Source organism: Podarcis muralis, chromosome 4 (assembly GCF_964188315.1).
Source record: "Podarcis muralis chromosome 4, rPodMur119.hap1.1, whole genome shotgun sequence".
Classification (NCBI taxonomy): Eukaryota; Metazoa; Chordata; class Lepidosauria; order Squamata; family Lacertidae; genus Podarcis; species Podarcis muralis.
The window spans coordinates 76,687,828-76,759,916 of NC_135658.1; the positions used below are offsets into that span (position 1 = coordinate 76,687,828).

The following is a 72,089-nucleotide window of genomic DNA, read 5'->3' on the forward strand; positions in this document are numbered from 1 at the left end:
GAGGACACAGGGTGCAGTCATCTTACTGAAGCTGAGCAGGTTTAGGTCTATACAGGAAACGCCTAAATAGGAGACTGCCGAAAAACGCCACATATGTTGCCGTGACTTCTGTGAGGGAAGAAAGCTGGCATATCAAATATCAGATACTTTTCATTTAGTTCATTAACACAAACTGAATGTAAAAAAAAAAAAAAAAGGAAAACTAACCATAATGCAATAATGCAAATAGTATTTGTTGGATCAAGTTATTTGAGAAATCTATAATCTAGAAATCTGATTTCAGTTGTTGAGGAAATGTTCTGATGGAGTGAAATTAAGCCAGCCTTAATCATTTTAACGCACCAGTCTCTCATGATTTGTTCCTATGATACTGCTAAGTAGTTTGATAGGTTGCTGAAGAATGTTCTGTTAAATAAGTAATATTTACAAGAATTTCTCTCCATCCCTGCAGGGATAATAGAACATTATAGCAGTTCCCACACAGGAGAAAGCTCTCTACTTTTAACTCCTGCTTCTGTCAAATCTAAATATCATTTTACCTCTCTAGAAATATCAGCCTATTTATTCAATACAAAGTGGTTATGCAACCTAAAAGCCTGTGGAGAAGAACTGAGAGGGGATGTATATTTGTTTGAAAAACCCCTCATGGAACATTCCAGAGAGACTTCTTTCTGCTGTGGGAAATATGGTTGCTCTTTTAATCTCTGGACCTAACGCTATCTTTTGAACCATATCTTAGAAACTACTAATCACAAGAGGTCTAAATACCTAAGTCATCTACTTGAAAGGCATGCTTTCATTTAAAAAACAAACAAACACCAACAACGCATATTAAAAAATGTGAAAACTCTTAGCTGTTTGTTTATTCTGTTGTAACAGTAGGAATAATGGTGACACTTGTTATATTTATAGCATACTTTGTAGAGAGCAATTCTTGCACAATTTCCGCTCTGCCTGTTAGTCTCTGGGACTGAATTTTATTTATGTTTTAAGTGATCTTCTTTGTGTGTATCTATAGATAAAATCAATTAAAAATGTGAAAAATAAGAGTTACATTTTCAGCCCTTAAGAGAGCAAGCCTACAGCCAGATCTGCCAGGGTGAGTGGTGTTAGGGATCCAGTGGATCTCTGGCTACACCGGCTTCCCTCTCTCATCCTCCGCTCCAATAGAGATATGCTGGTGTGTCTGTCTTGTCCCCACCCAGCCAGCTGATCTGAGTTGATCTGAGTTGAAATTTGTCTGTTTCCCTATAAAGACAAAGCTGCCTTTCTGCACCGATACAAGAATGGAAACACAGCCATTCTTGGAAATCCTATGCTCCACATTTTGCAATGTGCGCAATGCATATAATTGGGGTAAAATGTGCATAGGAATTCATATATAATAAGAGTAGCATATTAGAGGAAATTGCTTTGCAAAAAATGTATATATTAGTTAAAATTGCAAATGAAACAATGTATATTAGGAGAAATCAGCACTACATTTTCATGAGGACTTCTTTTACAAAAAATAAATAAATGCAAACTATATAGAATGTGGAGAACTGAACTTAGGAGTGGAAGAATGAGAAGCTGAGATAAACCAAAATGAACGGACTCTCCCATCCCTGCTGGAGAGAAACCCCATTTGATGCAATAGCTCTTACATCTGAGTAGACAATCTGAGAAGTAGGGATGCCCTGAAAGCCTTTGAGACTGTGTATACTCCAAGGGAAAAAACCCAAAACCCTTGCTCCCACCATCAATCCTCCTTCCCTGGAAAAATACCTTAGGGTAAGTAAAGGCTTATGGCTGAAGTTCCTGCCATGGCTATAGGCAGGGCTGGCCCTAATATGAGGCAGCTACAGGGAAGCAGATGTTGGGAAGCGGTAGTGAGGCATCAGAGGACAGAAGTGGATCTGCCATGTGGCCTGATATGCACTCCTTAAACGAGCGTCCTGGCCTCTGGTATAGTGGAGGGTGTGGTCTCATTTGTCAGTGTTGAACCAAGATTTGACTGCCAGTCCAGTGAGCTTCAGTATGTGGAACATAGGAAGGGGACACTAACAGTTGCCTCAGAGAGCAAAATGCCTTCAGCCAGCCTTGGCTTCTAGTGTCCAACCTGGCAACTCCATGAAAGAGATATCTGAGGGTCTTTGCACACCTTTCAGAACTTCTTATGAGTAGGAGAGCACAGCTCAGTAATGAAGCATAAGCTTTGCATACCATTTTTTTCAGGTCCAATCCCTAGTATTTCTAGTTTAAATGACCTGGGCAAGATAGGTCAATAAATTCAGCTCAGTATGACACATTTTAAACCCCCCCCCCCCGGAAGCATTCATTGCACTGGTCCCTGAGGGACCGTCAAGTTCTCACACGCCTCCATTTTGAAAATTGCCCACATATTTCTGCTCTTTGCTTTCTGTTCTTTAGCCAGTTACTGATCTGTAAAAGGCCCTCTCCCCTCATCCCATGAATGCTAAGGTTTTTTCAGGAGGCTTTACTGCAGAACTTTGTCAAAAGCTGTTTGGAAATCCAAGTGTCTACAAAGCAACCCTGTCCATCTGCTTGCAGAGTTCTCAAAGACCTCTAAAAGATAAGTGAAATGGGACAGGGGTCAACATATGTTCCAGGGAAGAGGATCACACTTATATAGATCCCAACACGTGATCTCTGAATGTCCTGGTACAGTTTGTACACTGGAACTGGATGTTACGTGGTTATTCTTTTTTTCTTTTTTGAAAAATGCTATTCCCAACACCTATTTTGTGGCATTTCCTTTTCTTCTCTTGGTGCCCTTAAATCGTCAGCTTCCTTCCAAGTTTTGTTTGTCACTACAGCAAGTGGGTGACATCTCCCCTTCTGCCAGCGCCTTGCTTTCTTTTTACTCTTCTGGAATATGTTTCATTCCTTCCCTCTTTCTTGTTTAGGCTAAATTAGCCAATGAACAACCTGACCCAGCTGCTCAGCTGTTCCCTGATCTGCATTTCACTTCTTAATGAGCTCAGAGTGACAAGCTATTTAGGCTGCTTGTTCCAGCATCAGTTCTGACTCCATCTGTAACTTTAGCGCCACTTCTTTGTCAGCAACGCCAATTTCAAATATGTGCCTTTCTCATTTGCAGCATTTGAGCAGTAACACCCACACTGCACACTGTATGTTCTTCTCTGCCTTGTGCTGCTTGTATGCCTTAAGACTCTCGCTTGCCAGCATCTGCTGAAGCTTTGCCACTGACCATCTTCTTCTGCAAAAGTGATGCCCTCTTTGGGTAAAAGGTAAAGGGACCCCTGACCATTAGGTCCAGTCGTGACTGACTCTGGGGTTGCGGCGCTCATCTCGCTTTATTGGCCAAGGGAGCCGGCATACAGTTTCCAGGTCATGTGGCTAAGCCGCTTCCAGGTCATGACTAAGCTGCCTCTGGTGAACCAGAGCAGTGCACGGAAACACCGTTTACTTTCCCACTGGAATGGTACCTATTTATCTACTTTCACTTTGACGTGCTTTCGAACTGCTAGGTTGACAGGAGCAGGGACCGAGCAACGGGAGCTCACCCCGTCATGGGGATTCGAACCACCGACCTTCTGATCAGCAAGTCCTAGGCTCTGTGGTTTAACCCACAGCACCACCCACATCACTAAACTCTTTGGGTAGCCCACTACAAAACAACAGGGACTTATATTTGTCTGTTCTCACTTATCCCCTACATATTAACCGTATAACAGACACTCTACTGGTGCTTCTATATTTCTATAAAAACTTTAAAACTTCTCTATTGGGCATAATATTGAGTTGGAAGCGTGAATAAAATTATGGAAGGAGGGTTTGAGATTTACTGGATATATGGCTTTGAAGGAGAATATTAAAAATGATGTATAGATGGCATTTAACGCCAACAAAACAGGCTAAAATGTATAGAAAGAGAGATAGAAGATGTTGGAAATGTAAAGAAGTTGATGGTGATTATTTTCATATGTGGTGGACCTGTGACAAGGTTAAAAAAAATTGGGAATCAATCTACAATGAACTTTAAAAGATATTTAGGTATACCTTTCTCAAAAGACCGGAAGCTTTTTTGCTAGGTCTAATGGGAAAGGAGATTAAAACAAAAGATCAGAATTTGTTTATGTATGCCACAGCCGCCGCGAGAACCCTACTGGCCCCAAAATGGAAAACACAAGATATACCAACCATTCAGGAGTGGCAGGTGAAGATGACAGATTTTGCGGAACTTGCCAAATTGACAGGGAGGATCCGGGACCAAGAAGACCAGAGATACAAGAACAATACTTAAAGGAGAACTGTAAAAACTTAAAGACACTAGCAGGACTGGATTAATACCTTCTGTGTAAAATAATAGAGATACAAGAATAATATACACAATAAGAATGTGATAAATATACCAACTGTAGGGAGGGAGGGAAGTCAAGACTCGGCAGAGTCAAAGGGAATATATTGTGATAATAAGGACTGTTGGAAAAAGAATATTTAAAGAAAATAATAAAAAATTTACTTGAAAAATAATAATTCTCTATTGTACTTTTAAAAAAACTGTCTGAAGGGCTTTGAAAGCCATATCTCTTTAGCATCACAGCAACCCTATGAAAGGGGCCACAATCGTTCACATAGTTGAGAGGGTTGTCTCCCATTTATACAGATGAAGCAACAATAACATGCAATCCACTGGATACTGAGGTGCTAGGATTTGCAACCTGGGTACTAGCGGGGGCTGTCCAGTCTTTTTTGTTTTTTGTTTTGTTTTTTAAGCAACTTGAATGCATATTGCTGCTGATGGGAGGAAGGTGGTAGTTGACTGGAACCAAAATACTTCCTGTAATGAAACCCAGAGTCAAGTCACTCAGGCTAGCCTAGAAGTTTTATTTCCATGCTTGCATCTCCTGTGATAGTGCCACAAACCCATGTGTTCAAAGTTTGGCCATGGAAATATTCCACTTCCATGTCATGTCATGTCCACTGCATGCCATTGTATAGGAGCTCCTTATAATGCAAAACCTGGAGCATTAAGCCAGGGAGCGGACTTTTTCATTTCAGTGCTCTGATCTGAGGTGATTGTTGCTTTCATCTCCATCAGTTTTCTCAGTTTTTAGCCAGGCGTTTTCTTTGTCCCACTTCCTTTGCCAACCATACTTCAGCCTGGCTTCTGAGGCCACCTTCTTCATAGCACGCAAGCCCTTAATGTTGACATGTATCTCTGGTTTGATATTAGATTTTTCTCAGAACCCCTCTTGTCTCAATTTCCAGCCTTTGTTCATGATCTTCCAGTGATATCCCTCCATCCCACAGCAGACAGTTTGGGATGTTCAGGAATTGGAATATTGCACCAGGTTAGCCAATTAGTGTTCCCCAGTCAGTGTCAAAGACTTCCCTGAAACAAGCTTAATCTAAAATAGATACTAAATAACCCCCCCCTCGTTTTTGTTCCCAAACCCATTATGTTGTTGGTATTTTTACTTTTACAGAATGGTGAATTGGAAGCTTCATAGTATAGCTGGCATCTTCTCAGGAAAACTATGAGGAAAATTACGTTGTTTTCACAACTGGTATAAGCTGAATATTTAATGTGAAGCTTATGCCAGGCCAATGAGAAGCCCAAATCCTGCAACGTTGGACATGTAAATCTTATAGGTAAACACTTCGATATTCATTGTTCATAGTGATAAAGTACCATTCTCTTCTGTGCATGTTGTTTTGTATCTGTGTTTCTGGGGCACACACACTTTTCTCTTTTGCGGCCATATTTATTTCTATCTTGCTGAGGTAATTAAATACAAGTAAGTGTAAATTGACATGGGCTGAAGTATATCCTAACTCCGTTAGCATTCAGGCATGATGACTGTGGAGTTTATTTTTATTTATTTTATTAAATTTCTATACAGCCATCCATCCAAGGATCACAGGGTGTTTTACAATATTAAAACACAAAAATAAATAGCATATTAACAAACAATAGCAATAACCCCCTCCCCAGTTGCTATCAGTTCACAGTCATTTTGAGACATCATGACTTCAGTGGCCCACCCCCTCATGTCCTCCTTAACTCTGGGAAGACAGAAGTACAGAGGAATCTCCCTGCCTGTGCATGAAAGACTTAAAAGCAGAGATGGGGGAGAAATTTGTTTCAGTTAGCATTTAAATTTGAATCTACCTAATTCACACTTTAAACAAAACAAAACAAAAATCACAAACTGATGTGGAGAACTGAATAATGGAAAAATGAAAAACTGGGAAAAACCAAGGGTGGTGCTCCACTAACTTTTACTCAAAGTAGACCCATTAAAATTATTGGATCTGACTCGGTCATATTCATTAATTTCATTGTGTCTGCTCAGAGTATCAGTTAGTGGAGTCCCATCCGAAAACTGAAAGAGGTTCATGAAGCTTGCAGTCTATGAAGGATAGGGAAGTGTGAAATGGCACAACCAAACCTTTGCTGTCATGTAAAATGGATCCTGAAAGAGAAGGGCATTTCTTCACAATAACCACCAACTAGGAATGGGGGAGAATATCTAATTCACACTTCCCCCAAACAATACACAGACTGAAACATATCTATCCTTCAAAATTTGCACATCTCTGATTTTTGTGACGCAGTTCTCCAACCAAGTTGTGTGTATGAAAATGCATATGTTAGTTTGTTTAATTAAAAAATGCAAACTAATGATGAACTGAAAACTGGGGGGGAAATATATGAGAAGCTGAAATTAAGAGACTTGACCATCTCTACCACCAACCCATAATCTTCCCCCTCAAATCCACAAAAAAAACCAGAGACTATTTTCAAAATAACTATGCACCAAACACGTGGTAACAGATCTTCTTCACAAGCCATTCTTCATAAATTCCACAAATTTTTTTCCTCAGCTGAGAAGGTCTGAGTTTCAGGTATGCAGCGCTGGGTCATCTGCAGGAAAGGAACCCTCAGTGAACTTTCCTGGAATAACCTCAAGCTGAGATGTAGAAGGGAAGCACAGAGTCGGCTCAAGCTATTAAATATATTCTAAAACCTTTAGAAGATGATTGAGAAGGAGATATGAATATTTCAGCGTTAACACCTTAAGTAACACTAATCGTTAGAATTAAAAAGGTCACGCCAGAAGAAAATTAATGCTCAAAAATAGGCCAGTGTGCCAATGACAATATGTTGCTTATTACTGAGTTTTTGTTGCTCTTGCTGCTGCCTTTTCCCCTGTGGTGAACAGCCAAGTCTCACGGTAATGTATCAGAATAGCACGGGAATGGAAATAGCAATCTAGAAAGGATCTCTGATCTGCAGGCGTCCACATGAGTGTAATTTTGAGGGATCATTGAACACAGTTCTGCCTCCCCCAGCCACATATAAGAGGGTACCTGAGCTCAAACTGGAAAAAGCAACAAATGCCGAGGAACTTGTAGGAAGCTACATTGGACTTAAGGCATTTGCGCAGCAGGACTGTGGCTGAGAGCACATCCTTTGAATTAGGCTCCAGCTTCAGTCCCTGGCATCATCCATTGAAAGTTTTAGCTCCCCAAAGGAACCCTCACCACAAAGGATTAAGCAGGCAAAGAAACAAATAGTGGAAAAAAAGTACTATATCTACAACGTAATGGATTAAGGAAAGAGAAACTGGGAAAGGAGAAAAAAAACATGTAGAAACAGGGGGTGATATGCAATGATATTATGCTTGGAGCAGACCCAGGGGGAACCAATGGCTGCTTTTTTGTATTGCTGTGTTTTGAGATTTTTATTGCTGTTTCTAACCGATTTCAGTGTTAATCAATTTGGGTTGTTTTTTAAGAAAAGCAACTAAACAACAACAACAACAACAACAGTGATGATGGCTACATTCTACTTCTCCAGTCTAAAGCAGTGTGCCTTTGCATACCAGTTGTTGTAAATCACAGTCCCTTGGTCTGATCCAGCAGGGCTCATTTTTGTCCTTGTGGACTTAAGGAAATTAAATCCATTTATTTCATGGGGTCTACTCTGAGTACGACTGAGCAGGATATAACTCGGGGAAGTGTGCAGTAGCTAAAAGTTAGAGAACATTTGTGTGATATTGTGCTGAAGCTGCCCTTGCTGGCAAATTGATCCAGAAGAAGTGACTTCTGAGCCCAGGTCAGGAATTCTACATTAGAATAATAATAATAAAAAATCTGTTGCAGCTGATGTTTTAGGTTTCAGGTGTTCTTGAAAAATTCAAGGATTTGAGGAAGGAAGACAGCACCTTCTCAGTAAAAGGCAGAGAATCTCAGAATCAGTGCCAGGGTCATGCCAGACCTATGAAGCCTCTTTCTTGTTGCATATCACAACTTCAATTCCACTATGTTTTGTTTCATTTATTTTTAGATTGGGGAATCTGCTGCACTCTTGCCTTGGAGTTTTCAAAGCATGTTCTACAAGCAACTGGCAAAACTGTGTGACCGCTCAACTCATATAGGGAACATAGCAAATAGGGATGCTTGATAAGTAAGGGGGAAGCAAACTTGGACTGTGAAGAGCTACCAGAATTCAAAAATATGAAAACATGCATGCAGAAGAATGTGTTAATCGTATTGCATATTTCACAAAACTATGTATTTTAACGAACTTATATGCAGACAGTTCGTAACAATCTGCTCTGTAGCAACAGAATTTGACTTGAAAACACAGACAGAAGAGAAAGATGGAAATCTGTCCACCCTTAATGGCAAACACATTTTACTGAAATTAAGTCCTAAGAGTTCAGATGAAGGCATGCTTGCAGCAAGCCCTCAAAACTTAAAGTGCAGTTGCCTCTTTTCCAAAATTGACAGTCCGACTGACTTATGAATTTGAGGCTTGTGTTTTGCAGGGCTTTTCCAATTTGGCTCTGTTTTTGTAGCTGTTTGGGAAATTTAAATAATTGTTCTGAGTAGCTAAGCAAGCTTTTTTTGGAGTACGGAACATTTTCAGCCGCCCCTAGAATTGCACCTTCCTCTTTCACCAAAGGGGTTGCCTTGCTGATCTGACACTGTGGACAGGTCTGGTATTAATTTCATATTGCTTGGAACAGATGGACATATAGTCCAAAAATGATTGGAAACAATCGTTGGTGGTGAAAGTGGATAGGTTCAAATCTGAATGCTTAAGACACTCCTTGCATGCATGAATTTTCTGTCCAAGCGAAGTTTTCAGAGCTCAGATTTCATTTGGAATTGTCTGGAAGCAAATGTCCACGATATGGGACACTGAAACACCTAGATTGTAATGCTAGATGCTGAAAGCTACCGTACTTTGATGCTGATAGATGCTGATAGCTACTTGATGTTAGGAATGATGCTTAGTCACTTAACTATCAAACAAGTGCTTGCGCCAGAGATATCTTTATTCCCATCTAGCACTGTCCCATGTCACATGAACATAGTTGCTATCTACTAAAATGCAACACGGCCTGGTATTTATGCAACCTGGAAACAACGCTGAATTGTCATTAACAGTGCATTTTTCCTCTGTGGAGCCACATTATTTAAAAGAGTTTAAGTGAGTTTGTGATTCTCTCCCCTGCCTTTCCAACCACTAAAAGAAAAAATAGATAATAGTTTGACTTTGTTTTATTCTATCAGTTTGGAGACAACAGCACTGTTACTTGTGAAAATTTAGCCACATTAGTCCAGTGACCAGGCCTTGACTTTTTATTTATTTATTTTAAGCATTGCAGCATAAATGCATATGCAAAATAAATGCATTCACAGTAAGGCCTCCTGGCATTTTCCTCTACGTTTTCTCAGGAGCTGTATGCTGTTACAGCCAGTGAGCTTTGGAGGGGGGAAATGGTCTTCTGTGTTGTTTTATAGTCCTCTTGCATTAGTCAGTTCTTCTAATAAATCAGATACAAGTTGTGACACGTTGCTAATTCGATCACTAATAACCTGCTCAAATTGCAAATCTATGTCAGCAGGTTGGTGTTGATTAAGTTGTAGTCCTCACTAACATATTGTTTTAAATGACTGATAATTTTTATTTGCTGCTGCGATAGGCTGCCTGGTCTATTCTCTCTCTCTCTCTCTCTCTCTCTCTCTCTCTCTCTCTCTCTTGTAAGCTTAGAAATTACACAAATGCCCCAGAGGTGGTCTGCTGTAGGCCTTTCATTTTCTGTGTTGTTGCAAATAGAGCCGGTAGCCACTAGAGGGGAGGAGACTGCTGGCTTTCCCCAAGCGTTTCCACCGTAGAGCATGAAGGTGAAGAAGCTGTCACAGAACCGGTTGCCCAAGAAAAAGCTTTTAAAAGATGGTGGGATGAAGGTTAGTACAGAAAAAAGGTGTTTTTTTCCTTAACGTGTGCAGTTATTCCTTTCTCTTAACATAGGATCTTTTAAAATATCTCCTAACCTAGTGAAGCAACATCTCCAGTCATGAAAAATGCTCTCTGCGAGAAAATGCTTTAAATATAGAAAGAGATATTTCAATGCGTCCATGTTTGTTTGTTTCTTCGCACATATAAAAGATTAAACTGAAGAGTTGCTTAACAGGCTGTAATGTTTGGAATTTGATAGGAAATGAGAACTCTTTCCCAACTGTTCAGTTATAGCCTCACTTCCCTTCGCCCAGAGGGGGGGGGGGAGAGTTTTGAAGCTGTGTAGAAGTAATAACTACTTCAGCCTGGTGAAAACTTCACTGCCTTTCTCAGGATCCTTATTAATCTTCTATCCTGTGATACACAAGACCTCTCTAATGCAGTACTCTTAATTTTGTCTTTGCCTCATGCTTATAGATAATTGATCGGCGGTTTGACCTTTTATGTGTTTATTTGTGAAAAAGAAGAATGCTATTCGTCGCATTGTTAAAGAGCTATAATGTAGAACTGTGGCTTGTTACATTTACTCTCCTGAGTGTAATTGCACTAAGATCATTCAGTTTCCATTTGGAAAGCCAGTGGCAATTACTGGAATACAATGTATCATGCATTTGCTCACTGGATATAAAACGTATATACTAATTCGCAATAAAATGTAACAGCTGTCAGTGCATTTTCTGCTCTGTTACTTCAATAAATTGGAACTCTGACTAGAAAATGGGAATATTGCATTTTTACACACTCCGTAATGTGTTTGCTTTTTGCAAATACAATTTATTTTTTTCTTGGAATGAAGGGGGGGGGAAACCAAACACCCCACGTAGCTTTGTTATTACTGCTAGTGGATAAATATTCTTATATCAGAATGAATTACATATAGAATCTGTAAAGAAGTGATAATATTTCCTGTATTTTATTGCACCCTGTCTCCAGTAAACAATATGCACTTAACCCACTTCTGTCATATGTTAGGTTTATCTTGTTTATATTGTAGTGGCAGAGTGTGTCTGTATGGGGGGGGGGAGTTTATTTTACCATACTTTCACAGGTGTTGTGAATAGCTAGTTACCATTTATTACATGATGCCATTATGTGTGAGTGCACACTTAATAAGTACAATTCTTTAATGAAATAACATCATTGAGGACTTCTCTCTCAGTGTGTGTATATGTGTGTGTGTACATGCATTGCCACACATATATGTATATGCAAATCCTTCTGCAAGCTAGTTAACGAGAATTCTTGATACTCTAAAAAAAAAAAAAAGACTCTTGAGTTTTGTTTAAAATAAAATTCCTGCACATTTGTCTGATTTTGTTACTGGAGGTCAGACTTTTCACAGATAATTAGCCTTTTACACACTGTGAAATCAACCTGCATTGGTTTATTTGGCTAGACTCTTTGCTTCTGTTCTTTATTTCCCAGAAGGTTAACATGCTGAAAATCTAGCTGCAAGCTCAGAGTACTGTCTCTTTGTGTTGTTAATTATCCCGTTGCATAATTATTAATATCAGGAGCAGGAAGAGGAAACAAGTATACCAAATAGTCGTGAATGCTAGTGTTCTGGCAGGAAGCAAGCCTTGCATTAATAAAATGTGCCTCTGCCAATATCAGAGAAGATAGGGAGTGTTCCTTGTTAAGGATCATTTATTAACTGAGATCATCTTTTAGTTCGCCTTGGGGTAATGACTAATGTCAATGGCAAATTTCACAGTTGTCTAGAGAAATGAATTAAATTTGTAATAAAAAGCCCTTCGGCTTGTAGTACATGTTCATTTATTGGAGTAGTTGAACTAGGAGAACTGTAAGGCAACCGAGAACATCGGCTTAATTTTCCTTACATATAATAGTGACCTTTCGCTCTGTGTTGGGAAAAGTTGCCTATTATAGGCGGGTGAGTTAAATGAGAAGTTCTCTCAAATGCAAGATCAACTAAGTAACTGTGGTTACGTTAAACAACCCTTGAGCTTGAGAGATTTTTTTTTTTTTGGCAGAGACAAGATCCTCCTCTGTGTACATTTCTTCTCCTTTTTAAGCCTTTGCTGAGGTGGTTTTGAGATTTGGCCAGGCCTAGGAAGATCCCAGAGGCACGTAGGAAAAAGTTGCCAGTATTAATTAGCTATCCTTTGCCCTGTGGTATCTCCTTCTCTCTGTCTCTGTCTCTTTCTCTCATAGATTCTATGTTACAGCATAGCTGAGGGTTGAAACCTTTACTGCCTCACAATAATTTATACCAAAAGGCTATTTGATTGACTGGAAGCTTACTTCTGAGTAGACATGTATAGGAATGCATTGTAAATGAAGACATTACATTCATCCTGCGTAACAAGATTTAAGGTTGTGAGATTGTGAGTGATGCCTGACACACTTTCCTGGAATCACATGACTGCAAAAGGGAACTTAGACTTATCCTTTTAAGTACATATAGAAAATCTATTGATTCCCCCCCCCCCCCAAAAAAAAATGATAGGAAGGAATTTATTTGTAGGAATGTCAACCCTCAGAGAGACTATGGTCACAATGATTTGCTATGATCAAGATCCAAGCCATCTTTATATGTATTTTGGTAACTTTATAAAAAGCTTGAAAATACAATCCTAAGTATCACCTGAAGAATGTGAAGCACCAGTTGAGTCTATTAATTTATTTAACTCAAGTGACACGAAATAAAAGTGAATGGAAATTGGTAAGTGGTTTTTTTAAAAAAGAAAAATGCATTTCTATAATGCTACAGTGATGCAGAAAGATCATATTTATTATCTATGCAAGTATATTCATTGATTTCCCCCACCCCATCTTTCTATAATATCCAGATCATTTATGAAAGATGTTGGACCCCACTTGATTTTGCACTTTTCTGAAGACATGAAATAACATTAGTTTTTCCACTTTTAATGAGACCCAAAAGAGTCTCAAGTTTTGCGCCCAGATTTCTTAAGCCAAAGATTAAATAAAGCAAAATAGGCTGCACAAAGAAGGAAGGGTTTGCACAGATAATGTCTACAAATAAATTGAATGTTTTGCTTACATTAAGTTGCAGTGACTTTTCTGCAAGGAATTGGTTTGCTGTGATCAAATCAGAAAGGGGTCAACTGATATAGATAGATAGATAGATAGATAGATAGATAGATAGATCGATAGATAGATAGATAGATAGATGATAGAGTCCATCTTGTGATTCATGTACTTACTAGATTTTCAAAAACAACTTTTAAAATGAATGTTAATGGTTTTCTTGCAGACCTAACGGTTTACAGAAGACTAATCTTTCACAGGATAAAGTTCATTGTTAACATAACTTACCTTTAAAAGAAAACACAAGGAGAATTTTACTTTTCTGAATCATTGGGGGGACTTTTAGAATTGAGCACCTGAAGAGAAATAGGCTCGTGTGTTTAAAAAGAACAGAAAATATTTGGTGTTATGAAAGGGTCATATATCTATACCTTTATGAGACTTGGCAACAGTCTCACAGGAAAAAAGAAAACATATTCGGATGCCAACCTGGGTATGCTTACAGAGCAATAATTTCCAGTGGCCTCAACAGGATGTACCTGCATGTCATTCCTTAAGCTTAGAGGGTCACTGCATTATAAGCCTCTAAAACGAAACCCAAACTGGATTAATGGTCCACATGATCATTAATATTTAATTCAAAAATTTCTTCTCATGTATTCCATGTTTGACTAACCAGAAATGCATTCTGAGTACTTCCCCTCCCCCATTCTTTCCAGAATGGAAATCCCATACGCTCTCCTTTCAGAATGAATTCTCATAAAATTTCCATCCTCAGCAGTGGTGAATTTACTACACTTGAGACTCACATCCTTGTGTTGCCTAAAACAGAGGATGCTCTTAAAAATATATATGAGATTATGTAGTTTTTACAATATTGCCCAATTTTGCAAAACAAAAAAAACCAAAATCCATCACAGCATCATTCACTGAAAATAAATCTTTTGTTCTTTCTGGATTTTAAAATAAGCCTCCATATGTGTCTTCAAGAATATACGTCAGTATGTCTGACAGGGATGTGAGCTTTTTCGTTTACTTTTTTAACACATACAGCCAATGCTTCCTTTCCCCAACTCTCTCTGGTAGTTGTGTATCTGTTCCACTGACCCTAAACACGTTTGTGTCTGGATCCTGTTTGTCTAAATAAACTTATTTCCTGGCGTATAGTTTTTAGCCTTAGAGCCCTCTTCTTTTTTCTTCTTTTTTGCAAGCCCTGAAATGCTTTATTTGAGAGGGTGGAGGGGGAAAATAAAGCTGGCAAATGCATTTGATCGACATGCATGTGGCACACAATTAATATTAATTTTATGGCATGCAGAAGGCATAATCAAGAGGCTATAAGCATGCTGAGACTTCTTGCAGTACAAGACCAGTAATCTGGTGAAGTTCTTAGTTCTGTTACATCATCTTAAATTCAGTGCAAGTTGTGAGTAGTGGTACCTAACACCTGTCATTCATCTGTTTATCTGAGTCATATATCGATTTTGCTGATAGCAGTTTTGAGCGATGCCATAGTGCAGTCCTCAGAAAATGTTGAGTTCATATTTTATTTCAGCCGGTGTAACTCTATTCCTTTTTGGCATCAATGGAAAAAAATTATATTGATTTCAAACAAGCAAGAATCTGAGTTGCAGCTCTTTTGTATTATGGAATGGTAGATATCATTTAAGGGATCTCAAGAACCTGGAAGACCATTAGGCAGACACTGAGTCTAAGTGGGCCCGTTAGATCATCGTTTTCTCCTCTCGATCTGGGTGAAATTGTAACTGACAGCGTAGACTTGAATACTTTGTCCTTTCCAATTTTTACTGTCATTTGTTGATGTCTGAAAAATCTGGCCATGAAAGCAAAATTGGTCATTTGTATTGTGGCAACACCATGGTCAAAATGAGCTTCCACCTCTCCTCCATCTCCCAATTTTCACACACTTTTATAGATAAAAATGCCATGCACCTTGTGTGAAAATTGCTCATTTTTCGGAACATTTCCCATAAAGAATCCATATGTACAGTATCAAGCCATGAATGAAAGCAAAGTGGGTGGAGCTGTCCCAAATGATCCTCTCCCTCCATCCCTCCACACACACACACACACACACACACACACACACACACCCATGCTGGTATACAATTCCCATTTATTCAGAGAGAGGCAGTTTTAGAAATGTTTTGAAAAATGCAGATGTGCAATGCATTCTTAATAGGAACAGGAATAGAGTTTGCACTCCCCTTTTAACCACTCTCTCACCTCGGCCCTTTTCAGCATGTAACCTTATTCTCTGTGGTATTACTTGGATGGAAACCAATTAGGGAACTGCTCAGACAATATAAATGCATACAGATTAGTACAGATTGAACAGTACCATTGCCAACTAATCATACAGTATATAAAGCCTTAAACAATATAGATATTAGGGAGTGATGGGGAACCGGATTTATATTGTCAGAAAACTGAGCACAAAAATGCAAGCTGTACAAACTATTTATTTAAGTAATAAATAAAGTATGGGTCTGTTTTCCTTGTTTGCTCTGTGGCAATCTTCCCATAAGTAACCAACTTTGCATTCTGCATTGCTTAATATTTCTACAGCTATTTTTCTCTGCCTTTTTTGTGTGTGGTGGGGAATCACTTTTGTTCTTTTTTTAAAAGTGCCTGTCTATTTTTTGATTCAGACATTATGTTTCTGGCATGGTATGTTGGTGTTGGAGTGTGTGTGTGTGTGGTTGCATTCCCTGTCTATCATTGCCAAAATGTTACCAGATGTGGTCTTCTTCCGTGTCCAAATCCTACTACTGATGTGGGCTTTCATTCTCATATCGTACTGACATGTTGTAACTGTCATATGTTTGGTGTTGTGGCAAGAAAAGAAACATTTTATGGCTTATGTGGTCTTCCAAGGTGTTACTGAGTCTGGTAAGAGTGGCATGCCCTGTGTATTTTTCTAAATCGCTTTTTGTGTGTGCAATTGACTAAAAGTCGGTTATGATGCATTTTTTCAGCAGGAGTCTGAAGTTGTTTTGGTGGGGAAGCAAACACATGCATGCATGAGCATTGCAGGTAGCTCTTTCTATATGCATGCAACAACACTGGATCAAAATAATACATACTTGTAAGCTCCTAGCACCATGGGGCAGTTTGCAAACAAACCATATGATGGCACCTCTTTGGTCTTTTCCATCCCCACGTTTCATCCACTTCACATCAGTGACTGTATGTATGTCTCCCCATGTTTTAGCATTATTTTCCTTGTTGAATGATACCCAGCACATTCCAGATCTGTTGTCCGTCTGAATCCAGTCTGAGGAAATGGAGTCCTTGGAGCAGATTCCTTTGGACTCTGGCACCATTGGGGGCATTGCAGTGCTCCTGCTTCCGGAATCTCCTAGTTAACATGAAAGACCCTGGACCATGGGAGAAGATTCTCATTTGTCTTTCTGGGGCACCTTTCCTTTGCCCCATACCACCACCAGCTCTCTAGAAACTGGGGTAATGGCTGGTGCTGGAAAGAGAAGCATGAGCTCTTCTCACACTGCCCATGGCTTCCCACATCCTAGAATCATAGAGTTGGAATAGACCATCAACAGAGTGCATCAGCAAAAAGAGGATAAAAGAAGGCAGAAATTTAATTTATATAGATGTGCCCAGAGGTGGGAAGAAGAAAGAGTCCCTGCCAGAGAGGAATGGCAAACTAAGCTGATGGGCTATGCCGAAATGGCAAAGCTGACTGGAAAGCTCAGGAACCAGGGGGACAAAAACTTTAAAAAAGAATGGGGGGAAATTATAATTTACTTAGGAGACCACTGTAAGCAGATGAAAACATTAGCACGATTTTCATATAACTTGTAATGTAACAGGTATTGTGGATAATGTGGATGAATACAAAATATAGATTAGGAAATAATCTGTAGCTGAAAATGTTCACATGGAAGGGATGGGGAGAAGTCACGAGATTCAGAGAAATCTCTTTATACAGATATGCATTTGGCACTGTTATAAATTCATTTTTGTAAAATCAAATAAAAATAAATTTAGAAAATTATATAGATGAGTGGACATATAGGGAGATGCAAATTTCTACATAATTGACTACAAGCTAAGTAGGAATGCAGTGCATCTCATTCAAATGGGTGAAGACCTGGCTTTGAGGTGACCTGGGGGTCTGCTCTGTCTGCTGCCCAAGTGCTGTTGATGGTCACTTTCTCCCTTCTTGTAGTTCCTTTTGATTAAACCAGACTTGGACTGGACAGCCCTTGAAACAGAGGGCACCTTCAAACAGAGAACTGTCCTTTGTAAAATGATATGACCTTTCTGAAACAAGACCTCCCTAGTCTAGCAGTATGGGAAGTTGTGATGCTGTACCAGGTTCTGATGCCATTGGGGTATAATGCAGGAATGGGTGGAAGACTCTTCACATATTGAGAGAGCATCTGCTTTGCATGCAGATAGATGTTCTCCGGTTCAATCTCCAGCATCTCCACACAGAACTGGGAATGTCTCGTACCTGCCAGCTGGTGTCAACAGTCCTGCGCCAGAGGGACTAATTTTTTTTATTATTCAGTATAAGGCAGCTTTCAATTTTCCGGAAGGACATTGCAGCCCACATTGCTTAGCTGTGGCGCGGAGACCTGTACCACAAGGAGTGGTGCCATCACATCCATCTTTCCCAGTAACCAAGGGTTGGGCACAGTTTGGGGAGCTGAAAGCCCAAGGCACAAGCTCCTGATTCCAAGTAGCAACTCAACATGATCAGGGCACCTAAACGACCATGCACCGTTACTGTGCAGAGCCCCTATGCATCAGCAGGAGCTCATGTATTGAACCATCTGCTCAAAGAACAGCACACAATGCATAGTTGTTGCTGTTTCTAAGTGACTTCTGGGGTAGGGCTAAAAGGACAGTCCCACTCCCATATCCTCCAACATTTATCTGATGAAAATAGTGAAGCCCCATTCCATAATGATAATTTTACTGTTTATACCCCGCACATCTTACTGGGTTGCCCTAGCCTCTCAGGGCAGCTTCCAACATATATAAAAAACATAATAAAACATTAAACATTATATTTAAAAAAACACTTCCCTATACAGGATTCCCCTCAGATGGCTTGGGGGTTAGATAATGCAGTACCATCCAACATTTCTCCAGTGAAATTAGGGACATCCTAAGGAAAATTGGGCACTCCTGAATGAAATCAGAAACCGGTACGGCTTCTCTAAATCAGGGATGTCCCTGGAAAATAGGGACACTTGGAGGGTCTGTGACTCTTTCATTTACATGCTTATGCCTTACATGTGAGTAGCATGTGAATTTGGTATGCACTATTTATACTTTCAGATAATCTGAATAATAATTTAAATGATGTAAGCTTCCTGGTAGCAGACGACCAGGGAAGTGGGCATTTTCACTTCTTAAATAAGTGTCATATTTAGAAGGGGTGGGGGACAAGCTGTGTCCCATTTACTCTGCAGTGTGATTCCACTGCTGGTGAGCTGTATTCCCTATCTCTCCTGTATTTGGCCTGTTGTTTCTTATGAAATATGACATTTTGGTGCATTTTCCCCATACCAGCTTCGATCCAATTTGAGAAGGAGAATGATTTAGCTACATTTTAAGAAGTAATATATATATACAACCACTGTTTCCTTCTCTCTTTTAACAAAACATATTTGTTTTGGTTTATAAAGAAATTAGGTGCTCCTTTTTCGAATATTGGTGACCGCTTTAACCAACAGGGTGTTCTTGTTGTTTTGTGCACATTCAACACAGGATGCATCAAATTCTTCTAAGTGTGTGGCAGAAAGATAACCAGAGTAGATAGAGGTGAACTTTCTTTTCACAAGTGGCAAATTAGCAGAGTCTGCACGTATTCCTATGGTAAACTGCTTCTCCGTAATTTCTGGCCAAGTTTGTAAGGAGGATTTTCTATGCATCAAGTTCAGATGTGTGGTGAAAAGAAGTGTGGGGGGGGGGGAGTCCCATGTATCTGTGAGACAGAGGCCTACAAAGTGGACTGTTCTCATACTTTTCGCTGCTTCAGGAATAGCCGGAACATGTAAAGCAAGGATTCAGGGATGATCATGGACCGATTGAAAGAGCAGAGGGATATTAAGCCTTCACCTACTAATGCAACTGAAAAGGGGCACCTGAAGGCTACCTGTTGCTCTCCTTCTGTTTCTGGCTTGCATTCACATCTTTATTTTTTAATTTTGAAAGCAATACATTTCTCCTGCAGTGGCTACAGCCTTATTTCCACGCAGGCTTGGAGATATTTCTGTAGGAAAAACTGCAAGCCACCTTCAAATGGAGGCTATCATGTAGCAGCAAGCGCTGAGCATTATAATTAGTGCACAGGCCTGCATGAGAAAATAACTGCAGTAGAGAGTTTCCTGTTGCATTACATTTGATAGGAGTGAACGCCTCAGATGGGATATTAACAATATGACATCTCTTTAGATTTGATAGGACCATGGTTTCTTTCTTTTTTTTAGCTATTTATTTTACTTGGCTGTGCATTCTGCTTCATATTATTTCATATCTGCATATTAAAAGAGTCACAATTTGGAGGGATGGGGGGAGATAAGCTTTGGTCATGTCTCCCTTGCCTTCATTAAATTTGCTTTCAAATAATATTTTGGGCTGATTTGGGGAGGCTTTGGTTAAGCTGCCAGAGGGCTGTGGTTTAATATTTATGATGTTCTTAACTGTTTAATTGGATCTTAACTTCCATTTTAATGGGCTGTAGTAATTGTTTTTAATCTACTGTTACCCACCGTGAGCCTTCCACATGGGGTGTGGGCTATAAATTTTAAAGGAATGCTATTGTTCTTTTCCCTTTTCAAAAATAAAAACACCATAAGAAAACATGGCAAAAGCTTGAAAGCCCATAAGGAACTTGCAGCTTTATTCATAGCCAGTCACCATTAATATTTCAGAATTATTCAAGTAATATCTCAGTTTCCTCATTCCAGTGCCAAATTCTTCATTGTTTCATAAACGAGGCGCAAGGTTTGAAATAGGAAGTACTTACTTTTAAAGGCTTATATTATACTTCTGAAAAATAATTTTCTATTAGCTACTCATACCTCCAGTTAAAAGGATTTTAAAAATGAACTCATATATTTAAAAGTTTCAAATTTTGATGGCTGTGTGTCAGTGCAGTTCTTTAACTTCAAAGCCCAACAGCTATATTCTTTTAAGTTAGAAAGTATTAGTTTGTTTTTTTCTGGGTTGTTTTTTTTTTGTTTTTTTTTTGAAAATTGTATTTCAATTCAACCAAAGTAGAAGATGTGAACAAAACAAGATGAGTTATAGCATGGAGAAAATCTCTGTCATCTATGAAAACAACAACAGCAAACTACTCTTGTAGCAGTGTTTTTGAGAGAGAGAGAAATGAAAATTGTTTACTACAGCATTCAGGAAGAGGCTGATTACAGACTATGTGCTACTTTGGAGTCTTTTAAACTCCTGCTTCAAAAAAGAAAGGAGGGATAAGTAACTTGTAATGTTACATTTATATTACTTTTTTGTTTTACTTTAATTATATTTTGCTAGAGAGGGAGATTGATGCCTGTAGTCTGTTGGGGAGGAATAAGCCGCAGAAAAATCCACAATACCTACTAGATACTGTTGGCCATTTTTTTACATGACAAAAAACACTTAACTTGAAGAAGTTACATAGTGGAATTCTGGTCAGTGCCGAGTAATGCTTGTCTTGACTTTCTGTGGTAAAAATCAACAATTTGTGGAATTCTAAATATTTAGCTCTATGTGCAGGCTGTAGGATGGGCTTTATTAATACATCACCTGCAACTCCTATGACACATCTAACACCACTCTAAGGGGTACCAAAGTCCCTGGAGTGGTTTTTGAGGGAAACTGTGGCTGAAACTGCAGAGAAATTCTGTGACCTGACCCATGTGTGACCCAATTCACTTTCCTCATGATGGGGAATCTTTGAATCAAGGCTATTATTTTTGGTTAATCTATTGGGGATGTTTAGGTAGAGGAAATAAACTGATAATGTAATCATGTTATCTAATCTATATAAAAGAGCTGGCAGAGTATTTATATATTTAAAAGTTTCAACCCGGACACTGAGGTCCAGCTCTGAGGGCCTTCTGGCAGTTCCCTCACTGTGAGAAGCAAAATTACAGGGAATCAGGCAGAGGGCCTTCTCAGTAGTGGTGCCCGCCCTGTGGAACACCCTCCCATCAGTTGTCAAAGAAATAAACAACTATCTTACATTTAGAAGACACCTGAAGTTTTTAGGGGAGTTTTTAATGGCTGATGTTTTAATGTATTTTTAATCTTTTGTTGGAAGCTGCCCAGAGTGGCTAGGGAAACCTAGCCAAATGGGTGGGGTATAAATAATAAATTATGATGTTGATGATTCTTAAAGTCCAGTGATCCTTTGGCTCGTTTTGAACTTTAAATCCCTTTTTGGGACCCAAGAGTGGCCCTTTCATCTGGGCTGGTGAAACAGAAGCTCTGTGTCATAGTATAGCATTATACAGGGAACTACAGAAGGCTTGTGTACATAGAATTTAGAAATAGAGATGCATACCCTCCAACATTTCTCCAATGATAATAGGGACCTCCTATTCCATAATAGTAATCATTTTATTATTTATACCCCACCCATCTCACTGGGTTGCCCTAGCCATATATGTTGGTGTCTTCCAACATATATAAAAGCATAATAAAGCATTAAATTTTTTAAAAAACTTCCCTATACAGGGTTGCCTTCAGATGCCTTCTAAAAGTTGTATAGTTGCTTTTCTCCTTGGCTCAGGGGTCGCATAACTCCATACCCTGCAATATTTTTCCAATGAAAATTTACAGCTTCTGCTAATCTGAGACTATCCCTGGAGACAGGGGAGCCAATTGGCTCCAAGCTATGGATGCCCCTTTATGTGACATTATGACATCACGTTGCGACATGATATCATGCACACCGCCTGGCCTCTGAACCTGACATCCAGTGCCTCGGACAACATCTCTGAAGTCTCGTGAAGCCTCGGATATGACTTCCAGTGCTTCCCAAGGCACCGAATGTTTTGTTGGGGGCCTGCAGTGTGGGTGCTGAGCACCCACAACAATTTTTTTGTGGGTGCTCTGCACCCAGAACCCCCTATAGTTGGTGCCCCTGCCTGGGAAATAGGGACACTTGGAGGGTCTGCAGAAGCAAACATCAAATTTTGGTTTCAAAACCTAATGTTAACTCTAGAAATTTCTCAACAGTTGTGGAAACTCTAATAACAGCAGCAAAGCAAAATATTGTATTTTTAATTGCCCTTACACTGTACTGATGTGCCAGCCTAAATAAAATGGCTTGACAAGGCCAAGGTCAATGCAGGCTACCAGACCCTTTTGCGGGGCTTGCTATGTTAAATGACAACCCCCTTGTTTCTGCCATTCAATGCAGAAAGTAAAAGCATCAAGAGTACCAAGAATCTGCTGATGTGGCTGGCAGACTGGGTTGCTCTGGTGGTTCACAGATCTTTCTAAGATGCCTTTTAAGCTTAAACCTATGCAGGTCTATTTCAGTTCAGTGGGGCAATGTGTATAGGATTGCAGTGTCCATCATGTTGTTTTCACTGGTGAATGCAACTAAATAGTCCATTCAAGAAAATGTTCGTCCCCAAAATGCTTTCCTTCCTGCCGAAGATGAAAAACTATTCAACAGATTTTAGCATTCCTTTTCATGTATTACTATGAGGGGGGAAGAATACCTGCCGCTTCTGGGGTGACCTAGGACCCTCGTAACTATGGGACCACCTCTCCTGGTATGTCCCACGGAGGACCTTACGGTCTTCAAACAAAAACATCTTGGAGGCCCTGGGCCACAGGGCGGTTAGGCTGGCCTCAACCAGAGCCAGAGCTTTTTCGGCAGTGGCCCCAATCTGGTGAAACGCTCTGTCACAAGAGACTAGGGCCCTGCGGGACTTGACATCTTCCCGCAGGGCCTGCAAGACAGAGCTGTTCCACCAGGCCTTTGGCCAAGGTACAGTCTGACCCCGTCCTTTGGTAATCCTCACAGAACTCTAGCCCAATGGTTGCCATTAATTTGATTTTGAATTGATTTTAAAATGAATTGATTTTAGAATGCTGTGTTACTTTTATTGTTGTTAGCCACTCTGAGCCTGGCTTTGGCTGGGGAGGGCAGGATATAAATATTATTATTATTATTATTATTATTATTATTATTATTATTAACAGAGGTTTGTACCACCCCTCTGCTAATATGTACTGGAAGAGAAGAAAATATATAATATATTTCAATATGTGAAAGGTTTTAATAAATCAAGATTTATTAAATCAAGATTTATTCTGACTTCTTTCTGGTGCTGAACATTCACGTATGTAAAGCCAGACTCTAGCACCTCACCATAGCTCTTGGCATTGAAACCAGCAGTGGCACATGAGACAGGGCAGCACAGCAGTGACTTCTGCTCTGTGGCAGGGCTGTGTTTGCTGTGATGATGTGAGGTGGCAGTGAGGTTGTTGGAGCCTTAGGGTTGGTCCAGTAGTGTCTTACAAGTGCATGGGTGGGTGTGCACTTGTGAAATGACGACACAGTCAACTCAGATTCCTCTGACCTCATTGCCACCTTGCCCCATCCCTATCTGCCACTGCACTCTCTCACATGCCACTGTTGATTAAAACCCAATGAGAGCATTTATAATTTGCTCATCTTTTATGTGAGGCACAATGTGATTGTGCAAGGGCATTTGTGCTATGCATCTTAGAGCAGAGAGCACAAGGGGTTGATGTGAGCATCCAAATGGGTTCTGAAGCTGCAGATGGAAACCATAGGGGACTCTACTGGAAGTACTTATTGAAGAAGAGACTATTCCTCTAATTGTGGGAGTGGAATGTACAACTAGCTTGCTATGGCTAAAATGTTTCTGTATTTGTAGTATCTGTCTGAGCCCTGCAATTGCTATGGTTTTCAAGACAGCCAGAGTATAACGCTGCAATGTTTATATAGACAAGACCTCAAAAACATTTTGGCTAATATATCTGAACTAACCCAACTAGGGATGGTTAAATCTGTCAATTCGGGTTTCCACATAGGTTTGCAAAAGAAAACCTCAAGAAAAATCACAATTTTGCATGCAATTTTGCCTGCTGTGGTGTATTTCTACATTTTATTGTCCTCTAGTTTTATACATGCTTTCCTCTAATGTGCTTGGAGAACTGTATCATAAATTCAGAAAAGTGCAATTTTTGAAGGACTGCTGTATTTTCATTTTGCGAGCTAGGTAGCATTGCATGAAAATGTGAACTGGACAAAATTATTCCCCAAACCCTAATTAGATCTTAACTGTACATATTAGTTTAGGGCATGGTGGACAGAATCTAGGGTAGTGCTTGTAGTTTGTTCATTTTTCTAGAGCCCTCAGGTCCACCAACCAGAGCCAAGTGCTAAATTGTGATTCAGCCAAGTGGACTTCCATTAAGAATTAAGGAACAGGGTTCACATATCCTTTCATACAAAAATTCCTCCCCCCCCCCCATTTTTTTTTTTTTTTTAGTAACTACATTTAGGGTGAGAAGGAAAGCCTTTTTAGTTGCTGCTATTGTTAGACACTAAGAATCAGGGGAACTTTGCCAATCTACAGTAAATCCTCCAGAGATCTATTAGCAGATCACAGTCTGTCTTCTGCACACCACCAGAAATGGCTTGCTAGGAGAAGCAGAGCTGTGTTTGCATCCCAGCAGATGGGTTGTTATTGCCTACTTAGAGGAGGAAGAAGAAGGGTGAGGTGGTGGGGAGGTTGGCATGGTGCAAACACACTGGCGGAGCCAATCTGGCACTACTGCCAATGTATTTTGCACCGCACCATTCTTCCTGCTACCTCATGTTATCTCTCCCTCCCAGTAAACAACAGCAACCCATCTTCCAAAGGCTAGCATAGTGACTCCAACCCACCTAGTGAGCTGATTCTGGTGCAGGATGTATTTCTTACACATTTTGCATGGTTGTTGATCAGCTTTGCAAAGAAAAGCACCTTTTATTATTACTGAAACACAGGCACCACTCATTAGGTTAGCTTATTTTGAAGCAAAAAGGCAATTAGATCTAAGGTTACCAATTAATTTAAAGTACTCGCTTAATAATTGTAAGGCAAATGTATTTCTAAGCCAGTAAATTCCAAGTCATGATGTTATGCGTAACCTTAACTCTGACCTTGAGTGATAACTCCTTCTTTCATTCATGCCCATGTAAATCAGGGCTAACTCCGTTAAACTGTCAAAATGATGTGAATGGAGATTCACCCCTACACCTTGAGTGTTGCATGCATGCTCCAATCATTTTAGAGAAGTTTCATATCCTTGACAGCAAATGAGGAAGTAGTATGTTCTAAACATCTGCTTCAGTATATTTCATAGACTACGGTATTTTGACATCTGTGTCTAATTTTGTAGCAAAGACAAGGTAAATTTGCATGTTGCATGTTTGGAAAAGAATGCATGCTAGATAGTACTATGGGTCAGGAAAACAATCTGTATTGAAGAGCACATTTTTGGCATGCATTCTGAGAGAGAGAGAGAGAGAGAGAGAGAGAGAGAGAGAGAGAGAGAGAGAACATATATGTTTTTGGAAACATTGTTTAATTTTGCAAAACTTGATTATCTGGTAAACAGAAGCAATGTTGCAAATGGCAACCCAAGAGACTTGTGTATTTAGTTTTAGAGACAAATTAAAAGCAAATGTTAACACCAATAAATGCCTTGAAAAAGGAAGGTGTAGCAACATTGAAACTGAACATATGACAGTATAGCACAGAGTTGAAGTTCAGACACAGATTTTTTAAAAAGCTTTTCTCTTTTTGCGTGTTTGTAGTCTATCATCAGCATCATATTTATATTCCACCTTCTCCCCTCACAGGGACTTAAGGCGGCTTACAGATAAAATAGAAATAGCTAAAACCACCGGGGTGGGGGGTGGGACACAATCATTAAAATAAATATATATTAAACATTCTTCTCTCCTAAATGATGAAATTATCCACTAATAAGGTATTTTAATTCTGGGGTGAAGATCCTTAGCAACTATTGTGTGGACCCAACTGAATTTCATCATGAAAATAACAAGCTGGGATTTCGTTTTAATCGGATTCTTCCTTTCTTTTCACACTGCAATTCTAAACATGCCTGCCTGAGAGCAAGTCCCAATGAAATCAATAGAACTTACTTCTGAGTAGACATGATTTTTTTTGGTTTAATTTCTATCCATTATTGATATCTTGAATTGACATTAGAAATCAGAGATGAGAATTTTTATCAGGCTTTTGGTTTTTCTTTTTAGATACTGAATTTTTTTCTATGTAGCAACAATAATGACCTCAGGAATTTTGTTATATGTGTGCACCAAATGTTATTACAAGCAAAATGGAAAGAAGAAATATGGGGATAGGACTGGAATCTAGTATTCCAATGAACCATTTTTGTATAGGAACAAGAGACTATTGCCAACATTCACTATTAAAAGCAATACTTTGGTTTTGATATTTAGAAAATGTTCTGATCCCTGTCAAGTTATAGTAGAACCCTGCCTCCCACACTTTCCCCATCAGATTACATTTCACTTCCTTTTAGATCATATCCCATCCATGTAGTGAAATGTATCATATTTCTATCTTTGATCCCAACATGCCGTTTTAAAGCACACACTAGTACTTTCAAAACCATTATAAAAGGGTCATCTCCTCCATAAAGAGACTGACCGAGAGAAGACAAAGCTGCTTGCAGAAGTAAAGGAAGATCAAGAAATAGGTCTGTGACAATGGCTTCTTTCAACCAAGCCACCAAACAGGGTTTAGATGATGAGCAGCTTGCACCTGCCGGCAACCTCTTTCCCTTCCCTCTTCAACGGTTTGTGATCCTAGTATGTGGGCAAGCTATGGTTTGCTTAAACCCTGGAAGTACTGTAATTAGTTAAGCTGTTTGAGAGGTAGAGACAAGGGGAAGTACAGAACATGTCCCCTAGCCTCCAGACCATGGTATGGAGGATCTTCTGAACAGAGCCACTATCTTTTGGTAGACTGAAAGCGGTATAACAATGCCTTTGTTGTCCTTGGTAAACATATTTTCATTCCCATTTCTATTGTGGCCACAGTAGAAACAGGTTTTGTAATGTGGAAAGCTTCTTTGGCTAGAGACCAGAGAGGAACAGCTGAAGAACTATTGCCTTCCATTATTTGTTGAAGTCTTCTCCTTCTATCACGCCCATAATATATATGTAGAGGCACAATAAAGATCTGTGCTGGGGAGTCGCATTATATCATATTTGACTATCTCTGTATTGTAGGGCAATGGACCAGATCCAGCTGAATCCTGGATCCCGAACCAAACTGGGCTAACTTGGGTGACTCTGAGATTTGCCTGGATTGGATTGAGGCACATTGGATCAGGTCCACCTAGAGCAATCTGGGGCCTTTCAAAAGGTGGGAGGGGGTGACCTGACAGCAAGGAAGAAGGGAAGAAGATCCTGTGTGTCTCACCTCCCCCCCCACCTTCTTGAACTAGGTTTGGGTCCGGATCTGGGTTGGGTTTACTCCTGGATCATCCTGAGTCAGATTGGAGCCACAAATAACTAGATCAGGCCCCTAATTTGGTCAGGGGCTCTGGACACAGCTCTACCATCTAATCTGCTATTGTCTACTCTGACTGATGGGCCTCAGAGGGCTTCATGCAGAGAATCTTTATCATCTACTGCTGCCTGAACCTTTCCCCTCACCATAGCTGGAGATGGCTGGGATTGCATCTAGAGATTTCTGTGGGAAACATGTATGACCCACCAGGGAGCCATGGTCTCTCTTCCAGGAGGGATTGCTTCTGTGCTACAACATGTGGTGAGGGGAGGTACTGAACCATTTTAGAACTCACCCTTTCCCAGTCGGGATGCTGCATTCTCTAGTACAGTGGTACCTCGGGTTACATACGCTTCAGGTTACATATGCTTCAGGTTACACACTCCACTAACCCAGAAATAGTGCTTCAGGTTAAGAACTTTGCTTCAGGATGAGAACAGAAATCGGGCTCCGGCGACGCAGCAGCACCAGGAGGCCCCATTAGCTAAAGTGGTGCTTCAGGTTAAGAACAGTTTCAGGTTAAGAACGGACCTCCAGAACGAATTAAGTACTTCACCTGAGGTACCACTGTATTCCAAGTTGGGTCTTTGTACCTCATTGTGATACCGGGAATGTGGAAAGGAAGAGCAGTGACATATGTTTATTTGGCCTTAAATCTCCCTACATTTCCAAACTGTTCAGGAGAAGAGAACTGCAAGGTGGGAAACCCCTTTCAGGAATATTGTGCTGTGAAATACGGTGCCACTGACTGAAAATAAGGTCAAGAACCACTGGAGAACTTGATCAATACAGAACAGCTCAAACCATGCTTCATAATATCTACAGTGTTGTTTGTTGTAGAGAAAAATAAATAAGAGCCAGGTCAGAGAGTGAATAGCTTTGTAAAAAGGAATCGGTGTTGTCTGAGTACTTATTGCCCTCGCCTGAAGCTGCTTATAGCAGGAGGTAAATCACTGGCTGGTTCGGCATTGATTACTTGAAGGAAGACTTGATTTTAAGATATGGCTTTTATCATTTGTGCATTGAAAATATTATTCGGACAGTGGTAGACCAGGCCCCACATTTCCTGGCTGGGGAACAGGAAATTGAGGGATATTATTATTTATTAAGAATATTTGTAACCATCAGCACCCTGACATGTGCACTCGTATCAATGCAGTGTACAGATACAAATGAATTAAACACAAAACAGCATAAAAACAATGGCTCAAATTTTTATTAAATTTTAAAATCTCTACATATAAATTCCAGATTTCAAATTTATTATACCTTTCTCTTTAAACTTTGACTTCCCATTTCCCTCAAACATTTATACGAATGGCTTATCTTAAGAAAATTAAACACCTGAATAGACCTGTTGGCATAAAAAAAGATCTTCAAGAGATGCCTAATGGTTAGTAGCAAGGAGGCGTCTGGAAGGGTATTCCATAGCATGGGACTGGTATTACTACATGCCTTACTTGTAGCAGACACAGGTTGGACTTCTGATATGAGGTCTTTCATATGAGAGTCCTTCCATCAATTGCAGTGTTGTCTTGGTGGACTAAGTGGGGGATCATTTATTTTTATTCTGATTTTGTTAGGGACATGGGAAACTGCCTTATATTGAGTAAAACCATTGGTCCAACTAGCTCAGTATAGTCCCACTCATTGGAATCATATTTCCAGGGTTCCAGGCAGGACATACCCCCAGACCTTAATGGAGGTGCTGGCGATTCAACCTGGGGTCTACCGCTAAGCTACAATTCTTTCCCAACTTTACTAAATGCGCACAGTATCCTTATGACATTTAATGAGAAACAGAAAAATGCAATGGCCATGAAAGATCTCCTTTAAGTATTTTCTTTCATTATTTCAAGTTATAAATCAAGTTATTGTTTGTTTATGCATCCACTTACAGACTTCAGGGACAGAAAATGCAGGAGCGAGGTGCTGTCTACAGCCACAGAAGACTTTGCAGGGATTTTGTATTCAATTATTTCACTTCCTCCAGCATTTCCCTTGGTGAGAATTTGGATTTAGCTAAGGATCAAATTATATTTCTTTCCCTCCACGTTTAGATCACACGGAGGCATGGAATGGTAATTTTTGTTCCATCCCCGATCCCACATAAAGTAACCTCGTCATACGAGGATGGCTTTGTCATTTTGCTTTACTTTATTTTTTAAAAAGGAATTTGTCAAAAAAAAAAAAAGTGACACACAGGTCAAAATCAATATGTATCCGAAAGCCTTTGTGGCAACAAAAGATGGAAGAACTGCTTTGAGACAAAAAAAAATTAAAACAAACACTGCAATTAGCTTTTATTTAGTCTTTTTAAAAGAAAGACAATGATTTTCATTTCATATGGAAATGTAGATTTCTTCAGAGTAATTTCATGTTCTTTTTGGTTTAAAGGAACTTTTCTCCTTTGATTACTGAGATATGCAGTTCTCTCTGTTTAACACGTAATACAAAATCAACGTACTTCCCCCTCCTTCCCCCCTGCAAACAGTCAGCAGAAATTGTCTTCTCAAATGCCCCGAGCACAATAGCATCGATCTCAACTTAAGTTGAGAGTTGTTTTGTGCCACCTTCTCCTTGTCACTTTCCGCTGTCATTTGTTAAGATATCAGCTCTAAATTATTAAACCATTTTACGAGTATAAATAATTCACTAGTCAACAAATAAAAGTGACAGCTAATTAATCAGGGTCTGTACATGTGCTAAGGTGTCATGCGCTAGTCCGTGTTGGGGCATGAATCCTGCTGAGGTCCACATCTTTGCCATTGCCACCTCTTGTCTTTTTCCTTTCACCTCTTAAAAAAAAAGAACCTTCATCGTTTTCCTGTGGGCTTCCAGATTAGCTGGAGGCCTTGCACTTTCTTTTTCCCCTGCTTGCTTTATTTGCCATGATCTCAACATGTAGGCCAAATCTTGGGATGAAGGGGGAGTTAAGGGGAAACCGTAATTGACAGTTGGGATTTGTATAATCTTTGAGGTACTTGTCACAACCTTTGGCAGAGGCAGGTCTTGAAAGGGAAAAGGTTGGCAAGCATCCTAAGGCATCTCCTAGGGCAGTCTTCTTCAAGCTTGGTCCCCAGATGCCATTGGACTACAAGACCTATCCTTCTCAACCAGCATATCCAGTGGTCAGAAAGGCTCAGAGCTATGGTCCAACAAAATATGGGGACCCAAGTTTGAAGAACATTGTTCCTAGGGAGGTGCAGTCCCACAAGCTAGTGTAGCTTGCATGTCCTCCAACATTTCTCTGATGAAAATAGGGATGTCAAATAATGATAATAATAATCATGATAATAATATTCCACCCATCTTGGATATTCTGGCTTCCAGTAAACACAATAAAAACTTAAGCATTAAAAAACTTCCCGTTACAGAACTGCCTTTAGATGTCTTCTAAAGCTTGTATAGTTACTTATCTTCTTGGCTCAGGGGCAACATAACTCCATACCCTCCAACGTTTCTCTGATGCAAATAGTGTCAGCCTAAGGAAAAGCGGGACATTTCAGGATCAAGTCAGAAACTGGGAGGGCTTCTCTAAATCTGGGACAGTCCCTGGAAAATAGAGACAGAGAGTCTGAGCTTGGGATTGGCTGCTTTTAAAGTCTAGTGTTTAGTGGGTTGGGGACACTTGAACTGGTTAGATATCCTCACTCATTTATAGGATATGAGCAAGGGGAAGCAGGCTGTAGTCTTGGTTTAAGGCCACATTAACTTGGTTTAGGAAGACTGCCTTTATTATTATTTGTGGTTTATATAGGCCACTTTAATATGCTTTAAATTTCTAATTTACTGCTTCAGTGTGAGCTGACCTGTCTAAAATCACCAGTACAATTCTGGCCTGAGCAGAAATCCCCCCCCCCATCCCCTCCATACATTTCAGAGTTCCTTGTGTCTACTGTATTAATACTGTCCTCCATGGTTTCTATTCTGTACATCATAAATGTGGTGCACCTACCAAATGGAAAAATGGACAAGACTCATACTGCTAGCTAGTTGCAGTTGATAAAGAATTTATGGTTACCTTTAACGATAGTTCCTAGTTTTAGCCACACTTGAGAGATCTAGGAAGATTTTATTTTGTGTGTGGCTTATTCAACGGAATAGCTTCCACGTCATCCAGAACAGCAGTATGACCTTCCTAATTGAAACATTTTTCTAGTGCAAACCTATGTGTATCTACTCATATATAAGGCCCTTAATTTCTACTAGGACTTACTCCAGGACAAGTGCTTACAAGTGTGGCATCAGTGATCCGAATGAAGCCTTTTCAGGATAGTTTTAGGGCATTGTATTTCAAATTGAAATGGATATTTTACTTTACATTTTGGCTACATATGGCACAAGATGTATATTTATTTGTTCTGACGTCCAGTTTCGACTGAATTTTGCACACTAAGGGTTCCTACCCCTAGCTGAACTTTATTTTGACTCTCAAACTTTTCAGCACTCAAAGCCCCCTAAAATAATGGGAATTGCCAAGGTTACAAGATTGGAAGATGGGTTACACTATAGCAAAAATAATCAGCAATGTGTTGGTTGTTTTAGTTTGTTTGTGTTTAGTGTCATGTTTAGTGACTAAGGTTAAAGTCTTATGTGGAAGTAAGCACCACTGAACTTAATTAGACTTGCTTCTGAGTAGACATGTATGGGATTGTGCTAGAATTTCCAAAAAAATACTTCCTGAAATCTGTTTCTTCACCTGCAGTACACAAACTTGGATTAATTCTAACATTAACTTTGGAGTGTGGAGGGGATGCTACTATTAATCTTTCTTGTATGCGTTTGCCATCTCTAGAAGGATTTTAGATATTTGCATGTTTACTGAATGTGATGATATGCAAATTTACGCAGCACATTGCCTCTAACTTTGAGGGCGTTTTCGCAAGTGACGTTAAGAGTGCCCGTTTTGACTTTAATACATCACTGTTAATGTAGAATGTTAAGTAGGTATTTTTCATTCAAACCATGCTAAACAGAAATGTGTCTAATTTATAAATGATATGGCGGATATAATGTTTTCCTTTTCCTTAAGTGTGTGTGTGTGTGTGTGTGTGTGTGTTGCAGTCTTTGTAAAAAGAATAGCACAGCTTCTGGGCACTCCCATATGATAAAAAATTGAGAATTTTCTAAGAAAAAATTTCTTAGAAAAGTTTCTAAGAAGATGAAATTATTTTTGAAGATGATGTCAGAGCAACCTGTGTCATGCATCGACAACAGGCTGAAAAATATAGAAGAATGTATTTTTTGTAGCAATCTCAAACCGAGCTAACGATAGCGTTTATCAACCACAGCCATGCAAATACTGAATTCAAGCAGAACAAAAAATATGGTCTGCCTTTATTTATTGAATTTTTAAAATATTATTTAGTTGTAATGATTTGGAATAAAAGGTGCATCAGATGCCTGGTAAATGCAGTGAAAAATGAAATATTTTCAGCATTTGTACTGCAGGTGAGAAAACCCCAAACCAACCCCATTAGTGAGTTGTTCACAACTATGGTGTGAAAGTTATTGGGCAGAATGCAGCTAAGTGTTCTCATCCAATTCCATTGAAATGAGTGGGCTTTGCACTGTGGAAATTCTTGGTGGTTGTGCCTAGTGTGAATATGTTAAAAAATGTATTCACATTTCTAAAGAGGGAAAAAATGCTTTGCCACTTTGGGAACATTTCGATATTTCTGTTCTTGTGAAATGCATCTCTGAAACACACCTAGCTGCTGCCTTGTTGTTTTCTGTAACTCTGATGGAACAATAAGAAAAATCTATCTTACGTCATGTTGCCAGAACCAGTATGCAGACCTTGAAATCACCTCCAAAACCAGCTTCTGCCTTGGTTCCATATGTCAATAGCTTCATTTGTTAATTCAAAGCTCTAGCACATGAGTAATGGAATGTTCATTTATTATATTTCAGACTGCTTCTTCAATATATCAACATTATAGATAGCTTTTGAAATACATATGGCATGTTGCTTTTTAGCTTTTATTCATTAGACATTTATTTTACATAAAGTAATCATATATCCAGGTTTCTCTTATATCCTAGAGATTTCAGAAGACCTGAAATGCCTTGGGTTTTGTTTTGTTTAAAAAACAAAACACCACACCAAACACACAATCAATCAAAAGTTGTGGCTTTGCTTTGTTTCAGATATAAATGCTAAGTTTGTTCAACTTTCTTGTATTCAAGAGCTGCATGCTTCAAGAAGTACACTGTGATGAAGAAACAATATAATAATCAGGCTACTAATACTTTCAGTGACTATGATAATAATGCTTATGATAGTAGTATGAGCAGCAGTAATACTGTGGTTCCTATCAACTTGAAAATTGTGGTTCCTAACCACTTGAAAATTGTTAAGGGTCTTAGCATATCACTTAATGATTTTTCTACCTGTTGTAGCCATTGTAATGCACTGTGCTAGATGCTGTGTGATTTTTAATTGCATTTTAATTGCTTCCAGCATTTCTTACATATTGCACTTTATTCCATTCGAATTCTAATATACTAAAATACAATAAAAAACACAAAAGAAGCAAGAAGGCAATTAAAAACCAGTAAAAATATTGAGCGATATAGATCTGCTGCCCTGCTGTCTTCAACCGCAAATTCACAGGTGCATCGTGGGCCATGCCTGGATTTATCTTATTTATTTATTACATTTATATCCTGCCTTTCTCCCAAGGCATCCGAGGTGCTTTACAAATTTAATGCTAAAACAAAGAAATGGTATAGAATGTAAATCTGGGAATGTTGGTGGTAGAGGCAGTCAAGTAGAGGCAGGAAATGATGTTGCCTGACTGCCTACTCAACTCCTTTTCTCTTCCCATGGGATGAATGTCGTGGAAGACTTTCCAAAAAAAAAAAAAATTAGGTTTGACCATTGTGGAATTGTACTGGACAACCAAGTCACATTTTGTGGTCAAGTCCTTATTCCATACAGGATCTTTTCGCAGGGGCAGACCTTGGTAATATGCTGCCCTGTACGAGGCCAACATTTGATGCCCTTCCCAAACTGTCCTAGAGCCCTTCTACCTCCTTCCTAAAGCTCAGTAAGCACTTCCCCAGTTTTAGGAAAGAGGTGAGAGAATTCTAGGGCCCTGTCAGAGCCTTTTTATGCCTCCTTCCCCATGCCAGTCAAGCACAGCCAGTGAGGTCCAGTGAGGCTCACACTGCCTTAAATCCCCCTATGCTTTTCGTTCTTCATTCATTCTTGCAGACAGGCCCTACTTTGACAACCACTGATACTCACTTTGGTAGTGACTATTCCTTATGAATCAGTTTACATGCTACATAGCAGTGCAGAATGAATAAATACTTCGCACACTACCCCTTCAGAGTACTTTTTATGTATATTCCCAATTACTATTGCATTACTATGCCACCTTTCCAACAAGAAACCACTGGCTTTTTTTCAGCCAGAAGTCTTTGAAACTCAGTTCGGGCCTCTCTCAGGTGGACACCAGTGCCACTATAAGAAACAAGACAGGCACTCATGGTGAGTTCTGGCACCCCTTTTTTTCTAGAAAAATAGCACTGATAATATCTATAATTGGGTTGCACACAAAGCTTCCACAGCCAGAAGGCATCTGATGCTCGTATAGCGTGAAACTCTAAATCCAAAGACGTTCTTCCACTTGAAAAAGAACTTGCCAAGCCTCATGCACAAGCAGAAGCTGGGAACTGCTCTAGAAACTACTTCTTTTAATATTCTGCAGCCTCACGTCTTGTGCCAGCTGCTGCCCAAACATTTGTAGTACTGTGTTAGCAGCTATTTTTGTTAAGACTCCAACCTATACGAAATAAATCCCCAAGTCAAACTGAATGTTACGCTGTTTCTCCTGAGCAGAGAAGCTGTGGTAGCAATATTTGATGGAGAAAAGACTTGGAGTGCTTAAACATCCTTCTCACATTAATTTCTTTGAGATGGCGTACTGCACACTGGCACGGGAGTCTGCAGATGTTCCTAGCCACAAAACATTTACTGGATTGCCTATTCACAAATATTGGTTGCCAGACATTTGTGGCACTTTCTTCAATAGCCTGGGAATATTTTCCACTTTACAATAGCTTCCTTATGTGCTTGCCTGAAGCCAATTCTTACTCACCATGTAAAAGGCTGCTTGCAGCAAGCTTGGAGTTTTTGTCACTTCTGCATGGGTGATTAAATGAATTCAACTCCCACATCACAAGATCCATATTTAGCCTATCTTGGAAAAGTTTAGTTTTCTGTAATTTTCCAGGACATGTTAAATATCTTTCACCATTTATGTCCCTATCCAGAAGATTCAACTATGACAGATAAAACTTTGGACTATTCCTTATGAATCAGTTTACATGCTACTTAGCAGTGCAGAATGAATAAATACTTCACACACTACCCCTTCAGAGTACTTTTTATGTATATTCCCAATTACTATTGCATTTTTATGCCACCTTTCCAACAAGAAACTCAAAGTGACAAACATGGCTCCTCGTCTCCACATTTTATCCCACAACAGTGTTGCGAGGTAGGTAGGACTGAGTAGTCCAAAATCACCCAGTGAGCTTAATGGGGAATTGATCCCCGATCTTCCAAATCCTACCTAGCACATTAACCATTATGCAACACTGCCTTAGAGAAGGAGCAGCTTCCTAACCTCTTGTGTATATTGAATATGCATGCTAGTCTTGTTTCAGTGGGACTTCATCCTCATGCAATCAGGCTAATGAACTGAAGCCATCCCCTCCCCCCATTGCTTTAGTCAGTAGTACTTGCTTCTGTTTGCCCTGATATGTGGTACTGCATCTTTAAATGTTAATTGGTAGAACAAAATATTTGCATTTATTTAAACATTTGTCATTTTCCTCCTTGTTTATTTTTGATAAGCGTACTGAGCGGAAATACATAAATTCCTAAGGACGGAAGCGTAGGAGGTGATTTTCCACCTTATGGACCTTATGAAAGGTTATGACACAAGGAATTTCTTATGCATTTGAGGTGCTACAGGACTCTTGGTGCTTACATCATGAGTTTCTTATTTTGCATGACCTTAGGATGCAGAAATTTTGGACTTAACAAAGACTTAACAATTGGACTTAACAAGGACTTTCCAAAAGTCCTTGCATCAGAGATGGGGAACCTATTGCCTTCCGGACATTGTTGGATCCCAAACCTCAATCACCCCCAGCCAGGGGTCGGGAATGATGGCAACTGGAGTTCAACAACTCTGGGAGACATATGTGCTTTACAAGGTGCTTTTAAGAACCTCATCTCTGAACCAAACCTTTTCATCTTCTTAGAATCGATACACTGAAATTTGGCACTGCAAGCCAGCCACTTAAGAAAGCTAGTGATATCACATACACATAAAACAGTAATGCCAACCTAACGTTGAGACCTTGTATCTGTAGCATTTGAAAGTAGCCCAGTCTGGTTTGGATCTACTCTGTACTGTGCAATTCAATTCACTATTTGGGTACAAAGCTAAACTGTTAAATCCAAAGCTCTGTTCTCATGCAAGGGCAGATCTCACCATTTTGGGGTGGGAAACCAGAAATCTCATTTCTTCTCCTGGTTTCTATTATTAATGATTTTATCGTTAGCCATCATTTTGAAAACTGGTGGCATGGCTAAGAAACCTTCCAAAAATTCAAAGAAATCAGTCCATGAGATATCATGTGAGGTGATTTTTACCCTCATTATAAATACCTGAGAAAGTCACAGGTTTTTCTTCACTATCTCTCCCACCCTCTGTGAAGAAAAGAGATAGAGATGATTTTAAATTGTTTGTTAGGAAAAAGAATGATGGGAGAGAAGCAAGCCACACCAATAGTCTTATTCTGCCACTTTTGCCCTACTCTAACAGAGATAACTCAGAGGACAATGACAACCCACAGGAAGAAAAACTCCTGTTTTATTTACTCTACCATCCCCAGCCCAAAACCACTGTGATAGAAGTGCCCTCAGACACAATTCACTGTGATTGAAAGCTAGATATGTCTGTCAAAATTATTCTCCCTCTACCTTAGTCCTCTCCCCTCTACACCCCTCCTCTCTGCTCTTTACCCCTTCGTCTCTCAAGCTCTGGGTGTTTTTTCAGCCAGCTTGGTTTCATTTCTCAGAAAATAAAGGGGGTGGAATAAAGATCATTTAGCTTTTTGGGAAAACCTGAAACCTTTATTAACTTGGAAGTTTGGAGTCCTTGATCTCTCTTGCTAATGGTGGGATCCAGTTCAGGGATGCGAGATCATGACCCCAATTCGCCTTGTCATTCAGGGTCACACAGAGCTGATGGAGACCCCCAACATATCCACCATATTTTATCATATAGTGTTAAATTCAAATTCCGTTCTTCAGCATCATAAAATTTCCCCTCAGTGCAACCCCTCTAGAACAAAGCTAATAATTGTACAGAGGTGTGCATCCCGGTTCAAGACATCTTCAGAACTGGAGCATATTCTGGTTACAACTTTGGTCTTCGGCAAAGTCTAGATGGTCAAGGCTTTCATTATTGTCTTTCCCCCGAGTTTAGAGTGGTACTTACTCATGCAGCAAAGTGATGCTGACATCTGCAAAAAGAATTTCATAGAGAATTTTTTTTTTTTTTGCAAGCTGACACTGCCTTTTTCCTTCAGACCTACAATATGTGCTTTCATTGTTCCCATACCAACTTATGAATATGTTGATGCCTTTCTCCCTCTCCCTCTCTCTCCTATTTTTTTTTAAAGCTCCCATCTGAGTTCTGTTCATCACAGATGTTTAGAAACACAGCTGTCCATCTACAGTGGTTCTGCATGAAAGACCATGGCTGTTGAGTACAAAAGAGGGGATTCAAGCAGATATGCTCTATAAATAGATAGCATTGTCTGCCTCCTCATTTTCCACTACAGTCCTAAATTTTGGCATCGGAAAATGTACTACAGTGTCAAAGCAGTTTGTACCTCATCCTTGCTCGGCTTCATGGAAATTGAAATACGAACCAAATCAGGGTGGTTGCTATTGTTTCATGACCAATTAATCAAAACGTGTGTTCCCTCTATACTAAGAAGAAGATGGTCATTCTTCAATAGCCATAAATAGCAAGTACGCAGGATTATTTTTTTTTAAAGCATATGCACCAAACACAGCAGCTTCACTGGTGAAGTTCAGCAACAACCTCAATTTGAAAATCAATTTCTCCTTGAATTTGCTTCAGACAAGTTTCTAATTAATAAGTGACTTTTGTACTTAAAAAAAGAAGAAGTCTTAAGTCATGGCTATCCATGATCACAAATCTGTTCTAAAGGAGAGAGTGGAAGAGATGGTATCCTTATGTTTTCTGTCAGTTGTATCCAATTCTGGCCTGATGAACCACAATAAGGATGCAGGATAAGAAACATTTATTATTACGTTGAAATGGCAAGTGAGCAAACTAGACTATATGCAGACCATCTGAATCCTGTGCTTTTGGGGAAAAAAACATTTTCTTTTGCTTCATTTGAATCTATTTCCCGTCAATTTCACTGAATAGCCCAAGTTCCAACATTATGCAAGACTGAGTAAAGCTCTCCCCATCTGCATTGACCAACCTATCCATAATTTCAGAAACTTCTATCAGATTCCCTTTTAAGGCATATTTTCCCTCAGCTAAGAAGCCCCAAACATTACACCATTTCTTCAAAGGATAGGAATAGTCTACCTTCTGTTGTCTATGCACTAGTAACCTCTAGGTTAGATTGCTGCAATGTGTCATATGTAGGATGACCTTTCAATGTGTTTTGGAAGCTCCATCTGGTTCCAAATTCATTGTCCAGATTGCTGACAAGGACAAGGCAGTCTGAGCATGAAACACTAATATTGGCATGACTGCATTGGCTACCAGTGTTGAGCTATAAAGCCTTAGGTGGCTAAGACCCTAATAACTCAAGGACTGTCTTTTCCCATATAAATCAACCCAAACCTTGCATTTGTCATCAGAGGACCTTCTCCATGTCCCTTCTGAGGGAGCTGTGGAGGCTGCCAATGCAAGAACAGGCCTTCTCGGTGGTGACTCCTTGTTTGTGGTGTGCTCTCCCCAGGGAGGCACCCTGGATGTCATTATCACCTGAATTTAGGCAGACAAAAACATTTTAAGGGCTTTGGCTCCTTGATTTGGAGGGTATTTTAGCACACACACCCTTTCTTCCTCTTTTGTGTTCATTAATTTAGTCAGGTGGGTTGGGTCTGCTCTTCTATATATATTTATGGATAAGCAGTTTAGGTTCCTATTTTATTATTGCTACTATACTTGGTTATAATGCTTTGTTTTTATGTTTCAGGTTGCTTAGGGAGACTTTTGTGAAAAAGCAACAGATAAATAGTAATGATAATAGGGTAGTTGGTTTAGTCCAGACAGGCAAACTCGGCCCTCCAGATGTTTTGGGACTACAACTCCCATCATCCCTAGCTAACAGGACCAGTGGTCAGGGATGATGGGGATTGTAGTCTCAAAACATCTGGAGGGCCGAGTTTGCCTATGCCTGGTTTAGTCAATATGAGTAGTCAATGAGATGCCCTTCAAATGTTGTGGACTACAAGTACCATCATTCCTGACCATTGCTTAGGTTGGCTGGGCTGCTATGTGCTATAATCCAAAACATATGGAAGGCACCACATTGGCTACACCTACTCTAGCCCCTTGATCATGTTGGTTGCCCTTTTCTACACTGATTCCCAATCTACAATATCTCTTGTGAAGTGAGGTTACCTAAACTCTGCAGAGCATTTCAAATATGGCCACAACAAAAATTTGCATCAGAGTATTATAATGCCGTAAGTTTTATTTTTACATTTGTTTACCATGTGCAGAGGTCCACTTCATTCCAACTAGCCAATGGAGCTAGAATGTATATCCTCCATAAGATCTACTTGGCACTGTATATAATTCCACATCCTCACAGCGCAATATGACAGCATTCAAAAGTGTTTCTACTATACTCACACATGGGAGATTTAACTTGAGAATTGGCTGCAAGTGTCGTGGGAATACTATTCTGTTTGTTGCCTTCTGTCTTTAAAATGTATTATATACCTAAGATTTGACCCAGTGGTCAAGAGTTGGCCTAGAGTGAAACTCGGAATTAATTGCTGTTGCTGCTTCTTTTAGAGGGAGAGAAAATCTAAAATACAGTAATATACCTTCAGCATATATGTGACTGCCACTGGACCAAAGAAACAGAAAACACATTTCACTTTGTCGTGATATCACTCATTCAAATGCTCAGTTTTCAACAAATTCAACTATTACGCTGTTCCTTTATTTTCCTTACGTAGGGGTTAGGTTCCGTTGGCATTGGACGTTTGTCCCTTTAGCAATACTAACAAAGTATATAACAAAGTAGTTTATTCCAAATCATAGTCTTGCTGCATTGAGGATAATAATATTGTTCAAATCTTTATACCACTTTTGTTGAAAAAAAATTGCTTTGACTTGAGCTTTTTCAGATCTAGTAACATATAGACCCCTCCAAAAAAAAAACCCCTAACTAGTGCTGTTACTTATCACTTATGGTGTCTCCCCCCCTTAAGTGTTATTGCTTTCTATCTATAATGCCTAACAGTTTGGGCCAATGTTGTTGGATTACGATTCCTAACATGCCTGACCGCTGGCCATGCTGGCTGATGGAAGTTGGAGTCTGAAACATCTAGAGGGCATCACACAGGCTATTTATGCATGCTTACTCAGAACTAAATGCTATTGTGTTTAATGAGGCTTGCTTCAATGAAGCATAGGAGTAACCAGTGCTTTTTTTCTTTTTAAAAAAATGTTTAGGGGTACTCTCATTTTCTTACTCATTTTGAAATACTGCCCCTTAATGAGGCCAAACTTAGATTCACAAAATGTTTAGGGGTATGTGTACCCCTGCATCCCCCCAGGAAAAGAAAAGCACTGGGAGTAACACGGCAGCATGGAACATATCGCAGTATATATAGGGATCACAACCAGAATGCGTTAATTGAAGCTATTCATAGAGTGGAAGATGATACCTAGCTCCTCATTTCTACAAAGCTCTCCTAATAGCTCAGGAGTAAATTGCCAATTGTTGATCAAGTTATTAATGTGACATATAGCCTATATTGTTTTCCTTTACCATGCCCTTATAATCAAGTGATGGTAAGGGAGTTATTCCAGGAGATTGCTTCTGTCGAAATACTTCCAAGTTTTAAAAATGGCTGATACCTGAATATCTTTACATATCTCTTTCTGCAATTTGTTATCCCAGTACTAAATAACATGTCTTAAAGGCATTCTGCATGACAATTGTTCCAGTAAGACTGTCTTATCGATATTATATTGATGCACAGTAGCTGCCAAATTGGCAGCGTGATCATTGCGTTAGGAATACCCAACTGGATTCCACAATGTGGTTCAAGATATTCAGTGCTTTTTTCTGGTGGTACTCAATGATACCAGCAACTCCACACACACATCCCGCCATCTTGCTCTCGCCCAGGTAAGCAACCTTAGGAGCACAACCTTGAGTATCAGAAGTTAGTAGCATGTGCTGCTCTTCTAATCTCTTTCTATCCCTATGTACCATGGAGGCGTACACTTCATGCCAGACACCACCACACCACAGTCAATGACGATAATAATAATAATAATAATAATAATAATAATAATAATAGAGAAATCACTACAGTTCCCAGGATTCATAGGGGAGAGAGGCTACAAAGAGGACGACACTAGTCACTCGGCCGCCTTTGCTGCAAGATGTCTTCTGAGAATATAATTCTCCCAACTTGTAGCAAATGTAGGGTTTTATGGTGGCCCATTGGGAGAGAAAGACTCTATGTTTTGGCATACACAGGGAGAATAGTGCAGAATACGTCAGGAATATGTGGAAGGAATTGGGTAGAGTGGTGTAGAGGGTGAGGAGAACTGACAGGGGGGAAAGTTGATGTGTTGGCAGGACGGAGGTAGAAAGTTTGCTGCTTCATGGTGAGTACCGGCACCATTTTTCCTAGAATAAAAGCACTGAAGATATTCATGTCTTGTTTCCTTTCCATATAAAAGTTTAATGCTGTTTTCAGTTGTTGTTTTTTGCTGGTTTTGCAAGATAGGTCGGGAGACTGTGACTGAATGTGTGGAAAACAAAAATAATGGCTTTTCAATAAAAGTCATTTTGACTCTATTTCTTCATCCTGTCTGTGATCCACAGAGATCCGTTCTGCAGAACCCTTTTGCGGACTCTGATAACTGTGCATAATTGATATTTACCATTATTTCAAACTCTACAGCTGTGCATTTATTTATATGTGCCTTCCAATTTAGCTGTGTAATCTGGTTTGCGAACTAATTCCTGGAGACATGTGTTTGATTTCTCAATGTGGCTACTTTATTTTTTCCAAGCTGAATAGGTTTAAGCTACAGATTGCTTTCAAACGAGAGAGAATTTGAGGTAATTGTGTAGATCATTTAGTGCCACATTTCAAGCTATAACTCCAGCAGCAGGAGTATTTTCGAGGCAATATAATCCACTTAATCCAAGGTGTTGCCGAGTTTCTACTTCTCATGTATTTATCTCTTTTAAATTTAGGCATAAGATTGTGGGCATTGGATCCAACTAAGTTCTCATCAAAGTAGACCCTTTGGACTTAATAGACCTAACTGAGTCACGTCCATTGATGCTCAAAGTATGACGAATGTTGAATACAACCCATCCTGTTGTAATACTATACATCTGTATACACTTGTAGAGGAGAAAGTCCCACTGAACTCAATAGGACTTGATCAAATATATCTGCTTATCTTTGCGACCTCCTGTAGTCTATTTTATGAAGCAGACAATGCTCTTGGCGGGACTGGAGATGTAGCTGAGCATAGTTGAAACACCCCAAGTTTAGAAATACATTGAAGGGACTAAAATTCAATCAGATGCCACCTCCTGTTATCAAGATATTATTTATATTGCGACCTAAGCAGGACTTGTGGATGTGCAGATGTCAGGAATTAAAATGGGATGCTGTGCACCCAGTCATTTGTTTCAGATGCACCGCACTTCATTTACAATTATTCCACTGCTTACTATCAGGGGCATCAACTGCTAGGGGCTGAACCCCTTTGTTAGTGTGGCCCCCGCAATGAAGGAGCGTCTCCACCCTCATCATTCTGCCCGGACATGGAGGTCCAGTGGTGAGGGCCTTCTAGCGGTTCCCTTACTGCGAGAAGCCAAGTTACAGGGAACCAGGCAGAGGGCCTTCTCGGTAGTGGCACCCGCCCTGTGAAACGCCCTCCCACCGGATATCAAAGAGAAAAACAACTACCAGACTTTTAGAAGACATCTGAAGGCAGCCCTGTTTAGGGAAGCTTTTAATGTTTAATAGGTTATTGTATTTTAGTGTTCTGTTGGAAGTCGCCCAGAGTGGCTGGGGAAACCCAGACAGATGGGTGGTGTATAGATAATAAATTATTATTATTATTATTATTATTATTATTATTATTATTATTCATCTGGGCATCACAGTCTTGCCCAGGACAGCTAGGCATAACACAGTTGCATGAGCCAGGAACACGGTGGCTCCTCCTTCTCTTTCTGCTGTGGAGGGGAAGCAGGCCTAGGCCCATAGCGGTGGCAGGAGAGGAACTGCTGGCCATGAAGGCCAAGCTGCCACACAACGCCTGCACGACGTCCTGCTAGGGAGCTTCCAAGTGATGTCTGATTGGCCACTTCGAGAATGTGATGCTAAATTAGATGGGCCTTTGTAAGATCCTGCAGGACTTTAGTTTTTTATGTTCTCTTCCTCAACTGTGCTTAGAAATGCACCATCTTGCTTGTTGATATAGCGATAGAAAAAGTTGTGACTGAATTCTCTACATTATACAAGTATGAGCAGACAGAGAGATCTGTCCTTCAGAACTCTGTGGAAATGTTTTCTCAACAGTCTGCACCCCTCTTTCCGGGCACACAAACTGGGGTGGAATCTACACACATATTTTTTTTAAAAAATGCTGTGAAAATGCCTTTTTAAAAAGTTTTGAAAAATACGTTGAATTTTACATAGCTCACTGTCGCCACCTAGTGTCACATTTCTATATTTCACTTTACACGACAGTTAAAATGTTTTGTTTCCAGCTGTGTGGCTGAGTCCTAAGATGACCATTTCAATTAATTTTGCCAAGGAAGGAGAAATTCTCCGACAGTTGTTTCAGGGTGGTGCTCAACAGGAACAGTGGCAATAGCATAGCTTCTTTTTTGTAGTTTGCTTTTCTTTTTTTTTGCTGCCTCTGCAAGTGAAACCAGTAGCGACTACAGGGGCAGCTGGCTAGAATTTTGCATTCCTCACAATGCCCTGGACCTAGCAGGGAAGAGGAAGGGAGGGGAAGAACAGCCACTAACAAACACAATATGGTAGGAAACCTTCAAAGAAAATCTGCAAAGTAGCCTTTTTTTTCTAAGGTGGGGAGGGGGGTCCATATATTTTCTCAAAAAGAAGTCTTCAGGGATTTTCTTTTGGCTCAGCTCAGTTCTGTGATTCTCATCAATAAATATGAATTCTAAATATGGACTGATGGGCTTATTCATACAGCTGGATTGTTCAAATGGATTGCAACTATATTATTGCAAGTACATTCTTGCAACTCCCGTGAGTGAGGAATAAGAAATGATGAGTCCTTCCTATGTCTATTTCTCTGTAAGTGATGAACGTCTACGTCAAGTATGAGGGGTTGCATGCTGCAAATATTCACTATTTCCCACTCTAGATAAATATCTAGCACGGTCAATAGGCTTGTGATCAGTTTTAACAGTGGGGGAGAAAACAATCAGTGATTCATTGTGCAAGATATTGTACTAATTAACAACATTTGATTCACATTGCGGTCTGGGCATTTAATCAGGGAACAATATACAATAAATCCTAGTGACTGTTTTTGACTGGGGAACCTAGTGCAAAAACTAATTTGGTGTTTTTGAATGGGTAATCATGTACATTCCCATGCAGTTTTGCAACATTTTGATTTTTTTTTTTAAAGTTAAAAATTAATTCATATTTATTTATTAAATTTCTAGCTTGCCATTCCTCCCAATGGAGCCCAGGGGAGCATACAGTCCAACAGCAAAGCAATTTAAGCATTTTAAAAAATTACATTATGCCCTTCTATGCATTTTATAAGAAAACTACCTGCTCATTTCCTTACTATCTGAAATCCAAACATCTCTGTGTCACCTGCCTTAAGGAAGCTCTTGCACTGAACGAGATACTTTAGGTATGTGTATGCAAAGTGAAACAAGGATGGCAAATGATGAACATCCCAGGCATGCCAAAACCAACCCATGTTTGAAGAAAGATGCAAGGGAAAGAAAGAAAGTTGGAAATTTGGAGAGAGAGAAATCGAAACGATTCACATATGCCCCCATATTATGATGCTTTGGCGTCGGACTGCAGAAGATCCAAAACTCACCGTCAGGATCTACATTTGTGTTGCAGATGTGAACAACCACTAAAAGAAAATGTGGTTTCACATCCATTTCTAATATATGTGCGCAAAGGAGGTGAAAGAGAGAAGAGGGAGGATGTGTATTGTTTTGAAAGTGTATACAGTCCAGAATGATAATATTTGACAAGATCGAGTGTAGCCTCAGAACAATCTGGGTGAGACTAGATGATCAAAACCAAAAACAAAGCGAAGAGAAAAATTCAATCAGCAGCTGTTGCAGACCCCCCCAGGACAATACGAAAAAATATTCATTGAGCAACAACTGAGTTGTTCAAAACCACACAGCACTTTCCCAGAGGGGACTTTAACTGTCCAAACATCTGTTGGATGACAAATAAAGCTACTGTAAATATGGATCAGCAAATAGATTCCTGGCCAAAAACAGGGGGAGGAAAAAACAACCACGGACCCAGGAAAGAAATCCTAGTTGCAGTGTTTTGGAGAAAGCTGCTTTATAGCTGAGAGAAGGCAGTGCTGGTATTGCTTCTTAGGAAATCAGGTTCAAAAGCATTGCTTTCCCTTAATGGTGGCAGCATGGCTGAGAATATATGAAGGCATCTAGCAAGCTTGCTTCAAGCAAGATGCAAACTGAAGGCACGGCAAAGATGCAACACAGATGGCAAGGAGACACAGATGAAGGAACCCAAGAGAGCTTTGGCGGAGTGCAGGAATTGGGAATCAAAGGATTTGGATGCCGGAAAGGTTTGCTAACCCATGCCCTGCCTGATTTGTCTTTCTCCTCGCAATCCAAGCATTACATGCATTCCTAAGTAATCCTACAGACTCACAGCAAATTCTTTCTCCAAGTGTGAATCCTTATGTATATGTAATGGGATGATGAGCTGCTTGTGCGTAAAATGCAAGTCCCTCAGAGTTTGGTCAAGTCCTCAAACCTCTGCCTACGACGGAGCCCCTCCAGCATGGCTCCGTCAGTCGCTAGCAGAATCCGAAAGTGGTCTCTTACGGAATCTCTTCCAGCATAAAAGCTCCTTAACGGAAACACGTCTTCTGGACTCTCGGCGTGACAGTTTCCGGCGAGGAGTGGGTGTCCCTATAGGAGGTCTTGAAACCTCCCCACTGTTTTCGCTGGAAGTGCCTCTGAGCCATCCCTCCGACTCACTTTCCCCTGGAGCCCCTCCTCTCCCCCTGCTGGTTCCCTCTTCAGCTGCTAAGTCTGTCTCAACCTCAGGGAGCCCTTCCACCTCCTGTCTTTCCGATGGCAGTTCCCTGACAGTATATGAACATTTTAAGTGCTGGCACGATTCATGCACAAGAGGAAGATATAAGCTGAATTGGGGAACTCCAAGTACACATTTTAGGCAGAATCCCTTGGAGGGGAGGGGAGGGGAGGGGAGGGGATGCCCACCCCCTAAAAAAAGCAGTCCAATGAGGGTCGTGCAAGATGGAATAACAGAGCGGAAAGGGAGCTGGAGTATGTAAGAAAAGGCATGGCAGGCTGGCATCCTTGAAGTGTGGACTTCCTGGATTCCCAACACAGAGATTGCTGCTGGCAACTGACTGAGGGAGGTGGCAGGGAGGTCAGCAAAGTGCAGACGCAGCAGTGGGAGGGAAGGATTGGCTCTGCCTCTGTGCCTGCACTTCACAGACCACCCCACCCTGTCAACTCACTCTTCCCCCTCTCAGTTACTGGCAGCAACTTCTGTGTTAGGAGGCCAGGTGAGCGACATTGCCCCACTAGCTGCTACCGATTGAGGCTTCCTACCTGTGAACCAGGCAACCTACAATATAACAACTATCTTATTTTTTTTATTTTTTAAAATAATTTTTTTATATATACTTTTCAAGTTTATAAAAAGGTAAAGGTCCAGCCGTGAACGACTCTGGGGTTGTGGCGCTCATCTTGTTTTATTGGCTGAGGGAGCCGGCGTACAGCTCTGGGTCATGTGGCCAGCATGACTTAGCCGCTTCTAGCGAACCAGAGCAGAGCACGGCAACGCCGTTTACCTTCCCGCCGGAGCAGTACCTATTTATCTACTTGCACTTCATGCTTCCAAACTGCTAGGTTGGCAGGAGCAAGGACCGAGCAATGGGAGCTCACCCCGTCACGGGGATTCGAACTGCCAACCTTCTGATCAGCAAACCCAAGAGGCTCAGTGGTTTAACCCACAGTGTCACCCTCATCCCTTTCAAGTTGTATTTCACTAATTTTACAACCATTTTGATATTTCAAAACTCGACTTCCTTCCTCCTCTTTCTGCGGCTCCTTAAATTTATTTTTACTACCTTCTACATATCCAAATGAACTTAATTTGCTCACTTACTCATCTTCTTTAAAGATGTACTCTTATGAAACTGCAGGTTATTACAGGAATCCTGCCAGTGTTTTTATCTGTTTACAATTTATCTGTACATATTTAATAAACCATTTCCATTCTTTTATTTAAAAAATTGTAATCTTGATTTCTTATTCTTCCAGTAAGTCTTGCCATTTCTGCATATTCCATAAGTTGTTTCTGTTTTTTTTAATCCATTCCTATTTAAGGCAGGCGCGGCCGGGGATCTCCTTCTTTTGCCGCCTACCAGATATTGTTCTGTAGATGGAAGAGGGGAGGAAGCGCCATCACCTGCCCCGCATATTGAAGGGTAGTCCGATAAAGGATTCCGGGGGGTGTGGCCCTGTCCGAAGCCTAGGGAGGTGAGGGCCTAAGGCACGCCCCCCGGGAAAGTTTCTAGTTGATATGAATCAGCAGGACTCACCCAATGGTGGTTAACCCTTCCTGGACTTCAAGCGGATGGGCTGAAGTTGGATATAGTCGGTTAGGACCAATGCCTAAGCATCATCCCCTGTGACCAATAAAGTTGTGGCCTTATTTAGCCCATTAACCTTAATAATTGTGTCATGTGTCTTTATTTCCTCTGGGGGGGGGGCAGGGAACTCGCCACGCAACTGAGCGGTGCTGCAGAATAGAAGCAGCAGCTACAGAAATAGGTTTGGGAAGGGGGGGAAATGGGCTTAGTAGTCCATGAGCTGGGAAGGGGGAAATCTAGGGAAATCCCACGGTGGGGGGCGGCAGGGGTTGGCAGCTGGACCAGAGGGGCAAAGTCCCTTCTCCTCCCCATGTCTCTCTGTGTGTACACACACATACATTTGGAAGTGCTTCCTTAACACAGATAATTGAATTCTGCCATATTTATCCTTTGAGCCTTCCCACCAAGGTGGTTTCAAGAAGGACAGAAACGGGAAAGTGCCTTTTAAGGTATTACTGTATTACTTTTCAGTCTGCAGGGAACACTTACTGGGCTTTGCTATTGTCTTTCGGTTTAGAGAAATATTTACATGTGCAGAAAAAGAGAGCTCTCCAGCCTCACAGATAAGAACATTAATGCAACCACTTACATGCTAGATTTATGCATGTCTTTTGAGGCCCATGCCTATTATACTCAGTGTAAACACACATAAGATCTCCAGTGTATCTATTTTTTTATTTTTTAAAATTTTATTTAATTTTATTATTTTAATGCAGAATGGGCCCTTTTAGGGCTAACAATGTCTTGATTTCACTGGCAATATCCAGCATGAGGAGCTTCTTTTCTACAATTTTAGGATTTCTATCAAAGTAGGAGGACTTAGGCTGCAATCCTGTACATATGTAATTGCAAGCAGTGAGGTGGCCAAGCTTGCTTGTGATAGCAAATTGTACAGGCTGAACAAAAGGGGATTATCAGGAATTCCAAAAGTATATTTCCAAACTGCGTGAAAAGGCATTAAAATGACTAATGCAATTCAGTAAGTATAAAATGATGCACGTGGGGGCTAAATCCTGCCCCCCCCCCCCGCAATTTCATATTTACATTCATGTTGTCTGAACTGGTGGTGACTTACTGGAAGGTGACATCAGGATCATAGTGGGTAGGTGATGGATGAAGATGTGGCCAAAGGGATAAGAGGAAAATTCCTGTTAGGGATGACTAGGAAAGGGGTTGAAAATGAAACTGAAAATATCATAATACTGAAAATACTATGATGCAGCTGCACTTGGAATACTCTGTGTTGTATAGTACAGCTGGAAAAGGGCGACTAAAATGGTCAGGAAAGTGAGGAAAGTCCTTTTGAGAGAAAAAATGAACAGATGAACTTTTTAGTTTATTAACATTTTATCCTTGGCAATAGATAGATAGATAGATAGATGATAGATAGATAGATAGATAGATAGATAGATAGATAGATAGATAGATAGATAGATAGATGATAGATAGATAGATGATGATAGATAGATGATAGATGATAGATAGATAGATAGATAGATAGATAGATGATAGATAGATAGATAGATAGATAGATAGATAGATAGATGATAGATAGATAGATAGATAGATTGATAGATAGATAGATAGATGATAGATAGATAGATGATAGATAGATAGATTGATAGATAGATAGATAGATAGATAGATAGATAGATAGATATAGATAGATGATAGATAGATAGATGATAGATAGATAGATAGATAGATAGATAGATAGATAGATAGATAGATGATATAGAAGGAGCATCAATAATGTTACAGGCTGCTGTGTTGAAGTCTGTACATCAAAATAAATCAGGACAATACACAAGTAATAATACAAAAATAGTCATCAGGTGAAGTTCAACCCATAATTGTACTTCAGTACTAAATAGGCTTCCCCTGTTGGAAGCTGCTGCTGCTCTTGGAAGAGAGCAAATCTTAGTTCTACACAAAAAAGCTAACATTTGATAAAGAACAATTAAGTTGCAGCAACATTTTTAACAGAAATGTACACTACATGTATAAAAAATAATCAAAAGTTGCACAATGCTCCTTGACATAGTGTGTCATTTCATGAGGTCAACAAGGGATTTCATCTCAAAATCCCATTTATGGTAGAGTCTGAATCTGAAGACGAGAACCTTGCCGCACTCTTGGTTCCCATTAGAGCACAGCTTGCAGGAATCATGTCGGAAGTGTTCAGTTTTATAAAATACCCAATAAAGGCAAAAAGAAGAAGTCTTTTTTAAAAATGTGGCCCCTGTGAAGCTGTAACTCATTAGAAGCTAATGAAAGTGTATCTTTTTTATTATTTCAGTTGTTCTTGAGTGACTCCAACTTTCCCTGGTGTCTAGCCAATGGAATTCATCTCCGTGTGAATGTCTGCATTACTACAACCACTAAGGTGCGATTCATAACTCTGGGGGATCCTGATGTGCTTGAAGAAGCTCTGTTCTCTTATTTGCTAAGGCAGGCACCCCCAAACTCGGCCCTCCAGCTGTTTAGGGACTACAATTCCCATCATCTCTGACCATTGGTCCTGTTAGCTAGGGATGATGGGAGTTGTAGTCCTCAAACAGCCGGAGGTCCGAGTCTGGGGGTGCCTGTGCTAAGGAATGATCCTTTCAGGTACTGGGAGGTCTTGATTCCATGCAACACTAATTACCTGAGATATTTCCTGGTGCAGCCACTGAGCTAGAAGTAGAGTTGTCGACCAGCCATATCTGGAGGGCGCTATATTGACCACCTCTGCATTAAGCATAGACCTTGATATCCTTGGTCATGCACCCAGGAGCTACCAATTCATTGTGGTGGTGCATGAAGGCAAAGAACACAGGTTAATCCTTTGAGCTGAATAGCTTTTATTCTAATTCCTTCAGTATCTCCCATCTCTGTGAATCTTTCTGCCTTTCCCCTAATTTAGCTTTATATTTGGGTGGTTGGGAGGTGGTGGTGGTGCTGGAACAGGTTAGTTGCGATATTCATCACGCAGGGTAAGGATTTACATTCCTTTTGTCAGCGAGTAAAAGGTTCCAAACATCTGCAGTCAGAGCCCAGCAGCTTAACAGTTTCGTCCCTGCCCTGACCGCATAATTGTTAAATTGTGCATGTAAAATGGCTTCGGGATATTCTCTGCTTCTTCCAGCAGGTTATCAGGGAAAACCTGCCAAAAAACATTGCGGTGTTTATATATCCTTTAGGTTAGGAACTCAAAGGTCAATAGTTGCCAAAAGCGTTTTTTTGCTGGGCAACTGCTACTTTTCTCAAGCTTCACAACCCGCCTCAGCCGCAGTGATCCTTGTAATACACATAAACACACAAACGCACATCTTGCAGACCTTTCTGCTATGACCAAGCAATTTTGGTTTACTCAGGTATTCTATCCCTCTTTTTGCTCCAATTAATCATGATGATTAATTAGCTGCATAAGTGGGTATTACATGCTGCTCCAGTCAGCTTACATCCTCTAACATTACTAGTCTATTTCTTTTGGCTATAAACATCCCCAGTGAAACTTATTTTTACATGTAACAATGCAAAGATATAATTACCTTTCATGGGGCACGTTTCTCACAGTATATGCATAATGTATGTACTGTTTGTAGTTTTTGCTCTACAGGTAATTTATTGTTTAAAACGGGCAAACGTAGAATGGCTGAGCATTCTCAGATGCTAGTCTGGTGCAAGTCTTGAAGTCCACCGTCTTCAGGGAATCACTTCCACAGAGTTGTTTAGAAAGACAAACGCAAGACTTTCCCAAGTTAAATAAAGGGAGAGCTCGTCTTTAAAGTACCGCCGGCTCTGTGTTCTAGGATTTATTTCTATTGAACTACTTGTGCAAGGGATAAAAACAACCTCCAGTTGTTGTTTTTTAAAGCACTTTTATCACCTGAAAACCTTTAATGTAAAAATAAATGGGTACAGAAAAGTTTTAGAAATCTCGGCATATTCCAGTTAGTACTGTGCACAAAAACTGTGGACACTGGAATGAGACAACCATTTGTCCAGATTTGTGCAGGGGGAAGAGAAATTATCCTGCTAATAGGTGTGTCTTCAGAATATGACAGAAATTCAGGTGTCAGACACACTTCTGTGGGGAGGGAATTACCCAACCTAGGAGCTGCCATAGATAAAGCTCTGTCCTGGGCTGCCTCTTCCACGCACACTTTTGAGGATGGTGAACCATCTGCTATCTTAACACCTAAGGGGGGTCTCTAGGGAAGGAGGCACTCTTTCATATATTTGGCGCCTAAGTCTATAAGTGGCAACAGCAGCAAATGTGTTGGAAGTGTAGCCATCATTTTGCATCCTCCCCAATGCCCAAGACTTAATGTTGTTCTGCAGTATTGGAACGGAGATGGTGGTCATCACAAAAGATGGTGGATATCATGCCCTCTGACATTTCTCCAGTAAAAATAGGGACGTCCCATTCCACAATGAAAATTTTACTATTTATACCCCACACATCTTATTGGGTTGCACTCTGGGCAGCTTCTAACATATATAAAAACATAATAAAACATTAAACATATAGGATTGCCTTCAGAAGGTTCAGGGGTTGTATAACTCCATACCCTCCAACATTTCTCCAATGAAAATAGGGACATTCTAAGGAAAAGTGGGACATTCTGGGATCAAATCAGGGACATCCCTAGATAATAGGCACACATGGCGGGTCTGGCACATATATTTTTGTCTTTCTCTACTATCTGAATCATGGGCCGCAAGTGGTGCTGTAGGTTAAACCATAGAGCCTAGGACTTGCCGATCAGAAAGTTGGCGGTTCGAATCCCTGCGACAGGGTGAGCTCCCATTCCTCGGTTCCTGCTCCTGTCAACCTAGCAGTTTGAAAGCACGGCGGGAAGGTAAACGGCGTTTCCGTGCGCTGCTCTGGTTTGCCAGAAGCGGCTTAGTCATGCTGGCCACATGACCTGGAAGCTGTACGCCGGCTCCCTCGGCCAATAAAGCGAGATGAGCGCTGCAACCCCAGAGTCGGCCACAATTGGACCTAATGGTCAGGGTTCTCTTTACCTTTACCTTACTATCTGAATCAGGAGAAGCAGAGGAGGTGCCAAACCAATGTCTGCGGGGGAGTAATGGGCTGGTTGTTTCAGGTGTCTCTAACTTCAACACTTTTCTTTTCTTTCTTTCTTTTGTTGTTAGGTGAAGACACATCTGTTTGTCCAGGCCTTTGGGGAGCCCTGAGGTGCACTGGATGCTGAGAGTAATCTGCATTTGCTGTTGCTGCTTTTTGGTTTTATCACTGTGATTTAATTTTATTGTGATTTATATTTTTCCACCTGTCTTTTTATCCATTTTCATATTGCTATTTTTCATGTATCTGTATTTCCTGCCCTGAGACACTGAAGCAGAGGGCAGATTGCACATGATCTTAATGATGAAGTACAATAAAATATTTGGAGAAAAGTCTGCAAAGAGGCCTTCTTCTAAGGGTTTGAGGAAAAAGAAAAATCTCAGAACTTTTCTCAGAAAAACATCTTGACCCAGTTCTAGTTTTGATCACAGATGCCTGAACTGTCACCCCTGCCATTCCCTCTTCTTTCCTGCAGTGTGGATTATGAATTTGAAGTGACACGAGTACTTAATTTGTACAGGACAGGTTTGCTGAAAGACTACAGAGGGGTTAATTTACAGCAAATAAATAACTTACACTAATATCAGCTGCAGTGGCACAAGACTGTTGCGACTTGGTTCTTTTGGCCAGATATCCCCATTGGCCAGATAGCAATGAAGCTATGTTGAAGAGCTTATCAAGATCTGAATTGCAGTACATCTGTAGTATTCCATGAAACTGGCTTTTGCCTTAGATGACCATGGTTTTAAGTATGCCATCTGGGGAATCTGTGGCTCTGCCCTTCATTTTAGCGGCTTGTCATGTGGTGCCCAAACTAGGATCTTCACTGGTTGGAAGAAGGCTCCTCAATCTTTGGAGACCCATGGGGACATTTGGAAACCTGAGAAACTGTTGGGGGAGACCTCAGTCTATAGCTGCAAATGTAGCCCCTTCTACACTGCTACTCCTCCTCATCCCATATGTCAGTGTTTAGATGAGAGGTCACCAACATCTCTGGAAACCTGAGAAACCTGACTGTGGGGGCAACACCTCGCACTGCAACCTCGGCTGCTGCATCATAAGGCAAAACAGGACCAGGACAATGTGGGGAATCTATGTTGGCCCCAGGCACTCCATGCTCTACATCTGGAATTGGGCTTGAACAATCTAGGACAAGTACGGATGCATGGAGGGTAAATTGAAAAGCACAATTTGCGACATTGCACAACATCATTACTAGTCATGGGTCTGCTAAGGCATTAAATGTAGTTTCCAATATACCAGCTTTGTGGCATTTGAGCCTTATATACGTCGATCACTGAAAGCATCTCTATATAAACACACACTAAAAGAATGTGAGATTTTTAACTACAATTTTAAACTTTTTATTTGATCAGCCTCTCGGAAAATGCTTCCAGAGCCATTTTAAAAAGATCTGTTCAAACAAAAATCAGTTCAAATATATTAGGATTGTGTTCCTCTTAATTGCAATGATATCATCAAATCAAATAATATAGTTGATGAGCATTAAAGCAATAAAGTACAAAAGAAAACAAATGGATTGTGATGAGAAAGCTATAGCTGCAGTTTTGTTTTGGGTTTTTTTAAAAAAATATGAATCTAAGGAAAGCAGATGAAATGCCCTTCAACATCTGAAAGAAATAAAAAAATGCCAACAGATTGCCATCAGATCTATTTGGTTTATCTATTAAAAAAAAAGTTTTCTACATATTTCTTTGGGGAATAGTTTAACAAATGGTACATAGGGTTTGTGCAACACAACTGTAAACAGACATGTAATTCACCTGGCTTGTAATCTGCTCTTTGTTCATGCTTAAAGAACAAAACCAAATGAAAAAGTATGCAATTTGTAACAGAGCAGAGAAAAATAGATTCAAAGACTGATTGAAATGTGTTTTATGAATCTTCTTCACTTGTACTTAGTCCATTTATTTCTGATACTTGCTTGCATTTCACATGTGTTCATTAGCATAAATGAATACCTTCAGAAATATTTTCTCCAAAGAATATTTCAATATGTGCACCTGAGTCTGTGCATGTTTACTCAGGATTAAGCCTTGCTAAGTTCAATAGGTCTTACTCCTAAGAAGGAAATGTAAGACTTTCAGGGTTTGGGTGCCTTTCATTTTTTCCACTCTTATTTGCTACATTTCCACATCAGTCTGCATTTTTAAAAAATCCTCACAAAAATTCGCCATCATTTTAGTATACATTTCTCTTAATAAACACATTTTTGCAAGCAATTCCCCAGATTCAATGCATTTTTGTACGCTGACAGAAATGCAGGCGTTTTATGAAAATTTCCCCCTATTAGTTTGTATGCTCTTGTTTGGTCAGAACAGCTGAATTTCAGTTTGTGTATTATCTTGTGAAGTGTGAACTAAAACCTAATTTCTCCCCTGTTCTGACTCCCAAGTAAGCATGCATTAACTCACAGCCTTCAATACACAGACATGTGTATTGTGATGATCCTTTGTCAACCTACTGAACTGAATAGCATTCTTCCCTATATTGAGGCTGCAATCCTAAACCCACTTACAAAGGAGCAAGCCCTGTGGAACACAGGACTTTAATCTAAGTAAACATGCATAGGATTGTGCCGTAAATCTGTCAAAAGGGCGGGTGGGGGGAAGTCATCCTTCTGTAGTGGTTAAAAAAAAAACCAGCAACCCTCAACCACCCCATAATGTATGGATGCCTGAAACATTAACTAGCAAATTTAGTGTTTCTGATATCCTCTGTTGTTGAGCACATGTTGCCCTCGGGTCTGTAACTGAGCTGCACTCAGGCTTTTATGACAGGCCCTGTCTTCCCTTTCACCAAAAGGCAGCGTGCATTGCGGTCTGTGTGAGTGACAGAGAAGGAGCACCTTTCCAGGAGCTCCCGTCGGAGCCTGGGAAAACAAAAAAAACCCATCGTTTCTATTGCTCTTGTTCCACCCCACTTCATCCCTCCGCAGGCCGTGCACGGCCACTTGTCACTGACCCCTGCCTTGTCCCATTTTCTCTTCACCCTTTGAGGTTGCACATGTGCGACAGCGCCGGGCGGCCTCAGGTTTTGAACCTGATTGTACAACATTGTCCAGCACAAGCCATGCAGAAAGGGACTGGCTCAGACTGCAGAGCCGGGACTCGGAGAAGAGGGGAGCCTCCTTTATAGGTGGCCAGCACAGAGAGGCACAGTTCTCGACAAGCGTTATTGTGTTCGTATCTGGCTACAGAGTCACTGGAGTAGAAATTCGGGATGTAAAGCCTAGAGTGAGGGGAGGCGGAGGGGAGAAAGGCAGGCGATCAGATCACTTTTGTTACATATATTTCCTTGGTGCTGAGGTGCAGTTTGACACCAAGCACTCTGAGTAGCTTTCGGAAATAAAATCCGCACCTGATCTCTGTTGTTGCGTCTTGAAAGTAGACTGGTCCTGTGTTTAAGATTCAAGCACCTCCTCTTCCTTATGGGGAGTTTTCTTTTCTTGTGTGGGAATAAGGAATTGCAGAATATAGTTAGTGGTAAGCAGGGCCGTCCCATTCATTAGGCAGACTGAGACAGCTGCCTCAAGTGGCAGAATCCAATAGGCACCGCCTTGGGTGTCCTCCTGCTGCCGCCGCCACTGGATAACGAAGAAGAAGAAGAAGAGGAGGAGGAGGAGGAGGAGGAGGAGGAGGAGGAGGAGTTTGGATTTGATATCCTGCTTTATCACTACCCTAAGGAGTCTCAAAGCGGCTAACAATCTCCTTTCCCTTCCTCCCCCACAACAAACACTCTGTGAGGTAAGTGGGGCTGAGAGACTTCAGAGAAATGTGACTAGACCAAGATCACCCAGCAGCTGCATGTGGAGGAGCGGAGACGCAAACCCGGTTCACCAGATTACGAGTCTGCCGCTCTTAACCACTACACCACACTGGAAGTTGCATCAGCTTCCGGGTTCTGGCGAAATCTTGCACGATTTTGCGAGGCTCATGCAGGATGTTGCCAGAAGCCATACCCGGGTAAGTGAGGCTTCAGAAGGGGTGGCAAGGAGGGCAGGGCCACATGGAACATACACTGGGTGGAATCTTTCCATGGCAAAACAGGATGGGATCAAAAGTCATTTGGGGAAATGTAAGTTATGGGGTAAATTGAGTATTTAGAGCTAATTGTGAATGCCTCAGGGTATTACATCACACACCTCAGCCTGTACATGACTTTTACCAGCGATGACAGAGCCAGGCATCAGTGACCCATGCTTTGGTAACCTCAAGACTAGATTGCTATAATGTGCTATATGTGGGGCTGCCCTTAAAGCTGTTTCGGAAGTGGCGGCTATTACAGAATGTGGTGGGTAGACAACTTAGTAGTCACTCATTTTGCCAATTTTGAAGGAGCTGCACTAACCTCCAGTTTGCTACTAAACTATATACTAGGTAATCTTGCTGATATTTAAACCTTGGGCCTAGATATCTGAAGGAATACCTGACCCTGTAATAGACTCGTCCATTTGTATTAGAAGAGGCTCTGTAGGCAGTGCTGCCATTAGCTGACAGCAACCCACAGTCTCTGCTGTGCCTCATTCCAAAGGATAGACAAACCCTAGGAAAGCGCCTGGAAATCCTGGAATCTCGCACCACTTGGAGATTGGGGTGGCATAGTACATGCATACAGAGCTCTGTGAACCCTCTTGCCGCATTTTGAACAGTCCCCACACATAGAGGATTTTACCCACGAGTATACCAGGTTTTAATATCATGGCCAATCAAAACTCCAAGTTTTGCATTTGCAAATGGAAAATCCAAGTCGTCTTTGAACATTTGCACTGGCAACATCCTTCAAATTATGCCCCCGTGCCAAGGCATGGGCGCTTAACCCAGTGAATTCACATAAAAGAAAATCAAGACATTGTCCAAATGAAAACGAATAGCCTAAGTTTACGTACTACGGGGAATAAGTCCCTTGTGGCATTTGACCTTGGGCAGGATCTGATGAATGGAGGCTTCTTTCCCTCTCTGCACAGCTGGAATTTGACTTTCACTCTTCCTTGCAGCAGCAGTTCCTTCCTACTCCCAAACAGACATGCTGCTGTTCCGTTTTTTAAAAAAAGCTGTTTGCCTATTCAGCAGTGGGAACTATTGCAGAGAAAAAATAAAGGCAAAACTACAGCTTGTGCCTGGGAGAGAAGGGGGCGTTCTTATACCATTATTTGGTCGGCAGCCCCTATTTCCCCTTCTTTTCCCTTGCTTTGCCAACCTAACCTTTATTTTATATTATTTTATTTTTTATTATTTTGCCCACAACTGGAGAACTCTGCTCACGAAATGTGCACCCCAGCATTCTGCCCAATGGCTCAGGGCAGCATACATCCCATTTTATGCCCACAGCAACCCTGCGAGGTTGGTTCATTTAATTTGGCAGACAGATGTGAGCAGCCCCCATCCCCAAATAGAACAAACAGAAGTGAGAGAGAGCTCCAAATGGGATTTTTATTCCTGCCCAACCTTGTCCTCCGGTCCTTCATTTTTGGTACGGATGCAAATTGGGCCCCGTTTGGGGCAGTTTCCCATTTGTACCAGAATGAGTGCACAGACCCTCGCCATGCATTTAAATAGGAGAGGAATTGAGAAGAGCATAGGTCTGAAGTACAGAAGTGACATGCTTCAGGTTGTTTCTTAAATGACAACTGGATAAAGATCTTGATTGGGTTGTCTTCTGTGGTGGCTTTGCCTTAGCATAAATGGGAGTTGCTTCCATTTGCACAAGTCAGAACACAATTTTCACCATTCTCTCACTACCCTCTTCTCCCTTCCCTCCATAAATTCCTCCTAAGGGTTGGCAGGAGGGAAAATATTGTGGAACAGAATATCATACAGTGCAGAGGGCTGGAGCAGGCGGAAGGAGCCCACAGCACTTGAATGTACTTATATTTACTTACTTACTTTGCCAAATCTTTATTAGGCATTATAAGTGAAGGCCACCATAAAACATCCATATAATTTAAAAAAACCAAAAAAATATACAAATAAACAACCATGTAAAATATATTATAACCAAGATATAGGTGTGGGCAGAAGTACTTTTTTCCTGAGCCAACCTGTTGGTATTGCAAAATACTGCATGTTTTCGGTTGAGATTTTCTGCTTCCGATTTATTTATTTTTATTTTAAATCTATTCTTGGGCCAACTTTGTGCTATGATAACGTCAGAGAGAAAACTTAAATTGTTTTTCTTCTTTTTTTTAAAGCCACTTATAAACAAATACTATTAGCAAACCATTTTAATTACCGCACGGGAATGTAGTTTCAACGTAAGCATTTATTAATACATGCTAAGCACTCATTACAGATTTTCATGGAAAAATGATAAAATATTATGTATGAAATGAATCATTAGCATGGACCATTAAGTCCTCTATTTTCATTTAATTGAATTTGTCAGTAGTACCCTCTTTAACTGAAAGCCAGTCATAACCACAAAATTAAATAATAATTAAAGAAACAAGTATTCAAAGAGTTGCTTGGTAGCTAAGGTGCCATTTAACCAAAACATAGCAATTTAATGTAAATTGCCACCCATCTTGGTGCCATGCAGAAAATTATAGTTCCTGGGGTTCATATATGTCTTATGCAAAGATTTCTACAGTTGTGGGTATAGGTTCTTCTACAAGCATTACAGATGCTGCTTTCATTTGCATTCCTGCAGATCTGTAGGATATTTTCTCTCCTGCAAAGCTGCACATCTGCATTTTACCATCCGACTTACATCTATGGTGAGAACACCTAGGGTGAGCTTACTCCTTACTTTTGTCGGCGATTGAAATTTTTCTTTTGCCACATGTGGTATACTGGTATTTGAAGGACACCCATATCTGAAAGATCTGCATGTTCACTTCGTAGGGTCACCCCAAAGTATTCCAAGAATGCATGAGGAGGAGAGCAGGGTCACACACACTTGATCTCCACCCAGTGTCCCAATTACCACTAGTTTGGAATGTGCCAAGTAGAAGGTCTGAAGAGGGAGCCCATGTGTGTTCATGATAATATGCATAGGTTCCTCCATGTAGGAACTCCAATCCACAGGTCTCCTGACCGTGTGGGGTACCCTATATGCTTGAAGTCACGCTTGGCAAATCCACACCATGATTAGCTCCTGCCCGGTAACCAATATCCCCACTGTGGAAGGACGTGTAGATCCAGAATTGGCCTCCACAGTCACTTATGGACTCATTGTTAAAACCGTGTTTAGGGAAGACAATATTACTTGGCTATGAGTGATTGCCAAAGAAGAAGAATGCCTGAATACCTGTGGTGCCAATGGGGTAGGGACAGGGGGACATGAAGGAGGCAGGTCCAGTGTGCAAGGCTCCTCTCCATGTTTTCTTGGAAAAGTTGTTGCTGTTGATATCTGATTTATTATCCACATTATAAGATCCCAGGGCAGGTCACAGCAATTTGAAATACAACAATAACATCACAAGACTAGAGTGGGTCCTAAAAATATACACTTAAAGTGGCGAAGAAGTTTGTTTTCAGCATAAAACAATGACTATACATAGCCAAGGTGCCAGAGGAACTCTGTGAGGAGGCAGTTTCACAACTTAGGGGCTGCCACAGGTATAGAAGGAGGCAGTCTTTCAGACATATGCATTGATTGAATGAATGTACTGAATATTTGGGTTGCCTTTTCAAAAACTGTGCTCAATGTGACATTTCATAATCCTGAGGAGGTAAACTACCGCTTGAGAGAGTTGCACTGGCTGTCAATCTACAACCTGGTCAAATTCAAGGTTTTGGTACTATCATATATGGCAATATGCAACTGAGAACCAGGTTACTTGAGAGACCACCTTATTATCCTTTATATACCCAGAAGTCACTGCAATCTGTAAGAGAGCTTTTCCTGCAAGTTCCACAGATATCAGACAACTGCTCCATAGTAACTCAGAGCAGCGCTTTCCATGTGGGACATTTCTGTTGAGATATGACAGTCACCCACAATCTGTAATTTTTGGAGACAGTTGAAGACATGATATGGTACTGATCCTTTTACTGTTGTCATTGTGGTATTATGTTTTTTATGTTTTATAGCTTCCCTTGGTATATTTTAAGTTCATTTATAAATATTAAAATAAATAATGCTTCATAGTAAATACGTACTACATTGGGATGTCTGTGCGTTTATCCATGAATACAACATACCTGAGTCCATGAGAAGTGCCATTAATATCAATGGACTGAGGGAAGATAATTGTTAATATACTCAGAAAACAGTGTGTGCATGTACAGCTCACACCTTGATCCCCAAACCAGATCGAGCTGAAGATAGACAGCTATGTGAATGTTGACCACACCTGCCAATCAATATATACCACTTTAAACACTGCTGTCTCCAATGTAATTTTTTGTATGTTACAGACAGATTTCCTATATGTATATAGTTTTAATTCTATGTATGTTCAATTGGTTTTTCAAAAAGATTGCCTTTTCTGTGTTGTAAGCGAGTCTTGTTTCTGCCTTGAGTCTTGTGGGGTATGTTATGTATGTATGTATGTATGTATGTATGTATGTACAAATAAATATTAAGTCATGGTTTCCTCCAAACAATCCTATGACATGTAGTTTGTTAAGGGTTTTAAAGATGTTAGGAGACCCCCACCCCGTCTTTTCCCTCGCAGAGATACAATTCCCTGAGTAGTTTAGCAATCAATTCCTCTTCCCAGTGAATTATGGGAACTGAAGTTCTGTGAAGGGAACAGGGGTCTCCTAAGAACTCTTGGTGCCGTTAAGAAAACTACAGTTCTCAGGATTATGAAACATGACTGTTTCAAGTGTTAAAGAGTGCTTTAAGTGCATAGCACAGATGACACAAAGTGTCATGGGCCTGGCAGATAGCATCTCATCCCTGGATTCACCTCCTTCTCCTCCACCTTCAGATCTGAAGCTGAGGAGAAGACAATTTCTGGGCCAGGAACTGCTTCTTCCACCCAGCTCTTCACTAGGCAGAAGACAACTAAGGAGCACTAAATGAGCCAGTTCTGAGTTTCTTAAGGTGAACCATGGCCATTTGTTAATTTGGCTGCTTTTATTTATAAATTCCTTCTTGCACAACCAGCAGGGGGAGGCAAGGTGTAAGGAAATATATCTAAAACATCACAGCAGCAATTTTTTTTTTAAAGGAAAAAGAGAGAGGGGAAAATGTAAACTGACCTATCCAAGGTATGAAATGTAATATGTTTGTGTTAGAGTTAATATTTTGGCTCTCTGTATAGCATCAGTTTAGGAGACTGCAGTGTACAGTTGCAAGATGGCTGTAGCTTTTAGGCTCATTTTATTTGTGTCGCTTTCCCCAGCTTGAACACAAAACTTCAGTCAACATTAATTTCAAAGTGAGTCAAAACATTATAAAGCCATGCAGTTTCACCTTGGTGAGTTTGAGCTTCACCAAGAAAATTATTTGGTTTAAAATAATAATGCCTTCTGACAAAACTGACTACTTGGTGATATGAAGCCATGAAGAAAATTCACAGCTGAAACCCGTGAGTCTAAATTACTTTCAGGTTTATATATTTCACTGTTCCTTTTTTTATTTTTCAGTCTTTACTAGTCCAGTTTATATTTTTGCACTGAATATTTATTTAGAACACAGTTGACACCTATTCACGCTTCCATTCATTAAATTTTCATTCATTTCAGTGGCGTTTTCACTGGAAAACTTCCTGGTGGGTTATTTAAAGAGTTTTCAGGAGCTGCTCGTAGACAAAAGGATAAATGGTTGTGAGGAACCAGTAGTGATGAGGGACAGATTCAATTCTGCTTCCATTTGAAGACAAACTTATCTAATTTGCACTTTGCAAAGCAATGTATGAAACACAGCCAACTTCCAAAATTCGCACTCCTCTGAATTTTGTGATGTGGTTCTCCAACCCAGTGATATGTAGAAAAATGTATATACAGCATATACTGGGGTAAAGTGTGCATATAAATATGTTAGTGAAACTAACATATATTAGGGAAAGTGCTTTGCAAAAATGTGCATATTAGGCAATATTGCATACAAAAAAAAATGTATATTAGGAAAAATTTGTACTAAATGTTGATGGATTTCCAGTAGGACTTAATACAAAACCCTGCAAACTGGTTTGGAAATATGGAGAACTGAATTCAAGATTAGAAAAAGAAAATGAGAAACTGAGGGAAACAAAATGGAGAAATTCACCCATCTCTCATGATCAGAAATGTTTTGCTAAAGGTTAGGGTAGTTAATAAATCACACACTACTGCAAGCAAATATCTAGTACAAATGAAACTATGTCAAGGAAGGAAACTTGCCAAGTAAGGAAAGCACAAGGAAGAATGGCCAGCTTTGCAAAATTGAAACTTAAACCTCTTGAGCATGGGTAGGGAAACTAAGGCCCGGGGGCCAGATCCGGCCCAATCGCCTTCTAAATCCAGCCTGTGGACAGTCCGGGAGTCAGCATGTTTTTTTACATGAGTTGAATGTGTGCGTTTATTTAAAATGCATCTCTGGGTTATTTGTGGGGCATAGGAATTTGTTCATTTCCCCACAAAAAATATAGTCAGACACTCCACAAGGTCTGAGGGACAGTGGACAGGCCCCTGCTGAAAAGGTTTGCTGACCCCTGCTCTAGAGTGTATGAAGTGTCTGAATTGCAGGTCCACAGGCTGTTGTGAGGAAGTTTCCTCCATTATCCAGATTTGGGCAACTATTAGCCCAACTAAAATTCCAAAATCCATGTAAGTTTCACATTTTATGGGAGAAAGTGGGGGCTTCTCTGTTGCTCTTTCTTACCTTAAAACAACCAAGTATTCTTGCTTGTTCCATTTTTTAAAAAAAACATTAACAGCTTCACATCAACTGGCTTAGTTTTCCTGGCACTTGTTCATGATGGGAGGGAAAATCCTCTACCACGAGCAACCCTGGTGATTTCCTTACACTGAAAGGTAGGAGACATTGTTTCACTTTTTCTACATGCTTGCCTGCAGCATTATTTTTTTTTAAAAAAATGTCTGGGTCACCATGAACCACTTCAGTGGTCCTTGATTCAACTCATCCAGCATTGTAAAGATCCTGCTTTGATTGGATAAACCTCAGATCCTTCAGAGGCATCCCAGATACCTCCTCCAAAACACACACATTCACACACACAGAGAGAGAAAACATGGGAAAGATTAATCCAATGAGCCCCCTCAATGGAAGCCCCTTACAAGAACTTCCACTTCTACAATGGGGCTTTCTCTCCCTCTCCTCCTCCTCCTTCCCCTGAAATTGGCTGGTGGAGGGGATTGGGAGAAGCTTTGGAACAGCACATGGGGAGAGGAAAGATTGTTCAGTCTGGCAAGCTGAAATGCTTGCTGTGGTGGAATGATCACCTTAGCATGACACTGAATAATAATAATAATTTATTATTTATACCCCACCCATCTGGCTGGGCTTCCCCAGCCACTCTGGGCAGCTTCCAACAGAATATTAATAATAATAATAATAATAAAGCGACAAAACATCAAACATTAAAAACTTCCCTAAACAGGGCTGCCTTCAGGTGTCTTCTAAAACTCAGTTGTTGATTTCCTTGAGATCTGGTGGGAGGGCGTTCCACAGGGAGGGTGCCACAACCGAGAAGGCTCTCTGCCTGGCTCTCAGTGAGGGAACTGCCAGAAGGCCCTCGGCACTGGACCTCAGTGTTCATCTCCTTCAGGTGCACTGGGCCGAGGCTGTTTAGGGCTTTAAAGGTCAGCACCAACATGCCAAGCCCATGAATTGTGCTGGGAAACATGCTGGGAGCCAATGTAGGTCTTTCAGGACTGATGTTATATGGTCTCAGCAGCTACTCCCAGTCACCAGTCTAGCTGAATTCCTCCTTATATACATGTGTATATACTATGTTATTATGCAAACATTCAAATGACTTTTGACTGCATGAGTATGACCGGAGAGATGGACTACATATACTGAAGCAGGACAAACAGAACTTGAAGATCAGCAATATGAGAAACTGAGAGAATCCAAAACTGACAGACTCGTCCAACCCTAGCAAAGACTGATGTGAAGGAGATAAGTACAGAGGAAGGTTCTTAAGGGATTCATTCAATCTTTGCAAATTCCCCTATGAAATCACTGACTAATGTGTGGACTGAAACTTAGCTATCCACTGGGATTTCACACTTCTCTGAATGTTGAGAAACAGTTCTCATCAGTTTCAGAACATGAGAATGTTTTCAAATATGTATTTTTAAAGAGGACACATATTTAGATAGACATCTATTTGCAAAAAAAAACCACACACACACAGGTGTGCATTTTGAAAAAGAATGCACATTTAAACATGTATTAAACTTGTGGAGAGAGAGAGAAATTCTCAAAACTTTAAAATTCATGAATCCATGCAGAAACTGAACAGAACTATGGGTAAAAATGTGCAAAAGTGACAGGGAGCTGAAAGATATATTTGCCCAGCCCTAGAACAGAGTGTGAAACATACCAAACACAGCATCTTCCTCTGCGATTTAGGCTTATGGAACTCGTAGCCTTTGCTATGATTCCCATAAATGCATTTCAGCTTCAAATGTTGCTCTCTGAGCAAAGCCCTTGGGAGCAGCCTTGCTTAATGACACAGAATCTGACCCCATGATTCTTCCAAGCCAAGATTTTGCCTGCGTAATTAATTCACTGGAACTTACAACAGCTTTCTTATCTTCTCAGCATATCCCAGAAAATCTCACTACATGATCCTAAACCATGCCATTTACTAAATTTATGCACATAAATATAACATAAAGAAATCAAATGCTATTATATATTCCCTTTGTTCCTTTATGTTGATACACTCTATACAAAAATATTTAATACACTTCTGAAAAGTACGATGCCAGTGATAAAGTCAGTTTACAGCTTCATAGATAATTTATGAAAGTTTTTAACAGTGATCTTTAATGTCATAACAATGTGACAATGTGAACATTCATGTTTGCATAGTGTCCACATACAATATGAATACTGAATATTAATATGAAATGAGAATTTTATTTCCCACCCCCAAAAAATGTGCTGAAAAAGTTACAACTTGCTCTGTTGCCTATGCATATTACACCATGAAATGCTAAAGCCTTTTCCTTAATGTGGATTGTTTCAGTATATTGGCATACTTGGAATGCAAATGGAATTGTAGTTGTTTGGTTTTGGGCTTTGCGTGTCCACTTTAATCTTAAAACAGTGGGCGAGTTAAAATGGACAACATTTTAAAATATAGACTGCCTCTACTGCCACAGACACATGGCTTGTTTTGTTTTGTTTTTGATTCAAACCACACATTGCCATGCTTTTAAAACACATGCTCACAACCATCCACCATCTTTCTTTCATAAAAAGCAGCAGAGGCTGATCAGAAATCAAGATCATGGCACCAGCAGAGGGGGTTTTTAAACCCTTCTTTCCCATTCTGTTTTGTGCCAAAAATCACCCACCAAGATGTTGCCGTTTTCTCCAAATGTGTGCTGTTTTTGCTGCATTAGCAGCATCCAAGTGACCTATCCAGGGCTCAAGCAATGTGTATGTTCTGGGCTGCCCACATGACAAGACCCCCTCTTGACCTAGTTGATGTGGCCCAAAAGAAAGCAGAGCAATATTTTTGGCACCAGCTTGGTTGCAGGAGTTGCTGGAAGGAGGCATACAAGACACATCCAATCTCCAGATATCTGTAGGGTTTACTCCAGGCTTCTTCAACCTTGGTTCTCCAGATGTTTTTGGCCTACAATACCCATGATCCCTAGCTAGCAGGACCACTGCTCAGGGATGATGGGAGTTGTAGTCTCAGAACATCTGGAGGACCAAGGTTGAGGAAGCCTGGTTCACTCCTTAGCCTGATCTTTTCCCAAAGATATCCTACAAGGCAGCAGAAGTTTAGGATCAGAGTTTTCCTTCTCCTAGATGGGCTACCTTTGATGGTTGATGAACACTATCTGCTCCTCATTTCCCTCTGCCACATGTGCATTAATCACGTTCTTTACCACTGGACCCACTATTGGACTCGTTTGCCCAATCCACCAGAGCGTTTCAATGGAGGCAGCAAATACAGCAAAGTAGTGTGCAGAGTGCAGAGTGCAGTAGTGATGTATGGAAGTGAGAGCTGGACCATAAAGAAGGCTGATTGCCGAAGAATTGATGCTTTTGAATTATGGTGCTGGAGGAGACTCCTGAGAGTCCCATGGACTGCAAGAAGATCAAACCTATCCATTCTGAAGGAAATCAGCCCTGAGTGCTCACTGGAAGGACAGATCCTGAAGCTGAGACTCCAATACTTTGGCCACCTCATGAGAAGACTCCCTGGTGAAGAGAAGACCCTGATGTTGGGAAAGATGGAGGGCACAAGGAGAAGGGGACGACAGAGGATGAGATGGTTGGATAGTTTTCTCGAAGTTACCAGCATGAGTTTCACTAAACTGCAGGAGGCAGTGGAAGACAGGAGTGCCTGGCGTGCTCTGGTCCATGGGATCATGAAGAGTAGGACACGACTAAACGACTAAACAACAACAACAAGTGTGCAGAAAAGTTTCTGGAAAATAAAAGTTGGTAATCTTCTTAGCTCGAGGGCCGCGGGTGGCGCTGTGGGTAAAAGCCTCAGCGCCTAGGGCTTGCCGATCGAAAGGTCGCGGTTCGAATCCCCGCGGCGGGGTGCGCTCCCGTTGCTCGGTCCCAGCGCCTGCCAACCTAGCAGTTCGAAAGCACCCCCGAGTGCAAGTAGATAAATAGGGACCGCTTACTGGTGGGAAGGTAAACGGCGTTTCCGTGTGCTGCGCTGGCTCGCCATATGCAGCTTTGTCACGCTGGCCACGTGACCCGGAAGTGTCTCCGGACAGCGCTGGCCCCTGGCCTCTTAAGTGAGATGGGCGCACAACCCTAGAGTCTGTCAAGACTGGCCCGTACGGGCAGGGGTACCTTTAAAGGTAAAGGTAAAGGTACCCCTGCCCGTACGGGCCAGTCTTGACAGACTCTAGGGTTGTGCGCCCATCTCACTCAAGAGGCCGGGGGCCAGCGCTGTCCGGAGACACATCCAGGTCACGTGGCCAGCGTGACATCGCTGCTCTGGCGAGCCAGAGCCGCACACGGAAACGCCGTTTACCTTCCCGCTAGTAAGCGGTCCCTATTTATCTACTTGCACCCGGGGGTGCTTTCGAACTGCTAGGTTGGCAGGCGCTGGGACCGAACAACGGGAGCGCACCCTGCTGCGGGGATTCGAACTGCCGACCTTTCGATCGGCAAGCCCTAGGCGCTGAGGCTTTTACCCACAGCGCCACCCACGTCCCTAGGGGTACCTTTACCTTTACCTTAATCTTCTTAGCTAACATGGCTGAAAGCAGGAGACTTAGTCATGCATATCTGGCCAGCTTGGAGAGAAAAAGCTAACATGGCTACATGGGCCACTGAAGGACCAATCTTAAAAAAAAACCCCAAAAAACCTTGACAACCTTTGCTTAAAGCAGCCCAATCAGTTCAAAGCAGCCCGCCTTTAATTCTGTGTTGGAATAAGGATAGCCAGGGATTGTCATTATTGCAAGGATTGCAAATGGAACCTGCATGCAGAAAGGGTTAAACAGGGCTGATTTCAGCAATCCCAAATCTTCTTGTTCTCAACAGATCTACATGAGCACCACTTTTCTCAGAGTTCCTTGCTACTGACATAAAGCAGCTCTCCAGCTCTGCTCCAAAATGATCAAAATGACTTACAAATAAAATTCCTCTTGTTAGTGTTGAGATGAACTGGGCATGAAGAAGCAAGGTGATGACACCATCGCCCTTCTATAGATTTCTGGGTTCAAAATTGCAGTTGACTGCTTTGAAAAATGGAACAGTTCATAAGCTGGAAAAGACTTGTGCCAAATAAAATACAGGTAAGAGGATTTATAGCAGAAGCTTAAGGAAGGGGCCTTGGAGTCTCCTATTTCTTAATGCCACATGTGTACTTGATTCCTCCTGTTTATTTCTTGCAGCTGCAGCCTGTGCATAGGAACCCAGGTCCTCGGTGATCCTTGTTCCTTGAATTCTAGTTGGCTTACAAAAAAGAGGAAACGACTGGTAGCCATGCATAAAAAGGTAAAGGTAAAGGGACCCCTGACTATTAGGTCCAGTCGTGGCCGACTCTGGGGTTGCGGCGCTCATCTCGCTTTATTGGCCGAGGGAGCTGGCGTACAGCTTCCGGGTCATGTGGCCAGCATGACTAGGCCGCTTCTGGCGAACCAGAGCAGCGCACGGAAACACCGTTTACCTTCCCGCAGGAGCGGTACCTATTTATCTACTTGCACTTTGACGTGCTTGTGGGGATCACACAGGTTCCCCAGACGTTTGATGGTCTATTGATCCCTGTGCCACCACTATGATCACTTCCCCACTGTCACCAACCCGCTTCTCTCGGGTACACACTGAGTCCAGACAGTGATTAACATTAAAGCAAATAATCAAGTTTATTTTATGAGCATGAACAAGTTTATGGTTTCAGATAATTTTTCTTGTCAGTTTCTTATCCTTAGTTTCTATACCGGCCTATACCTTCCTAATAACTCCTAACTGATTATCCCAACTGTCTATCTGGCTCCTCCTATCAGTTTCTCTCACTCTCTCACATCAAAACTCGACCAACCCACAGACTTATCCTCCCTCTTCCTTCTGCAACTCCCAACTGTCTTCCCAACAACTCCAACTTTAACTCTAACTCCTCCCCTTGGGTTCCCACTGGCCAATCACTTCACACTCATTTAACCCTTTCCTTATGACCCACCTAGGAGGGCAAACACCACATAGCTATCGAACTGCTAGGTTGGCAGAAGCAGGGACCGAGCAATGGGAGCTCACTCCGTCATGGGGATTCGAACCGCCGACCTTCTGATCGGCAAGTCCTAGGCTCTGTGGTTTAAGAAAGCAAGGCAATTCCCAACCCCCTGTATTTTCCATATATCTTATCTTGTTGAACATACTACCACATGCAGTCTTCAACTTCAAGCCTGCATTCACCTTAGATGAGAAAGAATGAAAAGATAAGGTCTGAGTGCCCCACTGAGATGCTTGACTTACCCAAAACACCACTTTGCAGTGCCATCATGGGCTGGAGTTTTGCGTGTCTTAAAGTATGGTTCATGCGGTCCTTTTAATAGTTACTTTTTATTGCCTTTCCCCTTGTATTCATACTTTTAATTGTCCGGCTCAAAAAGAGGATTTCAGACTGAAAAGACCACTTTATAGCTTTATCTGAATGTCAAAATTCTTTCCACTGAGAGCTGTCCTTTAAACTGAATGCAGCCCTATTTGGTGATAGAGCTGGTATTTATTTAACATGCACAGCATAGTGTCCTCCATCTGAATGGATTGGGGAATATTCAAAAATGTTCAGATAATTTAGAAGTTCAGATGAATGATGTTGCTATTGAGGTGAATGAAGGACATGGCAAATTGGTGACCGTTTCCTTCATTTATTACTGTTAATTTGTAATGCTGAGGTTTTTCACGAAGTCAAGTCACAAAGCCAATGCTCACTTGATCATTATGAAGCTATACAAATGTTATCAAGTAGGTCAAAAAACAGCCACTGAGCTTCTTTCTTGAATATATCCATGATGGCCGAAATCCAACAGAGCTTTTTCCCCATTGCTACATTCTGTATTAAAGCTACACCTACTGGTTTTCTGCCCATTGGGCATTGCTAAAGGCACTAGGAGTCTCTCAGAAAATTCAACAGTGAAAAGATCTGTGGGATTTTTGAGGCATCTTGTTCTCCTCTGTGAGAAATCAGATGCTGGGCATTTAGATGGACCTATGGTCTGTTCCATCAGGGCTGTTCTCAAGGAAATGAGATAATCAGTGGCAAATGGTACACTCGTGGTAACTAGAAAAATAGTTTGCACATACATGAAGGGTTTGAATAG

At 40.8% G+C, this 72,089-nt stretch overlaps 1 long non-coding RNA gene across 1 annotated transcript; it reads left to right on the top strand.

Annotated features, from left to right (window-relative positions):
• The first annotated feature begins 10,002 nt into the window (after positions 1-10,002).
• LOC114596409 (uncharacterized) lies at positions 10,003-56,100 on the top strand. The gene is made up of 3 exons (XR_003706519.2): positions 10,003-10,236; positions 51,415-51,501; positions 54,261-56,100. It is a non-coding gene; the product is annotated as an uncharacterized LOC114596409 (long non-coding RNA).
• The last annotated feature ends 15,989 nt before the right edge of the window (positions 56,101-72,089 follow it).